Source organism: Oryza glaberrima, chromosome 12 (assembly GCF_000147395.1).
Source record: "Oryza glaberrima chromosome 12, OglaRS2, whole genome shotgun sequence".
NCBI lineage: Eukaryota > Viridiplantae > Streptophyta > Magnoliopsida > Poales > Poaceae > Oryza > Oryza glaberrima.
In genome coordinates, this window is record NC_068337.1 from 4,286,838 (window position 1) to 4,348,651 (window position 61,814).

A 61,814-nucleotide genomic window follows, 5' to 3' on the forward strand; every position below is an offset into this window, starting at 1 on the left:
TATTTAAGATGATGCATATATCATAAAATTATAGGTTTAACATGAAATTCATTCCGGACTACAGATTTAAGGTGGAGTATCATAAAACTACAGATTTAATAACAAAGTTACCAAAAAAACAACAAGTTTAGTATCAATTTAATCACAAAACTTGGATGTTTATAATTCAAACATAATATTAGTGCTAAGGATTTAAACCCAAAATCTATAGTTTTGTGATAATTAGCCTTAAACATGTAGTTTTATGATATATTACCTGAAATCTGTAGTTCTGTTAAATTTACTCTTAACAATTTAGTGACAACTTCAATACAATACTGATGGAATTAATTAATTAATTAATTAATTAAATTTTATATATAGCTAGAATCGGAAAAACGGCATCACTTTTAGTTTTACGAAAACGGTCTTGGTACGGTCAGAAATTTCCACCGCCATTTTTTTAACCCCCCTATAGGTGATAAAACAAACAACCTAGTAAACTTTTAATTCTGTTGGAATTTCTTTAAAATTTCTTCGTACCAAAAGAGCTTCGTAGTTGAACTGCATCGTGTATAGTAATAACATGGTCAGTACTAGTGGAGCAGTGTGCTTCATTCAATCACTCACCCTCTCCACATACCATCAAAAATATATAATTAATGTTCTCAACAACCAAAAGATAAGATTATACCTAGTATTACATACATCCACTTTGAGTCATTAGGAATAACCTATCTACTGGATAATACTAAACAAAGCAGCAAGAGTTGGTCACACAACAAACATTAGAGTGATTGCCACTGCCAAAACCAGCTAGCCAGCCAATCTCTCTCCCTCTAATTAATCCTCCATAATTAACAACAGTTCCCCCATGACCAACCAAATTAAAAATGCTTAATTGCAGGTTGGCTAACCACTGTTTGGTCGGCTGAACGTGTGATTAGGCTTAATTAATCCTCATTACCCCTGATGGCCACAAGGGTTTGTTAACCAAATCAGAGGATGGAGGTTGGGTTATTAGCTGGAGTATTGCATTGCATGCATGCGCGTGTCATTATTATTTTGGAATGAAACGTTTGGTACACAAAAAGCATAGGGGAGCAGCATGATTATGATGTGATGGTTAGCTAGCTACTAGTACTATATTACTACTACTAGCTGATTAATAATCATCATCATGTGTGATTAGTTTAGGTGGTAATTATTAACCAAATTTTGGTGATAATTATAGTATTAACCACGCCGGATAAGGCCACTACTCGCCGGAGTAGCGCCGGCGATCGCGGTGGCTATGTGTCACGGGGTCCTATTGACTGGAGCTTTGGATTGCATCAAGGCTTGGCACTTGTGGTATTTTAGCCCTGTTTGTTTAAGATGGATATGTTTAGTTAATCACCTAGGTTACTAGTTTTAGATGTCATGTGAGGTAACTAACTTTCACATGAAGAAATCAATTGGGCTTTATTTTACATTGAAAGCGCTAATTGAACTCTGGACACCAACATGCAGCTATAACACGTAAATATCTATCTATGCAAAAAAAAAGCCCTTAATTTCTAGCTGTTAAAGTTTATCTTAATGTTTTTTACCCTCTTATTTCTACAAACCGAGGTGTTGTATCTCAATAATCTTACATTTTTTCACCTGACATTGACAATACTACTTTCTTATTAGCGAAAGTTACTTTATTTGTTTTCTTTCATTACTAAATGTTCTCAAAGAAATTAAGGTTTTTTTATTGGATAGTTGAGTAGTAAAGACGACGGCGGCAATCTTTAACACACTATATAGTTGATCTATTTTTATATTTTAGTGGTATGGAGTTTAATTAGGATGAACTTCCGTGATACCAGCGTAAGTGCATTGACGAGGCATATGATTAGAGTGAAGGAGGTCCAATTAGCAGATGGATTAGTAGGCAAGAAAGGAAGAGCTTTTGCCGCTTAAAACGAAGGAAAAGTATGGATGGAGAGAGGAGAGGAGAGGAAATTATGCCGTTGCCCCCAAAAGCTGCAACGGCATCCTTTGCTTCCCGCTTTTCCTGTAGCTTTATTTATTAGCGTAGGGTGCCACCCAACACAAATTTGCTCTGCTCACCCCCACCATCTTCTCCACTATTGGTTAGTATTTGTGTATCATCATTATATGAGTTCTAATTTTGTTTAGAGAAGGGTTTTTTTTACCCGGCCTTTACATCCAACCGGATATATGTAGCTATTTTACATTAGGAACTTAGCCTATTAAATAGGGAACTTAGCCCTCAAATAACCAAATCTGAAATTAGATTTGAACTCAAGACCTTAGAATGCTACTCAGGTCACTACGACAACTAGGTTATTGCCATTTCACTAAAGCTAAGTTCGTTGCTTAAGGTTACCAACTTCGCGCGCACACTTTTCAAATTACTAAATATTGTTCTTTTAAAAAAATTCTATAGAAAAATTGTTTTTTAAAAAAATCATATTAATCTATTTTTTAAAAAATAACTAATACTTAATAATTCATAGGCTAACGGGTCGCTCCGTTTTGCGTGCATGAGAGATAGTTTCCAACTCCAGCAAACGAACTTAGCCTAAAATTCGTTTGAATTTCTCGTATGGTCCGCTATCCGTATCTTATCTTTGTTTCATTCATATTTTGCAGTATACTAGAAAAAAATGCACATGTGTTGAAATTGGTGAAGGCTATCTTAATGTTATTATTGTTATACAGTTTAGCTAAAGTGAAATTCATTGTAGGATTTTGCTTGGATATTGTTTTTACAAGATCATGAGCTACAAGTAGGATTAGCATGCGAGTTTTTTTTTAAGATTTCTTATACGACTCCTGTGTTTTCGAAAGCAAACGGACTTAAAAAGTCTACTCAAATACAAATCTATAATTCCAAAAGCAAATGAATGAACTTAAAAACCGACTCAAAAACGGATGACATACTAAAATACCGATAAAAATATCTTTAATTTTTATAATAGTAGAGATATAGTTGTATATCCATGTGCATGTAGACCATACAACAATCACATGCAATATGTTGCACTGTTGATCCTTGTTTAGAGAAGTTGCACTATTGATATTCTTATAGAACAAGCATTTGAGTTGGTTACATCAAAATATTGGTTTTCATAAAAGATGCTATAATAAAATGGTGGGCACATGATGCATTTATCTATGCCTCTTGGGTCATATCTAGAGTTAAAATTGATTAATGACAATACTACTACTAGTTATGTGATAGGCAATTTACAGCGGACTGTACTATATCCGGTGATATCTAGGTTGCTAATTAAGCCGGCCTTAAGAGTGACAGTATAGGCAAAAATGAAAGGGCTATGTGTGTGTGTGTATATATATCTTGAAGCATATGCCACTGAAAATGAAACTTATGCATCCAAGTTAGCTTTTTAAAAAGGGCACTTTTTAGATGAGTAATTGAGAATTTTTCATGGCAATTATCTACTAAAATAATGTCATATTTACATCATGGTATACCTCTTCTTAGAATTTACCGATGGAGAATGTACAAAACATGAGATTCAGTCAACATAGATCTTGTACTCTTAAGACTTAATTAGTATATTCACTTACTTTGATGGTAACTATGCCAATCCTTAAAAATATCACTTCATATACAACACTTGATAGTATCCATCTAACAAGGAAGACAGACATTAACAGCACATAAATTTGCCTAATTAATTTAACTAACTTACACTGTTACACATAAGAAAGTTACTTTGTTCGAGATCAACAAGTACAAACAACGCATAAATACTTGTCATTTAGAATGAGATTTGGTCAAAATTTGCAACTTTAATAATCAATAACTTATCCATTTTCATATTTTTTATATAAAAAAAGAGAGAATGGTTTGCATATATGTCTTGAAAAATATTGGGCCTGTTCACTTTGGTACCATTTTCAACCTTACCAAATTTTGGTAAAGTTACAAAAAAAAAGTGGCTATATTTAGTTTGCTGTCAAATTTTAGTAACTATATAAGAAATCCTGCCAAAATTTTGGCAAGTTACCAAAATTTTAGTATAGTTGCTAAAGTTATTGCCAAAATTTGGTAAGGTTTTTTTGGCAATAAAGTGAACCGGCCCATTGTCATACTATCACAGATTTATTAGATTTTACAAACTTATCATTACATAAAATCAATGGTCAAAGTTTGACTAAATTTTATCCTCGGCATCAAATATTTACAACCTGATGGGAAAACTGAGCTACTTTCTCTGTCCTAGAATAAGTTTATTTTTAGCCCCTCCCATTTACCCTAAAATAAATTTATTTTTAAGTAATCATTGTATCAAAGTTTTTTAAAATAGGGGATAAATGAATTGAGAGTATACAAAGAGAAGAATATTTTTTTTTGGATTTGATAAAGTGAGGGTTTTCTTGTCTTTTTATTTTCTATATTGATACGTGTAGGATAAATGAAAAATGAACTTATTTTGCGATAGATGGAGTAGCTATCCTTTTTAACACATATTTTGACACTTCACGTAGCTAAATTGCACCTACATAGGTAAAAACAAAAGAAAATGATTCCTAACTATAAACACAATTGTGAAATGGCATGTAGCCTAGTGGTTAGTAGCACCCCGAGGTTTTAACTTCAAATCTTCATAGGAATGAAATTCAGTTTGGGTTATTTGATGGCTAAGTTCTCTATTGGTAGGCTAAATTTCTAATTTAAAAAGGTTGTATATATATGGTTGGATGTAGAGGATGGGTAAAAAAATACCCTTCTCTAGGAAAAAAACCCTATAAACACAATTCAAAATCCATAACTTTGGAGTACAAAATTCGGTGTGCATTTGGCGGTGCAACATAGCAAAAAAAAAAAAATCCCCACACAAACCACCCATACAAACAACAACTACATAACACATGTTCTTCATTCCCTTCCCTCCCTCCCTTTCGCACTCTCCTCCCACACGCCAACTCGCAAATGCCGACGCCCGGCTCGTCGCCGGCGGCGACGGCGGCGGCGCACCGCCACCGCCGTAGCCGACGCCGCCACCCTCAGGGCCCCCCGCCGCGCCAGCCCTGGTGCTGCTCCTTCGCCCTCGACCCGCTCTCCGCCGTCCACCGCAGCCCCGCCGGGACGACGACGGCTGCTCCTCCTCCTCCTCATCCTCATCACCGGCGGCGAAGCAAGCACGCCGCCACCACGGCGCCGCCGCTGTCACGCCGCATGCGCTCGCCCGGCCGCGTCTCCCCCGTCGACGACGCGGCTGCCTATGGCGGCGCCGCCGCGTCGGCGTCGGCGTGTTCCTCCGCGCGTCTGTCGTCCGTCTCCGAGTGCCCGCCGCCGCCTCCGCCTCCGCCGCCGCGTCCACGACCTCCGCCTCCGGCGGTGGAGGCGCTGCGGATCAGGCTGGTGTCCAAGGGCGTGATCCTGGAGGTGGCGGAGGTGGAGAGGGTGCGGAGGGAGTGCAGGGTGGTCGGGAGGATTCTTGGCGGCGGCGGAGGAGAGGTGGCGGTGGAAGGGAAGGTGGAGGTGGAGGCGATCAGGGAGGCGGTGGAGATGATGCTGGAGGACGCCGACGAGGCCGCCGCGATGAGGCGCCTCTCCCGCGCCGGCGTCGCCCGCGCCATTGCCGTGCTCGAGGTAATTAACCTCTCTCATACTGCTCTGCTTCTCCAAATCATGAAATTGCAATTTGAGAATGAGGATGAATGGTGATTTCTTTTTTGTAGTTGATTTGTTCGCAAATTCTGCATCATTTTGTCGATTGTACATGTGTTCTGGTCAAGAATTGATCAGGAAAGATTTGCATTTATTTTACTTACTTTGGTCAATAATAGTTAACACTGTTCCTGAGGTAGACAGGTAGTTGAGGAGTTGAGGTTTGGTTGTTGGTGGTCAAATTGGGAGGATTTCCTGTTTCTTGGATGTTCATCAGAATTCCGTAGTGGTTTACTTCTGTTCCACTCAATATCTGATGCTAATTAATTTGGTTGTCGAGCTATATATGTGGTTCAGTAAATTTTACCACCCACCAAGATTTGTTTCTCAGTTTTCCTTATTGGCTTTTATTTTTCTTCTTACATAGTTCGATGAGTTTTCCAAATCTCTACTGGTTTTCTTGATTCATTTGGGTTAATTGGTTAAATATCCCAGCATCACAAGCCATGTAGCAGATGGTAACAAAAATATGAGAAAGGAACAGAACATGAAAATAAAACAGGACAAAAAATTGGTACATTGTACACTGTAAAGAATAAATCAGAAAATCGTTGGACTTCATATTTTGTTCTAGTTTTTGGAGTTGAGTAAACTTTTTTCTGTCAGCATCTTCAATTTTATATAAATTGAAGCTTTCATTTTTATGCCCTTCATTTCCTGTTCTTTTTTTTTTGCAGTTTATATCTAAATATCTTCTGCATAAATCTGTTTCCTCTGTTTCAGTTGTCTCTTCATTTTATTTCTGCTTTTGTTTGATATATTCCCTTACATGTGTTAGGTTCATATTTTTTGTTAATGAAATCCATAATACTCTTGCATGTTCGGCACTTACTGGCACACTTCTTGTTGTGTTACTTTTATAAATAATTACCAACCTTAAGATAGTACTAGTATTAATCGTTCTAATTTCTAGTTGAACATGCCTATGTTATATGAATTCATTAAAAATCACCAGATTAGGTTTTTTGCTTTTGCTGATCACAATAGGAAATACTTGACTCTTATATTAGTGTTGATCTAAATTTCTTAGACGAAATTTAGTTGCTTGCTATGCTCTAAAGAACATAGAACCAGGCAATGCAATAAGTTGCTGTTTTGCAATGATTGCAATAGCTGCACGCCAAGGCAGCCGTTTGATCATACAATCAGCTGTATATCACCTTGTCTTGAATTATTTATGAGAAATCGGCATTTATTTTATTCAATCACAGTGCAATGAGTTGGTTCACTTGTTTGGATTTGGACTCGTTATGATGAATGTAACATCTGTTACAGTATTTTGAGAATAGCCCCACTACCTTTTTAAGCTTGGTGGTTGCACGTAAAGACATGATCATAGCAAATACTGTTTTGCAATCATGGTATTATTGCTCTATTAGAAGCTACTGCTACTGTTAAAAAGTGGAAGATTCCATGCTTATGTGAAAATTAAAGGATCTTGTCTACTTCATGCTGGGGATCTACATTACGTGCGATACTTCATAGGATTGTTAATTTATTAAGAAGGCTTTTGCACTGTAAAGATTGAGCTCCTGTGCATTACAGAAATTAGAATAAAGTCTACAGTCTACACTGCAAAAATCTGCAGAGACAAGTTCATTTCATTATTTTAACTCCCTTTATATGTACTGTAATATATATCTCAAAATGTAAATTGGATTTAAGCCGGTTCTTAACATTTTTCACTTAATGCCTAATCGAATTTCTCAGGTATCCTTCTCCCTTATGTTTGACAGAGGAGTCACCAACTGTCTAAAATATCTCGAGGCTGTCCCATGGAGTGAGCCCGAGGAGGAGAGGATCAAGAGTTTGCTGTCCCAGTATCCTTGCAATAAAACGGTTTCTCAAGATTTGCTTGCAAGGTTACAGCCTCAAGAACCCAGTTCATCAGCTGAACTGGTTGTTGAACTCATGGATTCCATCACAAAGGGGACCAACAATAATGCCCGTAAAGATTTGCGGACTCTTGTCGACGGTATATTATCCAGGACCTCTATCTACATAAAGAGTGATAAAGAGCTGGACATGATGAACATTTACTCAATCTGCCATACTTGCCTGAACTGTCTGGTGGAATTATTTGGGGAAGCCTCTGACCTGGGCCCTTCTGGCCAAACAACCATTTCAGTTGGAAAAGGGCCACACGAGAGAATATGCAAGCAAGTTGAGAACCTCACCTGGTTGCTGCAGATTCTGATAGACAGGCAGATGGGTGAGGAATTTGTGGACCTATGGGCCAGCCAGAACACACTCAGTACCATGCATGAACGTTTTTCGCCTATGGTACGTTACGAGCTCAGCCGGATTTCGGCCACAATTTTCATTGCCATGGGGAGTGGGAAGCTCCACTGCACCAGCACGTCGCGGCTTGGCATCTTCGAAGCATGGTTCAGGCCATTGCTGGTGGATTTTGGGTGGCTCAGGAGGTGCCCAAAGGGCCTCAACATGGCAACCCTGGAGGATGGAATTGGGCAAGCTTTGCTGACACTCACCTTGAAGCATCAGCAGGTGCTGTTCATGGAGTGGTTTGAGACATTCAGTGGGCAAGGCAGGGAATGCCCAAATCTGATGAGGGCTTTCCAGGTCTGGTGGAGACGATCATTCGTAAGATCCCTAGGTAGCAGCAGCTGAGACTGTTCATCTTCTTGCAAATTCCTCACCTGAGTCAATTGTGTGTAAGCTTACATGTACCATGTATGTTTGATATTGTCATATATATAGCTTGTTTGTCAGATTCCCTGACGAAGCCTGTATCTGCAATTCTTTAGCACTGCTGAGATGTAACAAAAGGAAAGAACAATTCTTTAGCTGTTGTTCCATTGGCCTGAGCTGAATGCATTTGCTTTTGGTGGTTGATAAATTGATCCATGATTATGCTCCATTGAATGTGAGCTGTTAGTAGTAGTACAGGTTCATTTATAATCGGAATTCCTTTATAATCCAGTAGAGATCCAAAGCTGCGTGGTCCAGTGATGCATGGGTTGCAATTTGCAGAGGACAACTTGGAGTATTGTAGTAGTACGTATGCAGGTGAAACTGGAGCTCCCGGTGTTTGGTCTCTTGGTTATCATGGGCAAATGATTTCTGTAATGAGCTTGCTTTGTTAGCGCCAGGAAGAAATTAATTCCACTGAAATGTTGCTCTATCTCACTATCTAAATGAAAAACAAGTTTGTCAAAAAAAAAAGAGTAAAAGGTAGTTTACAAACCAAACTGGGATCAGATTGTGACATTCTGTTGGAGATATTTATTAAAAATAGGATGAATCAGGTAAATTCCACAGCCTGCCCTTTTTATGGCTTCTTTTTTTCATACATGTCATCTTCTTTACCCAATTACCCATATAAATGGAACAGGACGACAATGGACAACACACATTTCATAAACACTAAACAAAGATTTGTTTTAAGGTTAGCCTGGTACAAATGGACACAACAGCTTGTTCAGTTCCAGTAGGTGAGATTCTGTGAAGTCTGTGAGTATATGTGTCTGATAGAATGTCATAGTCCCAAGGAAAGAAACCAAGGTACTCAACCATTCCTGACTTAGGTCTCTTGGTGGCTTCCTTTGATGCCTTTGTGGTCACCAGGCCCCTTGCTTTTGGAAGCTGAGATCAGAAATCAGAATTTGCTCCGATGAAATATACTTGGAGTGGAAATTCTGATGATGGTGCTGATGGATATTCCTACCTAGGAGTATTTGTCACTGAATTATTAGCAAACTAATTAAATTTCAATCTTTTTCCGTAGCTGTGCTTGCATCATGGCAGGTGTTAAGTCTAATCATACAGCCAAATGGCCAACTGTACGTACGTCTTATAGTCACAGGCATTTATGTTCATTTCTCCTTTGTTTTTTTGTTTTTTTGAAGACTATGCCCATCTCTCCTTGAGCTTCCTCTTCTTTTTTTATTGAGCTGATTCTCAATCTGTCTTTGATCCACGCATGAGACCATATGGGATTATATGTTTATATTAATTTCGCCTAGAAAACCATGTCTGTTGTGGTGATGTACCAGTATGTGTGTGTTTTATGTAATCGAAAAAAATATTTATTATGCCTGATGACACATAGGCCATTGGTGACTAAGTATCAAGATCAACAATACCACTTTGGTGTAAGTATAACGACATGGTTGGTGCTCAATAACAAAGCTATTTGCAATACCAAGGGTGGTCCCTACAAGGAAAAAAAAGAAGCTAGGATAGTCCCTTGCATTTTCTAGCAAATAATCCTAAGCTAGCTCAAAAGGCTGTCCATGCTGATCTTAGCCAAGCTTGCTCAGGGATATCCTACCCCTGCTTGGAAGCAAAATGATGGTGATTGGCTGTTGCTTTTGTACTTATCCTAGGGTTGTGCAGTACTCCCTCCGTCCCAAAAAAAGACAAACCCTAGGGTTTCGTGTCTAATTTTGACTGTCCGTCTTATATGAACTTTTTTTATAATTCATATTTTCATTGTTGTTAGATGATAAAACATGATTAATATTTTATGCGTGACTTGTATTTTTAACTTTTTTCATAATTTTTTCAAATAAGACGGACGGTCAAACGTTGGACACGGAAATCAGGGTTTGTCTTTTTTTAAGACGGAGAGAGTAGTGTTTACAGTAATAGTACATGTTGGAATAATGTTTTATGGGACTGTCTATATATCTGTTGACAGAAAATCCCTGCTCCCATCTTTTAAATTTTGGACCATCGGATATGCTTTAAGATTCGTGCAAAGGCATCAACCCTAGCACTCCTCCTCCCATCGCGCATTCAACCACCCGATCCCCTACCGCCATCATCCCACCGCGCCACCACTCGCCTCGCCGGCTGGTCGGAGGGCGTCAACGGCACCGGCCAGCCTCCTCCCCCCTTTCTCCTCGAGTCGCCGGCGGCGAGATGCCCCCACCACCAACGCCGGCCCACTGCCCTCCTCCCGCCCCGTGGCTCCGGCGCCGCCGCCTGCCCGATCCGCCACCCATCGCTAGGCTACCGCCTCCCCTGGCCATCCCTCTAGAGCCGACGAACTTTTCCCCCTCCCTCTCCCCCTCCCACCTCCACCCCACCCCGTGACCCTAACCCGTAGGGTCCTCTGCCGGAGTCTAGGGTGTTGCCGGCACAGGAGAAGAAGAGAAGGTCACCGGAGTTGGAGGAGAAGGCCTGGAGCACGAATCTCGAAGCTCATCCGGTGGCCCAAAATCTACAAGATTTTGGAATGCAATTTATGTCGGCAGAAGGTTAGCAATTCCGATTTTTTATTTCACAAATAGAAATGTACAATGCATACATCTAATTAACCAGCCAACTTAATGGTGTCCTACTTCCCTTGAATCCAAATATAGGAGCTTTCTTTTTGATCTAGCGTAGTAATGTTTGCTAAGGACATTTACTCTGTTCTATGGATATGATGGGGTCTGATTATGCTAACCAGTTCACCTAAAATCTTAACCAAATGATGAGTAAGGTCTCCGTTCTCGTCACTTGTATCGTCTCGCACATAGTTTGGTGGTAATTACTACCTCCATATTTTAATATATGACGCCGTTAATTTTTTTATCAAACGTTTGATCATTCGTCTTATTGGAAAAAATTATGTAATTATCATTTATCTTATTGTGATTTGATTCATCATCAAATGTTCTTTAAGCATGACATAAATATTTTCATGTTTGCACAAAAAAATTAAATAAAACGAATGGTCAAACGTTGGTCGAAAAGTCAACAGCGTCAAATATTAAAATATGGGTGGAGTATTTACTAGCTAGAACATCCAATGTTGGGTCCCTGCTCAGCCGTGCGTCGTTCGAGAATGAGGGTGTTGGCCCTAATCCAGGGATAATGTAGGGTGGTGGCCTCTGGCCAAGGACAATGCAGGGTGGTTGCCTTCAGATGGGTATACTCCAGCAGAGAGGGGGTGTTGGTATTTTTGGTGATTTGGTTGGCTTAGGAGGATCAGATTCCCTTGCATTTCCTTTGTCCTCCCAAGGCAGTATAACCACAATCATCTTGGTACTAATATCACGCAGAATTAGCAACTAGATGCACCACTAGATTCACATCAACAACAAACAATGTCCTACAATCAACAATATATCACTACTGGAGAACTGATCTTTACTCGGATGGCAAAAATCACATTTATCCTGGTCCGAATAGGAACCGGGACTAAAGAATATCTTTAGCCCCGATTCAAAAGCCCAACAACACTTTATGATCTTTAGTCCCAGTTAGTAACATCAACCGAGACTAAAGATCATTTTTAGCCACGGTTCAATAGCTGTCAGGCCGTGCCAGGCCCCCAACGATCTTTAGTCCCGAATGATATTACCAACCTGGACTAAAGATGGAGGATCTTTAGTCCCAGTTGGTAACATCAACCCGGACTAAAGATGCCTTCAAGGTTAGTTTTAAAAAAAGCATATCTATCCATGGACTAAAGATGGAGGATCTTTAGTCTCAGTTGGTAACATCAACGCAGACTAAAGATGCCTTCAGGGTTAGTTTAAAAAAAAGCATATCTATCCATGTTAAATGTGTGTAGTAGGTTGGATGGCAACACGCGTGAGGGCTGAGGTGAGAGATATTGAGTTCAAATCCCACATCCCACACAATGTTTTGACTTGGTATGCATCTTTAGTCCTGGTTATTTCAACCGGGACTAAAGACGGGTATCTTTGATCTTGGATTGGGCGTCCCGGTTGCACAACTAGGACTACAAACACTACTACAGAAACTATTTTTCCATGCGGTCAGATCGATTTTTCCGTGCGAAGATTTCCCGCGTCTGGAAAAATGAATATTTTCGCGTGCAGACGACCCAACCGCACGGGATAATCATTTTTCCGTGTGGTCGGGTTAAGTGGACCGCATGGGATAATCGATTATCCCGTGCGGTCAAATAATGCCAACCGCACGGAACAAAAAAAAACAAAAATAAAAAAAACAAAAATCGCCGCCCGCCCGCATCCGGTCGTCGCCACCGCAAGCTGACAAGCCCGCCCGCCTCCCCCGAGCTCGCCGGCGACGGATCGCTTCTACCGCACCCATCGACGACGGATCCGTCTCCCCCGAGCCCGTCATCGTTGTCGCGAGCTCACCGAGGTCAGCCGTCGAGGCCATCGTCGTCGTCGTCGAGGCAGGCCTCCCGAGGCAGTGGCGAGGGCGAGCGGCCGCCGAGCCGAGCTGCCGCGGCGCCTCCTCCAGCAGCCGCCGCCGCTTCCTCGTCGCCTCACCCGGCCGTCGCCGCGCTCGGCTCACCGCCTCGCCCGCTCGCCGCCGCGCCCGGCCGTCGCCTCGCCCGGCCATCGCCTCACCCGCTCGCCGCGCCCGGCTCGCCACCGCGACCAGCCGCCGCCTCGCCCGCTCGCCGCGCCCGGCTCGCCGCCTCGCCGACCTGACAGAGGGGGAGGAGGGGAGGGGCAGGAGTGGAAGGTGTGGAGGGAGTTGACTGGGGGAAGAGATAAGGTAGAGAAAGGAAGAGATAAGGTGGAGAGAGAAGGGGTAGTTGAGAGATAATAAAAGGGAAAAAAGTAAGAGAGAGAGGATGTGAAAAATTTGAAGTGGATGGAAGAGAAATGAGGGAGGTATTTTTCTATGCGATCCACTTAAAAAGCCTGCACGGAAAAATCGATTTTTCCGTGCGGTCCACTTAAATCGACCGCACGGGATAATGATGATTATCCCGTGCGGTCGGATTAGGAGGCCCCCATGGGAAAATCGATTTTACCGTGCGGGCGATAGCCCCACGCCGGTTCGATTATTTTCCTGACCGGTTCCACTTACGAACCGCTTGGAAATATAAGGGGGTGGCGTCCAGGAAAATCTATCATGTAGTAGTGAAAGGGTTGCCAACCAGGAGTAAAGCTCCCTTCCGCAGCAGTGTATGTTACCGCAAACTCCCTAGCAGCCATAGCATACCATGGAGCAACATATGGGACAACCTGATCAGAATGGCCCAACGCGGATGTTGCATGCTTCTAATGGTGTGAAGCTTGAACCACAACAATTACAATCTTTAAGTAGCTTGGGTGCAGTAAAGATGGAACACCAAAGGTCAGACCCATCCATGTTCTTGTAGCAGCAACAACAACATTTGCTGCAGCTGGCAAAGCAGAATCCTCAGACACCATCATCTGCACAGTTGAGCCTCTTGCAGCAGCAGTGTTCTTGCTGCATCAGCAATAGCAACAGCATCAACAGATTCTTGAGAACTCGCCTTTGCAGAGAAACCAATTCTAGCAGCAGCAATAGCATCACCAACAGTAGCAACAATAACAGTTATTGATGCACCAACAAAGTTTAAATATGAGAACTCCTGGTAAACCGAGTCCTTACCAACTAGGAACCTGTGCAAAGAGATTGACTCATTACATGTATCACCAACAAAACAGACCACATGTAACTGTTTAATATTTGTTGCGAAGGGCGAATGTTATGCTTTAACCTAGGTGTATATACTTACTATTCATCATTTTGTCTAGGACAATGACATTGAATACTGGAGGAACTTTCTCAATGAATACTTTGCTCCTAGTGTAAAGATGTAGTATGATTCTCTCTATGGAAGTGGTCACTAAACTATTGGAGTTTTCCCTCAGGTTCTAGTTCTACAACCGTTCTAGTTCGATCATTCATTTTTCATGTTGTAAAATGCTTGCTATTATTGGTATTGTAAGCATATGGCCTTTTAACTGCTGATGTTCTAGAACAAAATGTTTTGATCTTTTATATCCACATTGTAAGCTATTTGGTGTGAATTTTCATTATAGGATGTTTGGTATTACGAGATATGCAATCGAAAGACAGGACGAGGCTTTGGTAGGTGTAACTTTGGTTTAAATATGTCGTCTTAACATTTGGGATGAATCGAACACAGTTGAGCCACTAGCAGCATCAACAACATGACATAGGAAACCAAATATTGGGGAAGGGTTTGTTGGATTAGACTAGGGAAAGATCAGTGTCTCTCCCATCCTTCTTATTTTCTCCCTTCTATTTTGATCCCTGTTCTAAACTTTAGTGTACCATTGCCTCCAGAAGTAGCAAAGTTGTATACTTATTTTCCTTCCTTTCTTCCACAGTCGAGGATTCCATTGTAGCAGTAGCTTTTATTTTTGTAAAATCTAAACTGAGAGCGCTCTCGGTTAGTACTAAACAGCGACGGTCCAGTTACAGTGTGAGAGAAATCTAAGTCAGAGTTTAAAGCTAGGTTGGCATGGATTTGTACCAACCTATTATGTCAACGTGCATGCCTTTTATAGTACTAAGTAGGGAAAATATTCTTATCATCTATGCTTCAAATAAAATTTTCTCTTAAATTACTCGTCCGATTTACAATCCGTTGCACCGTTGTGTTCATAACAATTAAATCTTTATAGCAAGATCTCACACGATTATATTTTGATGAAAAATCATGAATTACTTTTAGATTTCACTAAGTTACTTCTTATAAACATATAAAAGTAAATTCAGTAAATCTAAAAGTAATTTACATATATTATAGAAGTAACTTAGAACAAAACGAAGGTAACTTTGGCATGTCATTTGAAGTAAGTCCGTTGTAGAGATAAAAATATGACTATCTACAAATTAAATTAATCAACACAAATTATGGAATTAACTAAAAACAATAATAAAAGTAATCACCTCAGAGCATTATGAATGTATAGGAAGTATTTTAACAAATCTAAAAGTAAATTCGTATAAAAAGACATTAATTTATTCAATATATATATATATATATATATTTTGAATAAATTATCATATATATATATATATGATAATTTATTCAATGAAAAAAGACATTAATTAAAGTTACCTTCGTTTTCTTCGTTTTGTTCTAAGTTACTTCTATAATATGTGTAAATTACTTTTAGGCTTTATTAAATTTACTTTTATAAGTCTAAAAAGTAACTTAGTGAAATCTAAAAGTAATTTAGATATATTATAAAAGTAATTTGTGATTTTTCATCAAAATATAATCATGTGAGATCTTGTTGTAAAGATTTAATTGCTACTAACACAACGGTGTAATCGGATCGTAGATCGGATGAGTAGTTTAAAAGAAAATTGTATTTAAAGTATAGGTGGATAGTGTCTCTTATAGATAGAGTGGTAGCTGGTTTAGACAAATCAGCTACCACCACTACCTGTATAGTCGCATCCTTTTATTTTACTTTTTACTCTGTATAAACTACCATCTACTGCTCCCTTTGTCCCAAAATATACTATGAAATATCCCATCCACCCAAAAATTACTATATTTTGAGATGAAGGGAGTAAGAATCTAGTACTAGATTAGGGGCCTGTTCACTTTGATACCATTTTCAACCTTACCAAATTTTAGTAAAGTTGCAAAAAAAGTTGCTACATTTAGTTTGCTGTCAAATTTTGATAACTATATAAAAAATCCTGTCAAAATTTTGGCAAGTTTTGAAAACTTGCCAAAATTTGTTAAGGTTTTTTTTGGCATCAAAGTGAACAGCCTTAGAACACATCCTAATACTATCAATCTAAACTAGAATATGTCACATCTAATACTATGTTACTATATATATTATGGAACAGAGGTTAGTGGAAAACAACATGAACATTCCCATATGATGCATGCGTGTGATCCTGCAATCTCTGCAATCTCCATGAGCAGTGCATGGAATTCTGCTTGTGGATTGTCGTTATACTACCTCCTATTTCTTTTTTTATTCAGTTTTGCAATATATTTAGCGAAATTTGACATATACAAATATAGTGTAATCGTAATGTAATTACATTATAATTGTAATTACAGTACAACTTGAATGTAACTTTCTAAAATATTACGATCACATGCTATTTTCGCAAAGCGGAGGACACGGGACCAAATCCCTCACTTAGATAGGTGCGTTGTGACTTTTTCTTCTCCCTCTTACACGAATCTTAAAGTAAATCTAACGATTTTAAAATTATATGAAAATTACGTACCAATTAATATTAGATTGTAATTATATGTAAGTTATAATTACTATTATTGTATTATATTTACATCTGACAAATAAAAAAATTATTGAAAAATGTATAGATATTCCTTTTTATTTGATGTTTGAGACATATTATCTTTACAAAAATAAAGGAATATGCGAAATGACTATTATGCCCTTCATTTCTTCCCGATCTGTCCCGTCCCGAACCTGCGGGCCGCCGCGAGAGCGCTCCACGCCGCGCGCCGTCGCTGCTGCCTGCACAGACGTCCCTAGATGCCAGCGGGACGGCCCGCCGGAAGTGGAGCAAGGCGGCGCAAGCGGCCATGGCGGCGGCCACGCATGCTCGTCGGCCCCGCCGTCCCCTCCACTACCTCACATAATTTCCGTCCACACCTTTGGAGGCTGTGCATTGGGTCGGCGACAGTAGCGAGCAGGCGGTCATGGATGAGATGAGATGAGAGTGGGACGAGCAGCCGTGGCCGCGGCTGCGAGTCGCTTTTGGAGGCTGCGTCGGCGAGCCGTGCTCTCGACTCTGTCAAGGACCCGCATCTCCCCGAGGTTCATCTTCTCCACACTCCTAGCACTAGTACTTCCGTCAGAACTCGGAATTACAAAATTCAGACTTCAATTCTATCCTTCCTCACTTGAGAATGAGAAGAAGTACTCCTAGCACTAGTTATGTAGTAGGAATTCAGAAATCTTGGAGTAACTTGATCTTGGAATACCCCTAGCACTAGTTCATTCAGAATTTAGAAATCCTAGCACTACCTACTACTACTTCAGCCCGGATTCAGAATTCAGATTGTGTTGTACTCCAAGGATTTAGAGTGAATTAACATGTAATTGCTTTAGGCGGTATGATGCGGTAGATGGTAAGGCAGAGAGTTGATTAGGCTACATTGTTACCAATTTGAATTCTTTTTTTAATGGTTATTCAGGAAAACATGTCGTAAGCATTCCATTTAAAACATGTTCATACTCCTGAATTTCAGAGTATGATTGTAGCATGAAACAAGTTCAGAGTATTCTTGTTACTTCTGAATTTCTTTTAGAGAACAATGCAGGAGTAGGAGTTCTTTTGTTATTCTTGTTAGAGAACAATGCAATACATTGGTTTTCGGGCCCGGTTTCCCTTATTAACTGGGCCAATTCTCTTCTTCTATAAATTCCGGCAGGAGATTCTCCTGCCATCGGTTCCTCGAAAAAAAAAACAATGCAATACAATTTGGGCATTTGGTTTGGTCCAGTTGGTGTGTTATTCTGAAATGGCCATTAGGTTCAGAGTACTTGGGTTTTGTCTGTTATTCTGAACTTGCTGAAGAACTAATCCTAGAGATCGTGGTCTGTGTGAATTTTCTGAGAAATCGGAGTAAGATGTTTTGTCGAGTAGATATCAGTAGAATGTGATTTACAGCATGCATAGATATCAGCATGGTTGCAAGATGTTTTTGAAATTTAGATTGCCATACTCCCAAATTGTACGTGTAAAATGTGTTTGAAAATACACACTAATAAAATGTCTGCTTGGATTAGTTCTCACGTTTCTTTCACAGAAAACAAGAGTATCAACGGCTTGAGTTTCTGATATCTGAATATTTACTGTAACTGTCTATTGTCAGGTGAATATATCTTCTGCAGAGTTCCTAGCTAAGAACAATCTTTATCTTTAATTTGATCAAGTTCATCTCATTCCTAGTTCTTGCTTGGAATGTGCTATTCTTGGCTCAATTGCATTCAGTCACATTAAGTTGAGCACAAGCACATGCCATGGAAAAAAAGGAATCTTGAATGGCTCAAGTTGTCACAGAATGGAACTCCAGTAAGTACTCCAAGATAGAATTTCAGGAGTATCAATGTATCATCCTCATGTGGTTTTCAACCCAAGCATAAATTGAAAGAACATTGGAACCTTAAGATATGATCACTGAATTATTGTCAAATTAGACAAAGAGTACACTATTTTGAAGGTGCTAACTTCAGATGGAGTACATTGGTTTGAATTACTGTCAAATTGCACAAAGAGTACACACTATTTTGTCAAACAAGCTTTTGTTCTTGGCACAAGCACAAGCTTCTAGTGCTGTTGAATTGAAGTGACTCGAGCATCAATCGGGCTTCTACTATGGTCGAGTTCCTAAGCTGCTTCAAAACTCATCTTAAAAACTTGTATGGAATTCACTTCTGCCTAGGCACCTGAACTGCCGCTTGATTCAATGGGTAGCTGTTACTGTTAGACAACACTTGCATCTAACATTTGTATCTGACATTTGCATTGGTAGTACACACACACACACTCTCTCTCTCTCTCTTTACGTTGGTATCTGACATTTGCATTTTCTGTCATATTTTCAGCTGTTCTAAAGAATACAAGTCTGAAGAGCTACTTTCAGGTCAGTGAAACCACACTGACAACCACTTTAAAAACATAGTTGAATTGCCCTGGTTGCCGCTTGATGCCTTGAAGCATATACAGTCAAACAGATGTGGCCATGATATGTATATATAGCACAGTTTGATTCCTCTTTGCTAGTCAAAAGATGGTATTATCAATCAATAATAATAGTTACAGTATTGATTCCATGGAGTAGTAGGATTACAACAATTAAGGACGATGAAGAGAAAGGGATGGCCGGCGCATGCATATGCCGATACACATAGAGAGGCAAAGCAGGGGGTAGCTTAGTTACAACTTACAAACGAAGCTCTGATCGATCAAGTCTGATTTGATTGATGCAGCTGAAGAAGAAGAGGAAGAAGACGACGGCGACGATGATGCAATCAGCTGCTGACGTACTTGTCGATGATGGTGGCGAGGGTGGTCTTGGGGACGGCGCCGATGACGCTCTCCTTCTTCTCGCCGTTCTTGAACATGAGGACGGTGGGGATGCTCCGGATGCCGTAGTTGGTGGCGATGTTTGGTGAGTCGTCCGTGTTCACCTTGCAGCACTTGATCTTGCCGACGTACTCCTTGGCCAGCTCGTCGATCACCGGCGCGATCATCCTGCACGGCCCGCACCACGGCGCCCAGAACTCCACAAGCACAGGCGCCTCGCTCCCCAGCACCATGCTGTCCCAGTTCTTCTCGTCCGCCACCACCACTGCCACGACCCCCCACACACACGATGGTTTTCGTTTTGTTTTGCACCAGGATATGACGAATGGTCAAACATGTGTTTTACCTTCGTCGACGGCGTTGCTGCACTGGCAGGCGAAGCGGGAGGCAGGCCGGAGCTGTGACGGCGAGGCGACGGACAACCTTGGCTTGGACTGGCTGCTGCCGGCGCCGGAGAGGAGGAGCCTGTCCCTGCTGCCGCCGGAGGACGGTGGCTGTGGGGCGTGCAGAGTCGCCCAGGCTCTGAAGCACGTCTCCAACGCCATTATTTTCTCACTCTAAGCTACGCTCCTCACACGCAGTGACACAGAGAGAAGAGAAAGAGGAGGAGAAAATTTTTTGTGTAGAAGAGAAAGAGGATAGGGTTTGTTCGCCCTGTGGCATTGGATAATCGGGAGCTTTGGCGTTGGTGTGGCATCGTGAGGTGCTCAGGGGTTGTGCTTCCTGCTTGTGGATGAGGTGGTTTTGCCCCCCTAAACTTTTGGCCCGGTGTCGCCTGATCTTTTCGTTGCCTCCTTCGTGTGCCTGACTCGAGGATATACGCGCCTATAAAAATGAATATCTTGGATTCTTCAAGTTCTCTGCAAGATTACAACACATAAATTTCTAGAATACTAGGAAAATTGGGCAACTTTATGTGAAAACACTATAATATTTGTTGTACATTAAAAATATGTAAGATGTGTTTTCTAGAGGAAATCCGGTTTGTTTATTTCTTTATTATTAAACAATTGGTATTTCTTTATTTTTTTTCAGTTCTCTGCAAGTTTTTCAGTCCACTTTTTCTTCCAAGATGATACGAAAATCGAACCATTTTATGTAAAAATATATTTTTCCTAAAAAAATTGGAAGTCCTGCATAATTCATGCATTCCAAAGCCTAAGACGTGCTCTAGAGGAAAAGTCGGTTCATTCCTTCGTTTGTTTAACAATGCATATATGATAGTTTATTAGTGTATTCAGTAATATAATTGCATATATGATACTAGTTTATTAGTGTATTCAGTAATATAATTTTGCATTTGTTTTCAAATAATTAAACATGATGTTTGGAGTACTCAAATTTGGGGAAATCAGTGAAATAAATGTGTGGCCCATCTCCAAATACGTCCACCTCAACTACACCGCAACCGAATTCAATAACCACAAACTTTTTATTCTCATTTGGACATTCGAATTGTGTCGATAAAATTATTTGGTCTACTTATACCTCTCTCTATATATAGCCATACATGAAAAATTCGCCAACTATTCCATCATAATTGTTGACCATAAAAACCACTTTACTTTGTCCTAAGACTGGAACACTTGCACTCCATAACGCTAATTTTGAAATATATTTTGTCAAGATGATATTCCAATACAAGTGTGCCTGTAGTAGAGTATCTTGCCATTTATAAGGGAAAGTCCATTTTATACCCTCGAACTCTTATGTTTGTCCAAAATACACCCCCGAACTATAAAATCGGGTATAATACACCCTCAAACTCTTATGCTTGTCCAAAATACACCCCTGAACTACAACCGGGTATAATACACCCTCGAACTTTCAATACCAGACACTTAACCCCCGCCCTATTTTACCGTGGTTTTTGACACGTCGGATCCATGTCAGCCCACAAAATAATGAGCCAAGCCCATATTCTCTCTCTCTCTCTCTCTCTCCCCTTGCCCTGTTGTGCTTCTCTCCCTCGTGACCGTCGGCGGAGTGGAGCTGCGAGGGCAGCGGCTGCTGTGGCCGCGTGGCGCGGCTGCGAGGGTTGCGGCTGCGGCGGCGGCGTGGAGCTGCTGCGAGGGCGGCTGCACTGCTAGGGTTGCGGAGGCGGTCGTCGGCGGAAGCCTTTGCGCGCAGTCGCCGACGAGGAGAGCAGCAACGGCGGTGGAGCTTGCTACCCCGCGCGGAAGAGGCGGACCTCGCCGGAGCCACACGCTTCCCCAATCACTGTCGCCTCCACCGAACTCTACATCCCCAAGCAGCTCTAGCTCCACCGGCGAGCTCGATCGATTTCATGGAGAAGATAGAGCTCCTGGAGGCGGCAGGAGAGGCAGACCTTGAGCTCGGGCTCGCCAGCGGTCTGCGTGGAAGGGAAGGCTGGGGATGTGCTTGAGCTTCGTCGCCGCAACGAGTCCCCTGCTCCACCGCCACCGATCTCTTGCTCTACGAGCTCAAGAATGCCACCGCCGCTTCTCTCCTGCTTTGAGAGGAAGAAGGATAGAGAGAGAGAGTGAAGAGGAGATGAGGGAAGAAGAAGAGGTGGCTCCGTGGTTATGGACTGACATATGGTCCTAATTTTTATTTTTATTTGCTGACTGGACTTCCACATCAATGCCACGTAGACAAAAACCAGCTGAAAAACCACTCGAGGGTGTAAAGTGAACGGTATTGAAAGTTGGAGGGTGTGAAATATCCTGTTTTAGAGTTTTTGGTGTATTTTATACAAAATAAAAAGTTAGAGGGTGTAAAATGGACTTATCCCTATTTGTAACTTGGGACAGCATACATAAGAGTGCAGGAGGAGGAAGCTAAGAGTGTTACCCAAGTTAATCAGTATCGAGATACTACGAGGATCTTCTGTTTTGCAGTATGATAGGATCGGGATACTACTATATTTTAGAAAGTACATATTTTTATATAAAATATAATATGTTGTATAAATTAAAGCATATAAATTGGTTTTGATAAATTTAATTGGTTTTAATGTAAACTTAAACATATTTATTCATATTATTTTCAATCCACCTTATTTTAAATAATATTTTGTAAAATCTTAGAATCGAAATCCTATCTAAGATAGGATCGTATGTAAATGAATAGTAAGATTGGGATGCTACGTGGGATTAGTATCGCGGCTTGGTAGGATTGTAGTATTGTAAGATACTAGAATACAAATCGGGATATGAGTGTTACCACCTTCGACAAACAATAACAAGTAGTGTGGCCTATCAATGACACGTCGCCAAACCACCTTTAAAATTGGTTAGGGGTGATATTGAGTATCTAGAAAATCAGGTTAACTCAAGTGTTTCGGTGAATACTTTACGGCGTAGGGTGGACATTTTCTTCACACTCTGTTTATATAGATGTGTTATATTTTAAATATCATTAGCATATATAGTTTGCCTTGCAAGTGACTGCACAACTAGGATAGAAAGTATTCAACAAGGTTTATATAAAATCATGTATTATTAAAGACTTAAGCGGCCAATATTTGCGAGTAAACGAGATTTGAACGATACTCAATCTGTTAAAAAAAAAATGTAACACCCTAGCATCCAAATTTGTATTAGTCTGCTCTACGCGTTGAGTGGGCCTATAATTATGTAACACCTCACTTATACTTTATTTTTGCTTCGTGTAAAATGGTTAATCTTTTATTTTTGCTTCGTGTAAAAGAGTTAATCCAGAGAAAATATGTTTGGAGGGAACTAGGTATATATATACTAGGTGATACCCGCGTGTTGCTGTGGAAGTGTGGATATAGTTGAGAAATTTTAAGCAGGCAACAGTACCATAGGCATTTGAGCAGAAAGGATAAGATTGATTTCTAGTTAAAAAGAGCACATTCCAATTTGCATAGCTGACCAAGAATGTGCATGCAGTGCCATTCAGCTAACCTTTTCTTTTGTTTTTGTTTGCTTGAGGGTCATTCAGCTAGCCTTTTCTTTTTCTTTTTTTGTTTGAGGGTCATTCAGCTAACCTTTGCTCAAGGAAGATGGAACAACCTGACTGCTCGTATAGTGGTGTTGGAGGGGGTTCCACATGGTATGACGCGTGTTAATTAGGGGATTGCTAGTGGAGAAGGTCGAAGGGCACCGCTTCCTGGCTTTCATGCGATGAGGAGATTTTTAACGGGCCAAGTCAATTAAAAGGGCCAGAGCAAGCAGTTGTAAGTGTGAGGACAGATACCGTTGATCTAGAGACATGCTCAAGAATCCAACGGCTGACAATAATCGATGACGTGGTGCAATGTGGTGCAAACTTTATAGCAATAATTATTGCAGTGGGTACGATAAGCTGACCCAATTCTATCTATACTCTGTTTAACGGGCCTAAACTGAATTCAAGTGCTGGAACTAAGGCGGAATAAGTCCACCTTGACTCCCTTAAAAGTGATCCGAATTTAATTCATGACCCTAAACCGTAAAACCAGATATCTCGACCCCCGAACTATTGAAACCGGTGTAATTTGACTCCCTTGATGGTTTTGGAGGGCGGTTTCGCTGACGTGGCGCTGACGTGGCATGGTTGACCTAGTGTTGACAGAAAACATGAGGCCTGGGAGATATGCTTAACTCCAGTGCAGGTCCAAAACTTGCCTTCGGGTATGCTAGCGTGCCAGTTGATTTGATCCTGCAATCAACAAGAAATAGCGACAAAGAAACCGCGGTTAAACCTATAAATGATAGCCGATCGGCTAAGTGCCGATGACATATCATTTATCCTTGAGCCGATGTCATATATGTATCGATCGGCGGTCATAAATAAATAAGAAGGAACTAGATCTACTCGATCGGCTGTAGATATTAACAATATATATTCCTTATATCGATATATACTTAAATCAAGCGATTGGGATAGATCGGTCGCCATGCCGAGACAATATAAATCACTTAGATCGAAATATAAATTAATGATAGAATTATATATGTTCATAGCATAGCCAATCAAATGGATCTAGCATGTACCGGCTAATACTCCGACATCACTCTATACTAAGATATTAAAACAAGTAGAATATATTAGACAAAAATGTCTGATATACTTAAATGCGGCAAGATCTTAACATAAATGGCAGATTTAACATATCCATGAAGCATATAGAGCAAATGTAGTTAAATCAGATAAGATCGGCTGAAACCCCGATACTACCCTAATCGGCAACCAGAAGGCAGGCTAGAGATTGATATTCTAAGCACGACTTAATAGATCAAACTCAATTGATGCAGCATTAAGTATGAAAAGAAGAACAATATCTAGACAATCAAGCCGCTGGAAGTTTCATAGAGTGGTGAATATCTTATATAATCTAAGACAACATCGATATTTAACCTAATCGGCTGCTTTCTCCTGACAGATGTTAGCCGATAACAGGTTAAATAGCGATATTGCCAGAGATTATGTAAGGTATATGATAACTCAATGAATTACATAAACAAGATTAGAGTATCATAAAGATGGAAGCACTAATCCCGAGAACGCAAGCCATTATAACAAGTTTTACCTCTTGTTGAAGATCGAAACCGATACAGCTCAACCCAAAAGTAAGAACTCGTTGAAATAAAACTAAAGCAAAAGGGTGGCGATGCACCGAAATTGTATTGAACGTGTGTGTTAATTGATTACATGGGGTTCGGGGTCTATTTATACCCGAAAATTACAAACCATGTCCATATCGGACACGACTCTTATCTCTAACAAACTCTAAGATACCATAAGTCTTTACGGCAGACTTTTGCCCAAACATATCTCTAAGGAAATTACATAAAATATCCTAACTAATAGATATAATGCCTTCCCAGGACTCTATTCATGCGTAGCAATCATCTTGAAACATATCAACTCAACCCGATATCGTACACCAAGTTGTCTTGTCGGAATCGACTGTACCACCCAACCAAGTCTAACTCGAATTCAGCCGATCCAATCGTAGCCGATCCGGACTCCAGCCGATTCTTACTCTGTTCTCGCGATAATTCTTATCTCCGATTCCGCTTCGATCTAATCCTCCTTTCCGATGTTGATGTTACCAAAATTGGTTGTTAACACCTAGTCTATGGGGTTGACGTGGTGTTTAGGTGGCATTTGAATTAAAAAGTATATGTGGGACCCGCTTGTCATTCACACACAAAAAATTGTGCGGCCCACTGACATGTGGGCCCCACCTGTCATCCTCTCTCTCTTCTTTCTTCCTTCCCTCTTCCTTCCTTCTCTCCCCTTCTCTACCCTTCGGCCTTGCGCTGCCACACGGGCTGGAGCGGCAGCGAGCGGCGGCCAACAGGAGCTGAAGCGGCGGCGGGAGCTGAGATCAGCGGCGGAAACGATGGCGATGGTTGGCGTTGCCGGCGCCGGGAGAGGAGGCAGGATGGAATGATCCCGGCATAAAATGCTTCTCCGGTCACCATCCACTACCACTGTCACCGCCACCTCACCACCCGCCCGGCCACCATCCTCTCCGACGAGCTCGATTAGGACCGCCGCCGCGACGCCCGACGCTACCGCCCCTTCCTGCCGGAGAGGTCGCCGCCGCAGTTCATCCTCGGTCTCCACCGCTTGGGCTTCGCTTGCATCCCCAGAAGCGGCGCCCACCTCACCGGGCCCCGCCCTCGCACCCCAACCCCCACCGTCCCTAGCTTCGTGGCCCACCAACCGCCGCGCTGGGAGGCGCCCCAGCCCTAGGTAGCCAATTCCGTTGTCGTCGAGAGAGTAAGTCCCCGTGGCCAAACACATCCACGACCACCACATCCGAGTCACAAGTGTTCGCCGGCGACCACAACACGCAGAGCTCCAACCACATCGCCGCTAATCTCCAGCTCTCGCCGCCGCCACCGCTTCAGCTCCTGTTGCCCGCCGCCGCTCCAGCCCATGCGGCGGCGGCCGACCGAAGGGGAGAGAGAGAAGGGAGGAAGAGGGGAGGAAAAAGAAGAGAGAGATGATGACAGGTGGGGCCCATATGTCAGTGGACCCCACAATTTTTTATTTGTGTGAATGACAAACGGGTCCCACATATACTTTTTAATTCAAATGCCAGCTAAGCACTACGTCAACCCTACAGACTAGGTCAACCATGCCACATCAGCGCCATGTTAGTGAAACTGCCCTCCAAAACCACTAAGGGAGTCAAATTGTACCGGTTTCAATATTTCGGGGGTCGAGATATCCGGTTTTGCGGTTTAGGTTCATGAATTAGATTTGGGTCACTTTTAAGGAAGTCGAAGTGGACTTATTCCAACTAAGGCTGATTCAGCAGGCCATACAGATGCTTGGGCTGGCCCACCATGTAAATGGCCTAGCGGCCTGCAGCCTTCTGCATCTGTCTCCCCCCCTCCGCATTTCCTTTCCCGTATCCCGCAGAGCAGAAGCACACACACGCTCGTCGCTTCCCCTCCGCCGGCGACCAACCCCGCCGCCTCCCACCGCCACGCCCCCGTTCTCTGCTGCTACATCTCGTCGCCTCGCCGGCGCCATCCGCTATCTCCCCCGGCGGCGGCAGAGGCTTCCTCTTCTCTGCTACTCGTCGGCGGCAGCGGCCGCCGTCTCGAGTGCGACCCACGGCGGGTGGCCGCGGCCGTCGTCTCGACGACGAACGGCGAGTTCGTCGCCGCCGTCGGGCAGTGCTCGGGCCTCGTCGCGTGCCGGGCCCGCTTCGGGAAGGAGCACGATGGGCCCGTGCCAGCCCGGCCCGACCCGGCCCAAGTCCAGCCTCTACTCCCCTTAACATGGTCTATTTACATAAAAGCCCCCTTCATCACCGCGGTAATACAAATATTTCTCCTAGTACAACGCTTTCACGAAGTTGGGTGAGGCCTCCACAAATCCGAGGTCTTCCCTGCATAATCCTCCCTCCTCCGCGGCAAAGCCCTAGAAGCGCCGCCGACGCCCACATGGCGGCGCCCTCCGGCTCCGGCGAAGCCGCCCCCGCCTCCTCCACGTACTACGACGTCTACGGACCCGACGTATGTTCTCTCTCCCAATCTTTCTGTTCTTCTTTTAATCGTTTCCCCTTTTGATTTCGGGATTTCGGGGTCTAAGAGTGATAAAAGCAGGGGGAGGAATTGGCAATCGATTATTTGTTGGTAAATGTTGCGGTTTTATTATTTTCGGGTGGTTTTTGCTGGTGGGAACATATCGCATTTTGTGATTTCCGTGGCGTCGGAAGTGGGAAGCAACTGTGCTCTGCTATGTTGTTAACGCGTTATTATGATTAGATTTTTTTTCTTGTAAAGCTAAATTCTTGCTAGGATTAAAACGGAGGGCATCCCTGTTTGTGTAATGATGGTCTCTGCGATTCTTATTGTTAATGGCAAAATCTGAGTGTTACTACTGATAGCGCTGCGCTTTTGCTGGATACTTTGTTCAGAGGGGTGAAGCGCGGATATACTACTGTAACATACAAAGATCCTAGTTTTGAAGAACACACTCTCATGGAATCATACATGCAGTTCGTTCCTTGATTCATTTTATTTTAACAGAGGAAGCATTTGCTACTAAACAAGTGACCCGTCCTGATTTTTGCATTCCAAATTCCTAATGTGAATATCCCTGCTAAAGATAAGACAGACCAGATCAATAGAATAATATACTGCTGCTGTCCTTGTTCATATCATCATTTGTGCAAAATCAAAATACTCCCAAAGTATCGGTGGACTATTAAGTGAAGCAGCAACCAATTTATCTAGATAGATAGTTGGCTATTTGTTCTGCTGAATTTACTGATCTATATTTCCTCATTGGCTCTAATGAACCAAAATTCTCATACCACTGATTCTTTCATCATGTCCAGGCTAAACCTGATGTTGTTTTTAAGGAGGCCACTTCAAATTCTACGTTAAATTTGCAGGTTCTTTTCATCACTGAGCTTATGAAATTGAGGTCTGAGAACTTCCCTTGTAATGTTACATTTTGTTTGTTCTTTTTAGTGCAGGATGTTCAGGGGCTAGTAACTTGGGTCATTGGTGATGGCATGCTGCCTTCTTGGGTGTTTGTTAAAGTACATATTCTCTTCCCTATTTCCTCCTAAGTTTCAATGTTTAGCACGTGGTTTACTTTTCCTTATCTTTGTCCTTCTCAATGAAAATTGTCAGTCTTTTTTGGGGTCCATATCTTACTGCATACTTCCTCTGATTCTAAATATAAGTCATTTTAGACTTGTGAACAACAATTAAGAAAATAGTTTAAATAACTTTTTTTGCCCTTTATTTATTCATATTGGAAATATGATTCATTCATTTGTGTGAGAATTTAGTTGCCAAGGATAAAAAGAAAGAAAATATGAAAAAGTGCCCAGAAATTCCAATATGATTTATATGTAGGAAAGAGTTAAAAGGCTAGAGTATTGCCAAATATGTTGTTCTTAACCACTCAGTTTGATGTTAGAACATGCATAGTATACCTGACAGCAAGTGCTTTTTCCTGCAACTGAAAGAAAGGTCTGTACTTTGTTGTTAATTTTATGGGGTGTGGCAATTAACTCTGTCTGCTCTACAACCTGGACTACCCACCATGAATTTTAAAACTTGTAAAATACTTTATGTATTTCATATCTAGAGAGATGTTGATTCACAGTGAGCACTGATTTTTGTTTGACGCATGTTTGTCTTATGTTCCAATTTTAGATTATTTAATTAATGCTTCAAGAAAGATCCCCTTATCACTAAATTTGTTATTCTTTTCTGCGCAGAACAAGCCTCTTATACCAAAAGTCGTCCTTCTATATGTTCCTGGCCTTGATGCAGCTTTATATATGTCACAATCCCGTCACCTTTCTTCTTTGAAAGAATTTTGTGGCAATCCAAAACCTGTTCTAGCTTCAAGGTTGGTGCAGTAAACTGGGGAGATGGATGTTTTTGCCCAGAACCTTGTGGATTATTTTGTGTGGGCAATTTAATGCCTCCTTCGTATAAATACACTGTACCATGTATTGCTAATGATAGCTTTTCTTGCAGCTGTATACCAGATGAAAGGCATACCATCGACGCACTCCTAACATGCAGAGTAAAGCGAAAGCGTGCGTTGAAAACAACGGACCAATCTCATGAATCTGATGGCCAAGGTACAAGATTGCTTAGGATTATGTTTCTTTTATTTTTAAGAAAAAATGTTGAATTATTCTTCTTATTTGAGTTCTTGCTATGAAGTTGTTTATATTATGATGATAGAATCACTGAAAGGACATATGATTACCATTTCTACTTTTGGGAGATCATGTTAATTATCACCATTCTGCCTTGTGCCATTTATTTGCAAAGAGATTTTTATTCTTGAATTTACAGCAGACATTATTTTTCATTCTTATCATTTTTTTCCTTGTACCTACTACCTAGTTGTTCTTTCTCAGCCTTATTTCTGTACAAATTAACTGTTACATAGCATCTGCATTGAGATGTAATGTTCATAACAGAAGCACCAGCTCACTGTATTGCCATACAGCTTTTATGCTGGCCTATAAGTGCACCTACAGTCTCTAGATTTACTTAATCAATCTTTTCCATGAGAAAATGGTACTTATGTTTTTATACCTAAGATATTGTATTATGTGCATTTTTTAACTGTTTTACATATTCCAGAAAAGTTATCAAGTTTGGACGACCTAAAGGATATACCGTTTCCTATTAAATATTACACGCTTTCTGAAAAAGACTTGGAGGACAATGGATACAACTTCAGTTTAGAAGGTTATCCTTTTGTTCTTCTCCTCTCCCGGTTGCCCTTTCATGCTCTCAGCTGAACTCATATATTATTGCCACATAGGTTTTGTCCCTACTGTTTCAGCTCCTCCAGGCTCTTCGCCATATGCAATTCTTGCACTTGACTGTGAGATGGTAATGTGATGTTCTGTACAATATGAGGCCCCCTTTTGTGTTTTCTGAAAATACCAAGTACACTGACTTTCAACTACTATATGTTACCAACAGTTTTGCACTGTGACACCACTTGTACATTATTTGTGTCTGAGTTTCCTTAAGATCTATGTTTTGAAAGTTTGCGACCTTTTCAGTGTGTTACTGCAGCTGGATTTGAACTTACAAGAGTAACATTAGTTGATATTAAAGGAGAGGTACCTACTTTGCGCTCAATCCTTTATTGTCTCACTATGCTCCCTGCTGAGTATTGATTTTGTTATAATCTATTTCAGGTGGTGCTAGATAAACTAGTTAAGCCTGCCAATCCAATCACTGATTACAATACAAGGTACATGCCATGATGCCTCTAATCTCCTTTGATGTAGGGCTGTTACACATCTATGCTAATTCTTTCCTTTACATAGATAATAGGGTTTGGTGCCTTTCTTTCAATCATATGTTTGATATTCCTTTAGGAAGATAAATTGGATTTGATACCTATCTTTGAATCATGTGTATTGTATTATGGATATGAATGAAGTGCTCACGCATCATATGAATTTCATTGTCCTAATTTGGCCCTTTATGTTCTTCCCTTGTGATATTCTAAATGATATCTCCAGTGGGCTCTAACCTCTAAATGATTAATCGGAATATCCAACAGAAGATGTAATTATTCTTGAATCGTGCAGGTTCAGTGGAATCACTGCTGAAATGTTAGCTGATGTTACCACAACCCTCCAGGAGATTCAGGTAATTGTTGTGTTTTTGTGGCCTTGAATCTTAATTGGTCTTGATACTGTGCCAACTCTTTATACCATTGTATATTTGTTTTCAGGAGGAGTTTGTTGGTCTTGTACACAAAGAAACTGTTCTTGTTGGACATTCTTTGGAAAATGATCTTATGGCATTGCGGATATCCCACGATTTGATCATTGATACTGCAGTTTTGTACAAACATAATCGTGGCCATCGCTTTAAGATCGCTTTACGTGTCCTGGCAAAAAAGTTTCTTAACCGGGAGATCCAGAACACTGGGTCTGGGCATGACAGTGTGGAGGATGCTAAAGCTGCTCTAGAACTCGCTTTATTGAAAATCAAATATGGTAAATATGCACTTTTTAATGACTTCAACTGTCATCTCAGTAATATCTTTTAGTTATTTTTCTGTTAAAATGTAAATTTGGATAACTGATTCACCAGGTCCTGATTTTGGCTCCCCACCATCAACTTCACGACGAAAGTTGGCTTCCATACTGCATGAAAGTGGTAAAAAATGCTCCCTCATTGATGACGCCTCCGTTCTTGAGCGGTATTCAGATGCTTCTTGTAATTCAATAGCAGTTTTCTCAGATGATGATGCACTATCTAGATCAATGAAAGAGGTTAGTACTACACATTTTAAGTGGCCCTTGTCTCTTCCCTGAGAGCTTGAAGACTTTCATTAGTATGCTTCTTGAAATCTTACTGCAGGTAAAAAATGACAAAGTTAGTTTTGTCTGGACTCAATTCTCGAAATTGATCTCGTATCTTCGTACAAGGGCCCAAGATCCCGATAAGGTGAAATCGTGTGTTGCAGAGGCTATTGCATTGCAGACCTGCGACAGAAAAACTGCTCAGAAAAGAAAAAAGCATCAAACTTGTCCTGAACTAAAGGAAATTCTGATTGGGTTGGACAAGAAAATTAGAAAATTATACAGCGTCTTACCTGATAATGCAATGCTTATTATATGTAGTGGTCATGGTGATACACCTTTGGTGCAAAGGTAAAGTTACCTGGAGCCATACCATTATATTCCTCCTCCTAGTTTGTCCATACAGTTCACGTTCTAAAATCGTTGTGCCAACTTTTCCTAACTGTACTTCATGCAGATTACGGAAAATGCTTAAGCAAGAAGAAGAAACAGTAGAAAGCCGCGAAAGCATTGTTAAAGCATTGGAAGATATACAAGCCCAGGCAGAAGTTGCTCTATGCTTCTGTTGTGTCAAACATTAGCTGTAAGAAGCCTTCTTACCAATCTCTTTTCCCTCATGCTTTGCAGGCTGAATAATTAAGGCTGAATTTCTTTGTTGGCAGGCATTATTCAGACGATATACTTGCGGACTCTGTTTATTGTAGGAAGGATGGAGCCCCATGCATCCCAACTAACATTAGAACTTCTGGCTAACATGAACTTCTGGATTCAATTTTGAAAGCTGACTTGCCAGTTTTAGGAGGCTTCACATATGCTCATGCTGCTCTTTTGCTAGGCTATGATGGGTGGCATGTTTCTATCATATCAGTGCATCATTTGTAACAAGATGTATCAGTAGCAAAGCTACCAGGGATATAGTAGCAGATGAAAAAAGAGATTCTTTTTCTCTCAAATGTATGGTGATGAAAACAGCTTTGGTAACAAAAGAAGCTCCTAGAATTGTTCTGAAAAGACAGATTTGACTCATTGCTGATTCTTGGATGTTTGGATGATCATTTTAACATTGGTGCATCTGGGAAAACGTCTAGCGACATCATTTACACTATTTTGAGTTTCGTGTGCAAACGATTCCACCCGAAGGTTTGTGCTGACAACGAAAGGATGACAATATATATACCTAAACGTGTATGGTTCCGTCATTTTGAGCCATACATATATTGGTTAGATTGTCGAAATGGTTTGTACGTAACTTTTCATAGATGCCAGACAGTCGAGCAGATAACGCTGACGCTAAAAGATGGTTGCATTTGGTTTTCTACTTCGTCAATGATGTCATCACGAACTGATAAATATGAAATTCTTTCTATTTTTCAGAGGAAAAAAACAAGGTTTTGCTTGTTCCGTACTTCTACTGTATATTCCGACAATAGTTAAACACTTCCCGGGCTGTAAACAGTGTGTGTTTTATATAAGTTCTCTATCTAAGTTTTCTATATAGTTTCTACTCCCTTCGTCCCTAAATATAAGGGATTTTAGTTAAATGTGGTGTATTCTAATACAACGAATCTGGATACGAAGCCTGCATATATATTAGTTTCTTCAAATAAATAAATAAATGAATTAATTTTCAAGTTATAGACTGATAAGCTCGCACGAAGAGCAGAGCTGATTCGAACTCAGCTTAAGCATTTGCAAAAGTGAAGCTAATATCAATTCTGTATCTTAAAAATGCAGATGGATGTGCACTTAGCAGGGTGGTAGGGGACAAGGGTCAAATGACCAATGGTAAACAAGAACTAAAAGACGAATTATAAGAGCTGCCTATCAAACGATTTTGAGCCAAACTTGCAATGACAAGCTAGTTTATGGTCCAGACATATCTGAAAGCAATTGAAATATACCGTGCAATTTAATAAGCACATGCGCTCTACCAACAGACAACCACCGGTTGGCAGAACAAATCCATCAGTCCTTTACCTATAATGATTACTGACTCATTAAGGACATTTCCACGTTAATTGAAATAAATAATAAATAAATAAATCTAGCCAAGTGACTGAATTATAGCAATTCCAAATAAAACTGCTTTCCATATATATCAGATCCAGTTTGTTAATTATATCAAATTTCACAGTTATAATAATAAGGGTTAAAAAAAACTAAATGGAGACTCTAAGACGAAGTACAACTTTCTACTTATTAATAATGAATTATGAAAAAGCTGTATCTAAGACTCTAATAAGCTTTTGTACTTACTACTAGTAGCTATAATTTTAGAATCAATTAATTGCTGAAAAACTAAAAAAGACTCCATAATAAAGTACACAATTGTATATTTACTAATATTTAAATTCGAGATTATGAAATGAAGTAAAACATATAGTACTAGAAAAAATGTATTTTGTTGGATTTTAGACGTTCATACTAATTGTGAAAGGGATTGCTAGAATTATGGAGTTGCATTTTTCGCTTAATTTCAGTTACTTCTTTTTATGTGCTTGTTCTCTCTTCTATATGTAATTATGATTTTATCTCTCCAATCTTCTCATTTAAGTAGATAATAAATTACTTTTCTTAATTCTCTTATACGTTTGTATTAAACAAAATACAATGTAAATATTGAAACTTACAGAGTTAGTTTTAAAAGTTACATATTTACGGTGTAAAAATGATTTGATAACTTTTTGTTGAAAAATATGGCACCATAAATATATGTACTCCCAATTTTGAATGTAGAAGCTATTATTAAAATTGAATTTTGTTTTGCACTACTTGAAAAGAAGCTAGATTTGTTTTAAAAAAAGGGTTAGGTTACATAAATCAGGATCCTCCACATTATTGAAGAAGAAAATGCAGAGGAGCTATTATGCTGTTCCTAGCGACAGTAGTACTGCATGTCTGCATCATTGTGGCACTAGACACAAACGTTTGTTTGCACAGTGACCCTCTGCATTAAAATGGATGATCTATAACTTCTAATAAAGTTTAGGTATAGAGCATATATAATACAATAGTTCGTACGAATATATTTAAGTACATAACGATCAACTGGGCTTTGTCTAATCCAAATCATTCGTTACTCTGTAATTATCGCATCATCTGTTTCTTTTCTCATAGGAGTTGTACTTTAATTCTCTATATTCAATAAAATGGACACATCCTTATGCGAATTCATTTAAAAAAAGAAATTCACTAAAATTGGCAGCAAATGAGATTTTGCCCAAATGACAAATTGTACTATGCACCATGGCTTGGCCTAGGTAGGTGGCAGAAGCAGTACTAACTTATTATGCCTAAACCAAAATGCATGGCTCTTTTGTTGCTTTCATCCAATCTAAAGTTGGTTTCTTGTCCAATATGTAGCAAAGTTCTCTGGTTATATATGTCTGTGGATATACACATATGGTTGTGTTGCACGAGCGATTAATTAAGTGTTCTCTGGCTTTGTTATTTAATAATTAGTTGAGGATGGTTGTATCTCCTTTATTTGGCTAGCTTTGTTTCAAGGAAGTATCATTTTCTTTTAGATGGAAAGATTAATTAGTTGAGGCCGGATGGTTGTACTCTAAAACGTACTACTTAATTTAGCTAGCTTTGTTTCAAATGAGGTATCATTTTTTTAGATGGAAGGAAATACAAATTGTTATCTATATTCTAATTCAGATGCAAAGTCAGAAATATCTATATTTTGAGATATAGATAGTAATGAGGAAGTAATGATTCTTAGTGAAAACACATCCACACATCTACTCTAGGTTGTACTAATAAATAATAATAAACATCATAATTCCATAAACATTTTGTTTTGTAATGAGGTCACACAGCCCTTACACTAGGGACTGCCAATTAATAACATATCCACAAGGGCAACCAAACATGAGGAGGCAACCCTTGATTATAATAGTGACATGTACATTTGTTATTGGGTTATCTTGTTAGATAGATTTTGCAATTGCACGTATATTAACCTCCTGTGTGTGAGAAAATTGTATATCTACCATAGCATAATATTGGATTTGCTGGAATACCACCCTCAATTAGGCTTCTTCGTCAAAATGCCATCCTGGATGAAAATGCCCCTAGCTCTTCTTCTTCCTCCCTCCAATGCCTAAAGGGCTTGCCAACGGCCAACCCCGCGCCACCGGTGCTGCCTCGCCAGCGACTAGGGATGAAAACGGTACGGAAACCATCTTTATCATTTTCGTTTTCATTTCTTTTCAGAATCGGAAACCCCGGATACAAAACCGGAATCAAATATTATTGAAACCGAAAACGGAGTGAAAACGAACCGGCACGAATACGGTAACGAAAATTTATCGGAATACAAAACCCCTCAAACTGATAAATCCAATTCTCAAGTCTCAATGGTCAACAATTCATCATAAAACATAATCATATAAGTCTAATTTTTAAGTCTCAATAGTACATCACAAAACACAATCTATGAAATAAATTATCTACGTTTAAGAGAGTAATGCTGTTGATAAATCCTAATGCTGAAAAAAAATATTCTTATGTAACTTCAAATTTACATAACAAATATTTTTTTAAAAAAAATAAAAGCCAAACACCACGGTATTCACTATTCAGTACTTAAAAAAAGAATCCAGGGTATTTCAGTCAAAAAATTTCCGTAAATTCCGAGAAAATTTCCAGAAAAGTTTTCGACCGATTCCAAGTTCCGATGGAAACTGCCCTTATCATTTTCGATTCCGTTTCCGAGAAAATATTTCCAAATTCATTTCCGTTTCCGAAAAATTCCGAAAAAATTCCGATTGACAGATTCTGTTTTCAAAAATAGGTCCTTAATCTGAAAAGTTTCCGTACCGTTTTCACCCCTACTAGCGACTATGGGGGTGCTGCCCTTACTATCGTCCGTGCCTCCCATCCTGCCCACTCTACAAGGCATTCGGCCTCTATGACACCACCGTTCCTATTGACGTTGACGCCTTGATGCGCCACCCCCATCGCTGGTGAGTTCATTCCTGTCGACACACTCCATGGCTCATTCGTCGTCAATGTCGGCCAGTTGTATACCAACCACTATTCTCGCGGAAATTTGTCACCAAATACACAAACGACGCGCGACCTCCTTCAAAACATGGAATGGCGGTGGTGACAGGGCACGGCACTAGCGGGCATGACGAGGAGCCAGCACTGACATCCTTCTCCATCTCCTGCACCACCGATCTCCTTCAACTTCCGCAACGCCGCAGCCTCCTCAAGTCCCAGCATGACAGGCGGAATGGGAAGCCAGAGTAGTAAGGAGGGTATCATCCCCATTGTGGCTAGTGTGGTGGCATCGGTGATGCGGCGGTGGAGCTAACGGTTGGTGCCGGTGAGCTCTTCAGGCATTGGAGAAAGGAACAAGAAGAGTTAGGGGTATTTCCGTTTAGGATGGTATTTTGGCGAAGACGTCCTGGAGAGTGGTATCCTAGCGAATCCCATTTAAGCGATGGTACTCCAGTGAATCCAGTCTTATATGATAGCAGATATGCAATTTTCTCCTTGTGTTCTGTTGTCGACTGAAGCATTCAAAAGCAGAAGCATGATTCTTAGTTGAGCTAGCTTGCTTATATAAAAACATGCATTTATTTTTGCTAGGTATTATGTCTAGTCATGAGTTCCCTGACTACAAGTAACACCACATTTTTGTGTAAAGCTCCACAAATCAAACTGCTGAGCTTGCTTAAGACATAAAGCCTTTGCATGATTCGGTTAACTAGTCGACTATATTGATTATGAATTTCATCCAATTAACCTAGTTCCCAGTACGAAGGGCTAGCGAAAGCTATCTTTTCATGTTGATGATGTGGAATTATAACACATCAAGATATGGATCAAACCACCACATATATAAGTTGTTGATCATTCAGTTGTTTATACAATAGATTGTTAAGATTGAATAAGTAATCATATATATGGTTGTCGTTGTCCATTTGCATTTTGGTTAACCAACAAATTTAACATGTACTCTAATTTCTTTATTGTTTGGCCATTTGTTGCATGCGTCTAGCTATCTGCTATCAATTCACCCATTTCCTTTAATTTAAATGGACCCTTATCGTCTTGACCATTTTTCATACATCATCCTACCCATTATTGTCAATTGACTGTTAGCTTGGCCATTTACATGTACAGTTTGTAACAATTAATCAATGAAAAAAATTACAAGCCAAAAAATTAACCATAGTACCTTACATCATTTTAGCTCGGAAGCTATCATGCATTCTGCGGTAGAATCTAGCATCAATTGCAAGCAAATAAACATGACGTAACAGAGTATATTCTCTCTGCATATATAGCTCCGATGCAAGGTGACCCACCTAAAGTGTTATCAATCAACATTGTCTGTATATGTCTTTGTCCAGTTGTATTATGGTTAACCAACAAATTTAACCTTTCCTGCTATTTACTTCTCGTATCAATTTACCACTGCCTTTGAATTGGATCAAGACCCTTTTTTCTTTTGACATTTTTCATATACATCATCCTCTGTACAGGTTCTTTATTCTTCTATTTAATTAAGTCAACTTACCACTTACAATTTTGTAACAATTAGTCAATGAAAAAATGTACCAATCTGAAGTAGGAGTATCTAGCAACAATGTCTATATTGGATTCAAGTTATTGTATCACTCTAAAGAGATAAGACACTTAATTTGTTGCTATCTCTCAAAATATTTGCTTAGGAGGTCTCTCTCTCATCCACCAATTTTAGGATAGGATCGAGTACACATGTGTACACCGATGTTCAGTGCGCTTATGAGTTCTAACATTGTTTCAAGTGTGTAGTCATCGGCTTATCGAAAAAAGACGTGTGTGGATATGGTGGTGGGAGTGTGGTGTGTATGAGTTGTATATGTTTTGATTATTCTATTAAGGAAGGTTGCTAGGTTCATACGATAGAGTTATCCTAGTTACATTTGGTGTGTTAACTTAGATAAACAAATTTTAATGGTTGAAAATGCTAGCGTCTTGCCCTTTACTGATTTGCCAACCTCTTTTCATTTGTCCTTTCACTGATTCAACAAGAATATTATGCTTGTGAAGTACTTCATTGATTTAGCCCTCTGATATTAATTGTTCTATTTCGTAAAGCCATTAGTTCTTAATCATTTTTTCAAAGTCTCATCACAGTTTCAACTTTCATGGGCACAAGCTAAAGCGGCATTCAGAGATCCCCAAGGTGTGGAATAGTTTTTAGAATATGATTACAATTTGAGTTATGATTATGTAAGAAGAAATGGCTTAATTTTATAATTGTTGTGGTTGAAACTGGTTTTTTCATGTCTCAATGATTGCCAACTTGTCATCAACTTGCATGGGTAAGGAGAAAATGACCTGTTTCTCTAGAAAAAAAAAATTTTAGTCTTTGAACAATGCAAAATCTATTTGTTCATTTGTCTTTAGATGAAGGTTAAAATCCATGGAATTGGTGACCGATCTGTTCATTGCTGTTAAGTTTAGTCAAAACATGCAGTGCTGTGATGTGATGTTTGGTTAGTTACATAGAGTACTTGTCTAGTGCTTCTTTTTTCTTTTCTTTTCTTTTTGTTTTCTGTTGACATATATATGTTACTTTTGTTGATGCCAAAAAGTTTATCCTCTTGATTTGCACTAGTCCTTATAATCGGAAGGCGTTGCTCAAGCGAAGTTTTAGCGTCGACATTTCACCACTTTTGTTTTACTAGCTACAGTAATCAAATATCAAGGAGAAAACTATTACTAGTGGTTGAAACATAAGGAGAAATGGTTGTGTGCATATGTTTGGATGTAGAGGCCTGTTTAATTTATTATTAAAAAAGTGTATTTAGATGACACAAGATTCGAATAGCTAAGTTATATGAAGAAAAACTACTAAATCAGCCCAATTCTTTTTTTAACCCACGCCTTACATTTTGCAGAACAAAAAAAGTTGAATCCATTACCATCCCTAATCGCGCCACGACCTGTCACATGTAAGCTGTCATCGATCCGTAAACATAGGTAATTTTTGTCCTATAGCTAAATGGAGTTGGTCTTCAGACGACTTAAACCAAGAAGAAATTAATGAAACCAAGAAGTCGTCTGAGTCCTGTCAAACTAACCATGCATTGTTTATTTCCTTCATTAGAAAGATAATTAATTGGTGTTGTCATTGTCAGATAGATGAACACGTTAATTAATTTGAGAGGAGGCGATCGATCAACACACTCAAAGTCATCACATGCGTTGCACCTCGATCGATCGATCGAGATCTTACCCCGCGTTATCACTTATCATCATCTTCTTAATTACGTTCTTCTTCGCGAGAAGAAGCGGTGTCGGAAGGTGGCCGCGCCGCCGTACGACCGGCCGTCGTGGCGTGCAAAAAGACCAGCGACAACGACGACGACGACGACGACGGCGACGGCGACGATACCACGGTGACTAGCTAATTCAGTGGAAGGAGATGCGTTTACGCACGTATACCATATGATCGAATAATGCCGTCGTCAATTTGTCGTCGTCAGTGAAATAATCCAAACGAATTAATTGTACGCGAGAATTCGAGATGCCACTTGTGTTAATTTAGAGCAATTAAGAGAGGCAACCACTACATAAAATTCAAGACAAAAGGAGAGAGGGGAAGAGTAGATTAGGCAAACAAACATTAGGGCTAGTGTATTAGAATCAGTATAGATGTGATATATTGTACATGTTACCTCTATATTTATTAGTTGATGATGTGGTTAAGATTAGATGTAACATCCACTTCTTTTATAAAACTTGCCCTTAGTCCTGAACATCTCGACATGTGTCCAACGTTGTAAACGTGTCTGTGATTGGCTGGGCGTGCAGATCGATAACCATTTTAATTAGTAATAATGAAGAGACAATCTAGAAGCACATTGTTGGCAAGGTCATTTCTGCCCTCGTTTTAGGTGCAATATTAGATTTTTGATACATAACCACAATCGATCACATAATTTTGGAGGAGTGCGAGGGTAGAGTCGTATATGTATAACTCTATATATGGGTGTTTAAATCTTGGTCCCGATAAATATGACTCTGTGAATCCACCAGGTGCAGAGGCTGTGTGCAGTTAGTGAAAATCTTACTTGAAATCTTAAGCCACAAAGCTCTATCGTTTACTCTTTAACTTATCAAATTTATACTTTAAAACTTAATTTTAGAGTTTTTTCTTTAATTTTTTTATCATAGTTTATTTTTATATTGAGGCGCTAAGAAATAAGAACATATATATAAGTAGTTTAATGTATAATTCCTTTTTATTAATGTGTTACGTACGGCTTATATTCAGTTGTATGAGAAATAATTTGACTGAATGAGATTGTACAATAGAATCTTAGTTTTTTTAGGAAAACATGTTTAATTATGTACACAAGAAATTAGAAACAAATAATCAGATTGATGAGCTTGAGAAAAAGTATAGCAGCAAAGGATAACAGAGGGAAGTAAATTTAATCTTGTGTTGTTTGCTCATAATTTACTTTAAGTTGGTGTACTTAATTACTTTGTTTCTAATTCTCAATCTAACTAACTGTGGGAGGGAAGTTGGGCACGTGCTCCGATGGTATGCCAATGAAATTAATGCTGGGAAAAACGTTGCGCTCATCCTGGTAGAAGCAAATTAACCAAGCTGTTGCGACCACAAGTAGATCCTCTAATCTACTTGGCCATGACCAGTGCCACAATTTCTGTATCAGAGAGTTCTAGCTAATTTGCCTTGTCCAGTAATCAAAAGAGGCTGATTTGCCTTGTCCAGTAATCAAAAGAGGGGGAAGAATGTATAGTATAATTCTTTTGAGGGGAAAGAATGTGTAGTAATTAATCAAGTTCTTAATTTGCCTTTTAGTGTACACTTATTTTTTAGTTTTATTTTGAATTTTTGAATTTTAATTTTATTTCAATGTACACATTATGCTACTATCAATCTACCACCATCACCTAAGTACATTGCTATCATATGTATCATATTTTTTTCATCAATCCAGCGCCAGGTTACAAGTTTCTGAGAGATCCTTATCTTTTTTTGAAAAATTACTCTATCTAATTGAACCAAAAATAATAAAATAATAGCTACGATGTTATCTTAGAAATTACCAGTTTTGGTAGATATCTACCGCCATGGAACGCTTTTGCATTGCCCACTAGTATTTTACAAAACTAATATTCTGTCTTTGTACTAAAGTCTGAGGGTATTTCCTTTCCCTTTCAATAGCTACTGTAACCGCGAGAGCTTGTGCATACGCCCCCACTTTGTTTCTCCAAGTCCCTCTCGTCTAAAAGCTAAAAATTTTGGAAATTTCAAAAAGAAATTGTTCACCGCCCAAGTATAATACATAAACAAAAAAATTCAAATACTTACTAAAGAATTAATGATAGTTAAGAGAATACTGCAGAGCATAAATGCAATAGATATTAATTGTGTCTCCAAAATCTAGCTTAGGGCAAGTTTAATAGTATAGCCACTGGTAGCTCCAAATCATCTATAGCCAATGTAATAGCCAATTTATACAATAGTTGCTTACTGTACTATTAATATCTGGCCCCACCTGTCATACACACGTTACGTCTTAGAGTCCGTGCTGCAGCTGGCTACCGATATATAGCCCGCTGCTCTTCTCTCTCTTCCTTTATCTCTTTAAAATATGTTTATAGCTGGCTTATAGCCTGCTATTGTACCTGCTCTTAGTCTAATATTCAGATCGAGGTGCAGGTAGTACCCCACTTAAATTTTTATTCCCGCTGAAGTTAAACTATATGATTGCAGTGCCAACACTTAAGCTGACATCACTTACCCATCTACTCTCTCTATCCAGAAAAAAAAACTAACCCGGGTATGAACTCTATGATTAGATTTTTTTTTAAGGAAGAGAGTACAATTTATAGTGGCACTAAACCATCCATTATAAGCAGACTGAGTTCAGGCTACATGGAAAACAATATTACCCATTAACATGTGATTAATTAAGTATTAGTCTAAAACCCTTGAAAAATACATTAATATATTTTTTAAAAGTCATTTTTCATAAAGATAACTTTTAAAAAGCACACTGTTTAATAGTTTGAAAAGTGCGCGGGTGGAAAAAGAGGGAGGTGAGTTGAGAAAGAAGGGGAAAGAACACAACCTTAGTGTCTCAACTCTACAATTAGTAGCTAAGGCCAAATGGGCAACATACTAGTACTACTAAACAAAATGATTGGGGAGAGAGTGCAGAGGAAGCCAATGCATGGGGAGATGGTCCGTGTAAGTTTAGCAAAATACTATATATACTAGTAGTAGTAGTAAACAAAATGATTAGTGGCTGGCCCAATGCTCCCACTTGCAAGCTGGAGCTCTCAACACTCTTGTCCTAATGAGCTTATCATCGTCAATGAGACAAAAAACCATTCAGGTCGCTCTTATCAAAGAATAATTATTTGATCTTATCGTTAGAATCATGCTCATTTGGAGAGGAATTCCATGATAGGTCTTCCTTCCTTTCTTTGTTCTTGGGAAACATACTCAAAACCATTATCATGTTCACTTTTTTTCTAAAGAAAATCATTTTTTGACGCAAAGGTAGAGAGACTCTACCTTAATTAGTTAATGGCAAGATTGAGAAGGCAGAGAGAGACAGGAAAAAGGTAAACTGAAAGGGATGAGAAGCTAGCAAAAAATAGAGAGAAAACAAAGAAGAAATCAGGGTAAAATTCCCTGAGCCTAGTCTATTTTCGCCCCCAAGAGGCGAATGTGTTTCAAGTTGGCTGGGCTTGACGCGAAATTCAAATTCCCATATGCCAAGACATTCTTTGATCTGGTGGATGTGCTTTTCAAAGTTGAGGTTTGTTTGGTGAAAAACTCTGGCATTACGCTTTTCATAAGTTGCGAGAATCATTGTTATGTTCATCGTCACTAGATTCACTTTGACTGTCCATTTCTTACTCAATCTACTTCAATGTTAAGGTTGAACCACCATGGAATGAAAAAAGAAGTTCAAAAATCTACAGTACCCCACAAGTTCTCTGAATGTGATTACTAACAAAAACACTTAAATTTTTAAAACTGAAAGGACCTTAATGCATCTTCTAGGAGATTAAAATAATAGAATGAACCTGGACAGTTTCATGAGGTTTGATCAGTCTATTCTGAAGACGGAAAATGAGGCCGTACCGCTAGCTACCCCCAAGTTTGAGGAACTGAATTTGGCACTCCCTCCATATCAAAATATTTTCTACATTCCTCCTCATCTCAACCAATCATAATCTTTCCCTCATTTAATTTTTTATCTACTTTCTAATCTTAATAAATCACAACTATTTCTCACCTCAACCTTTATCTCTTTAAAAAAAATGCATAAATAGTTATATTTTGAGACCAACGGGGTAGCTGATTACTTGTAATTTGTTTTTAGCTATGTTAGACTAGAAGGAGATTTTTATTTCCTTGTGTAATAAATTCTATGCAACCGCATATATATTTACCATATTACCATGTCACGCGAAATCCTCCGGAATCCTTCTGTCACACATGCATGGATGGAACTTCAAATTGATCATTCCAAGCTCACCTTAGCATAAGAAATCGCAATGCTAAGTAATACGGAGTTCATATTTTCTTTGTCGCCATTGACTCTTACATATATGTTTACCCTCTCCGGTTCCATAATTCTTTACGTTTTGAACAATGACACAGTCTCCAAATATATTTTTGACTTTATTTTTTGTTATAATATATATGATAAATAAATGCATGTTTATTTTTATTATAGTACTTTGAAAGACAAATATACATATATGTTGTTATTATTCTTTTAAGTTTAAATATTTTTAAAGTTATTGATGTTACATTGATCTCTGGCCACCGAGTCAGACGATTGCGCACATAGGCTTGGCCTATCCCACGCCCACGCGCGGATAACGTTAAGGGCCGATTCCCTCGGTCTCGAGCACACGTTGCTCTCTCTCGTACAATGATCGGACGCACTATCTACGTAATGGGCTCGCCCCCGATCCCTTCAATGCTCACATATATATAAAGGGAATGCTACCCGTTCGTTGGTGACGATCGATTTACGGGCTTAGCCAAACCCAAACTCTCAAACTATCGATCTTAAGGCGTGTTGAAGGGGAACAAAGGGCGAAATCCATTGCCACTGCTGCACGGTGATCACATCACCGGTGGCCTACTACTGCAACACCGACGCCGACAAAGGATTAAGTGTGGTGCTAATGGCTTCTCCAAACACCGGTTAGTACATCACCAAATTTCACATAAGCTTAATGGGGTGATTATGCATAGCCTGAGTTCATGATTTTAAGAATTAATTCCAATAATTGATAACCTTGCCTCAAATATCAAGAATTACGAAACCGGAGTGAGGATTAAGTGTGGTGCTAATGGCTTCTCCAAACACCGGTTAGTACATCACCAAATTTCACATAAGCTTAATGGGGTGATTATGCATAGCCTGAGTTCATGATTTTAAGAATTAATTCCAATAATTGATAACCTTGCCTCAAATATCAAGAATTACGAAACCGGAGTGAGTACGTTTGATCGTTTATCTTATTAAACTTTTTTTCTATAAATATGAAAAAAAATATAAATTATGCTTAAATTAAAGACATTCAATCAATGATAAAATAAATCAAAAAAAACAAATGATAATTACATAGTGTTTTTAATAGGACACATGGTTAAATGCATGCTTAAAAAATCGATGGCATTGTACGTTAAAAATCGAAGTGTAACATATTGCGAGTGATAGATGAAGTTCTGGTTGGATCAATTATGGCATTCATCTCCTTCCATTAAATTCTTCGTTTCCCCAAGTCGTTCGGATTCACACGCATGATATAAGATGGGAAAAGCTTATTCCCCGATCAATGCATGTCTTCTTTTACTTGACACGTCAGCTTGCTGTAAGAAAACAGTAACAGGTCACCATTATCATGCATGGCAATTATTATGCTGGAAAAGAGTTAGACCTTCAATAATTAGCACAATGGTTGTACTCCTAGATGAGATGTCACCAAAGGATTATCCATATGGTCTAGTACTATGGCCCAACCATAGTTGTCAATTTGATTAGCTACACATAGAAGAAAACAAGGTTTGGCTAATCCAACCTAATTGTAACTAGTGGATAAGAAAGCCTGACTATAGCTGAACACAGAAGAGAAGAAGGTTGGCTAATCCAACCTAATTGTGACTGGCGGATAAGAAGGCCTGACTATCTTATCTGTGAATTTGTTGTTCATATATGTTTGCTGTTTGTACTTTTCAACTTTTTTGACATTTCTTTCTGTTACTTTGTTCAAGAACATATATAAGTATATAACGTCGTTTAGAAATGTGGTTCCGGAATTTACATATAGCTCTACATCATCTGCAACTTTCTATTATCAATTCTCAAAAAAAGGAAAATAATATCAAAACATCACATACAAGCAGGCTTTTGAATTGAAATGGATTTCAAAATTGGATTTCATTTGTGAGCAAGTAATGTTAATTAGTTGAACCATCAATTCCTTGTATGCATCCAATTCATATGCAAGGAACCAAACAGAACTCTTGGTGTCCTGTACCATTTGCCAGCTACCTACATTACTCAAAGCCTTTTAAGATTCATTGTTAACTTCCAAAAAGAACATGACATAATGCAGTTAGGACAAGACCACCACTTGATTAGTGAAGGATTAAGGAAGAGGATGATAGATACACTGTGTTGACGCACCTGAAACAGAGATTGCCATAGCTTTGCTTTTAGCAGAATCAGGTACCCTGACCCTGCTCTGCTTTCTAGCAGCTAATCTCCTTCTTTTCACACTTTTTAAAAAGTTACATGACCACAGGGGAATAGTAAAAAGCGACTACAGGTCAACTATAAATGTCCTACCTGTCTCAACTTTAGAACTCTCAACTTCGGTCTCTCGGTGTGAGACATAGGATGTGTTTAGTTCGTATGCCAAAAATCTTTTTATTATACGGACACACATTTAAAATATTAAACGTAGACTAATAACAAAACAAATTACAGAATCCGCCTGTAAACTACGAGACGAATTTATGAAGCCTAATTAATTCGTCATTAGCAAATATTTACTGTAGCATCACATTATCAAATCATGGTGTAATTAGGCTCAAAAGATTCGTCTAGCAATTTACAGTCGGACTGTGTAATTGGTTTTTTTCGTCCACATTTGATGCTCCATACATGTGTCCAAACATTTGATGTGATGGAAAAGTTGAAAGTTTAAAGAAAAAAGTTAGAATCTAAACATGGCCATAGTCTTTAATAAGATGATAAATGTGCTGCACCGTTTGGTAGCTTATATTATCAAACAATAATTTGATCTTATCATTAGGACTATGTTTTTTTTTTTGCGAGGATCATTAGGACAATGTTGAAAACGCTACTAGTCGTCCGGGCTTCACGGTGATACTGGTTTCACCGCTGGGCTAGTACTAACCAGACATTTTTACTCGAGTTAGTTATAAATGCTTTGCAACTGTGTGTAACCACTTATCACATCTGGCAAATTAAATCCCTTCAATTCTCCAGCCACGCGTGCATATGGATATAGATGGAACTGCAAGATTGTCTCCATTGGAGCATTCCAAGAAGCTCATCTGCCACCTAAACCAAACTGATCGATTACTAACATCAGCTCGTGAAACATGCATCACGTTGTGTCGGTGCCAGATCGATTAGTTTCTCTGCTTCGATTCTGTCGGCCATCTCCTGCAAATTTAGGCCATGTCACATTGAACGTTTAACACTTGTATGAAGAATTAAATATAGGTTAAAAAATAACTAATTACACAGATTACGACTAATTTACGAAACAAATTTTTTAAGTCTAATTGCTCCATGATTTGATGATGTGGTGCTACAATAAATATTTGCTAATGATGGATTAATTAGGTTTAATAAATTTGTCTCGTTGTTTACTGACGGATTCTGTAATTAGTTTTTTTTATTAATGTCCAAACACCCTATACAACACCTCATATAATATCTGATGTGACACGCCAAAACTTTACCACTGTGGATCTAAACAACCCCGTTAACTCTGACTCATCGTGTGCTCATATCAACCGATCTGTGGCTCCTGCTGCCCTATTTGCATCTGATCTGACATGCACTATATATCGATCACACACAAAATGACACAAACACAGACACATGGGAGAGCTTCAGGCCCTGTCTCCTCTCTGCTTATCTACAATTTTATTCTACTACACATCCTACGCCGTGACACATCAGCTGCTCCTACTGATCAGCTAGAATCAATGTACGTACCCAGAATACAGCGACGCCTAACCTTCTCCATTGCAGAGCAACAACGACATCCAACTGTACACGATAAATGCTCATCAGAGTAAGAGAAAATTAGTGTCTTTAGCTATTATCAATGTATCATTATCAATCGATAGGAGCTGGGATTTATCATCGATAGCTAGCTGGATTAGTCACTGAAAAGATTCCTTCGTGTGGTCCTAGTTAATCTTGGGCCCCAAACGTGGCTGTCAATTACTCAAGCCACTGGATTCGTGTAAGAAAAAAATGCATCAAATTAAATCGAAGAAAAGGAGGGAGCTAGATGCTGTAGCTAATCCTCCAAACCTACTGAATCTGAGTGGCCAGGTATAAACATGAATAATAATCCGAGTAGCGTATAAGAGGGCCCGGCTATCTTATCATCATATGTGTGGAGACCATATATATGCACTGATCGATCGAATTTTGTCTGAATAACATCACAAATTTCGCTGTCGGAAAACCTGTAGGGGATCATCATGTCGTTCGCCTATAATTTGATCTGCAGTGTTCAGTAGTCGTCTCTGCGTATATATAATATGATCTCACTGGTTGGATGCAATTATCAGTAGCAAATTGCATGCATGTACTGATCACACATCGACAACTTGAGTGCACTGATCGTATATACTCCCTATGTTTATAAATATTTGATGTCGTTAACTTTTTTAAATATGTTTGATCATGTCTTATTTAAAAAAAATAAGTAATTATTAATTCTTTTTCTATCATTTGATTCATTGTTAAATATACTTATATGTATACATATAGTTTTACATATTTCACAAAAGTTTTTAAATAAGACGAACGGTCAAACATGTGATAAAAAGTCAACGGTGTCAAATATTTAGAAACGGAGGGAGTATAATTTAGATAATAGAATAGACTGATCGTGTTACTCGTGGGAGCCATTTGAATTTTGTTATTGGGATGGTATTGTACATGATGAGTAGATCGGCAAGAAACAAATTAAAGAAAAACATCGTACGACCTACTGTACGTACCATTGGCATGGGCAGATGAGATCAATGAAGGAACAGATCAGATCGGTCTAAGCTAATAATTGTGCTCCTTGGCTAGGTTTTCAATATATTCAGATCTCTTGTAAATTTTTTTATACATCGATCTGCATCTGCCAATTGCGTTCGATTGAGCAAGATTGCTTATCTACCACTACTACTGCAAATATAGTATATAATGCAATTATTGTCAGTGAGAGTTGGATATATATTGCCACTCATGATGAGGTTGACACAAACTCTGCATGCATATCTGATAAAGCGAAATAGTACTCCCTCTGTTTTCGGATAACTGATATTAATTGTTGATTACATACGTCTCACTTTAACCACAAATTACTTTTAAATGATTGTGTCATATGATGAATGCAAGCTTTATGTGTATCGATAACATAACATATTTTCAAGTATTTATTTTTTAAAAAAAACAAAGCTAGAGGTCAAATTAACTTGAATAGTTAATTTCATCGTCCATTATTTGAGATCGCGGGGGAGTAACAATTTACACACACTAGAGTAGGATATATATGTGTGCTTCTAGGTCCTTTTTGCTTGCTGTTTGGAGAGAACTAATTTGAAATGTCACAATTGTGACCTTTCAAGGCTTATTCCAATGTTTCTTGAAGTGTCGCAGGATGAAGAAAGTTGACTTGATCTTTCGGAAAGTATCAGAACATGGAGTGCCTTCACATATTTTACTGGCACGTAAATTAAAATTCTTGGTGAAACTTAGTGCGTGTGTCAAAAAAAAAAACTGTCGTTAATTAAACACCATTATTCTTGTAAATTAATTTATTGTGCCAAATAATGTCAATATATACATAGTGGTCTATACCCTTGTCATATCCAGCCGTATGGAAACAAATTAATACATAGGATGATTGGAAATTAATATGGGATATCAAATATATATTTGCCCTAATCCCTTGTAGTCAGAGCGGGAGCAAAGTTGTAGTTTAAGTTTTGAGTTGGAGCAGAGTACGTAGAATCTAAACTCCCCAGTAAGAGCGTGGGTCCCTTGTTAAAGATGCCAATATAGACTATGATAACATAAGAATATGGAAAAAAGTTCAAATACCCCTCTAAACTTTAGATGAAAGTCTGTCTAACAGTCTAAGCTTTAAAACCGGACATCCATCCCACTGAACTTTGCTATACCATCCATATTATCTCCTAATGTGGTTTTAAATGGTGGTTTTGCATATTTTGGAAACTTAAACGAATAATTTTGAATAACTAATATAACATATTTGTGTATGATCAGTTATAAATCATCAATTTATTCTTGATATCATGCTATTATTATGTTAGTACTTGTTTGTAAGTGAGAGCTAATAAGGAGCACAAATGAATATTCAGGTCAAAAATTTAATATATATGTCCAAAGTGTATGACATATGATCAAACTCATCCAACTTATATATAAATTAGATAAAATCCACTATGCAAAACCATCTTATGGGGTTATATAAACGGTATTGTAAAATTTAGGGGACTGAATGTCCGGTTTCAAAGTTTAGGGTATGCTAGACAGATTTCCATCCAAAGTTTAGGGGTTATTGGACCTTTTCCTAAGAATATTAAGAACACAAATTAGTCCATAAATAATTCACTAGTAGATAAAGTGCAAATCATTTTTTATGTGCTTCATGCTAATGCTGCATGGGATTCCTCGAGAGATATAAACAACACCTACATTATCATAGTATATTACGATAGCATGCTGTACGTACTAAGAGTTGTAACCCCAAACTATCCTCCATGGCCACAATTAAGCTTCTATGATAATCTTCGTCGTCTAGCCTTGAATATGAACTTTTGTATTTTTTTCACCGAAGAATATTTTCGTTGGTGGTCATCTTAAGAATGCGCTTGTGAAAAATTAATTTTCGCTGACGACCCTTTTAAAGAATGCGCATGTGAAAATATAGAATGTTCACTTGCCATTACTTGCTGGTGGGGAACTCGGCCGCCTGCGCAAAACGTTTTTAGGCCGCCAGTGCAAACGCTTTTTCAAGTAGTGCCTATTGTCTCTTCTGGTTCTTCACCATCGATCGCTACTAGTAGTGTTGGTCACAATCACATATGCCTCTCCAATCCTTGCACTAATTGACTGTGCTTGCCCCATTGCTAGTGCTCACCTTAATGTTCACGCTGGCCTAGTGCATTTGCCGTTTATGCTGTACTGGCCCAAGTGCCCGTACCCATGCTCACCTACACTACCTAGAAAAATCGTTTTTTTTTTTCAGATGGCCAAAAATCGTTTTTCCGGATGGATGGAAGGCCCGCCTAGACGCATAAGCCTAAAAAATAGATCATTTTCGTAGGCGACATCACCATCTTTGCAGGCGTCATAGCCACACGTCTACGAAAATAGTTTACGTGAAAAAAAAAATGCCGCCGCCGCAGCCCCTCCCTCCCTCCGGCCAGATCTAGGAGGGAGGAAGGCCATCGCCAGGAGCTGGCGCCACCTGGAGCCGCGCCGCCACCGCCGCCGCCGAGAGGAAGGGAGGGGAGGGAAGCCGCCACCGCTTGGACCTGCCACTGCGGTCCTTCGCCGCCGCCACCACCGCCGGTAGCCACAGTTGCCCTCCCCCCTTCCCCCTTCGGTCAAATCTGGGAGGGAGGGGAGCCGCTGCCGCCACCGCCCCCCTACCAGCGGAGCCGCCGCCGCCGCTGCCCTCCACCACCGCCTCCACCAGATCTAGGAGGAGAGAGGGGAGCCGATGCCTCTCCACCCTCCGTGCCGCCACCACCTGGAGCCGCCGCAATCACCATCTTCCAGCAGGTGAGGAGGGGAGGGAGAGATGAGGGAGAGGAGGGAGTGGAGAGGAGAGGGGAGGGAGAGATGAGGGTTGAGAGCCTGATAGGTGTGATGATTTAGCGATTTTGGTGGGTAGGTGTCGCTTTTAATATATTTAACCTTTTTTGCAGGCGGACAACGATCTTGTCCCACGGTTGTCATTTTCGCAGGCGGCCATCTAGCTTTGTAAGGCCCACCTACCTGAAAAAAATACCATCGTCTGGAAAAATGGTTTTTCTAGTAGTGCTAATGCCTACATTGGTGTACTGCATGTGTCATCCCCAATTACAATGCATGTTGTATATGTCCTTGTGAAGTTTTGCACACGTGCCCTTGCTGGTCACGTTGGTGGTTCCTCTGGCCCTGTTGTCTACGTTAGCGAACCACACCTATGGTCTTATATATCCTAAGGGGTAAAAATGGCTTGAAAATAGATGGAAACCAGCGCTATCATTTCTGTTTCACTTTTTTTTTCAGAATCAGAAACCCTCGATATGAAAACGGAATCGAACATTATAGAATACGGATACAAAGTGAATATGAATCAGGGCGAATACTAATATGAATATTTATCGGAATATGAAAACAACTGTAGCTAAGTTTCTCAAATCAACTGAGAGATGTAGCTCATTATATTTTTGTAAAACAATATAATAACATTTTAAATTTTTATCAATTAATAATAATACAACTAGTTGTATACTCCACTTTCTAGGAGAATTAAAATAAGCAAGAACTACATAAAATAGTATGACATAGCCTAATGAAATAAGAAATAGTCATTAAACAAAAGAAAAACAAGTCAAAAGCACCGGACTAGAAAAAAATATCTCCATTCAACAATTACATCAATAATACTCAGTACAAATCTAAACATCTTGAGTAGAGAAGGATGAAGGTAATCAGCTGTACATGAAAAGTAATTCGTTTCCGATTAAAAAAATCTGAATTTGTTTCCAAATTTATTTCCAAAAAAAATCTAACTGATTCCGGTTTTCTGACAGATGGTAGCCTTACCGTATTCAGTTCCGTTTCCGAGAAAGTAATTCCAAATTTGTTTTTGTTTCTGACATTTTTTGAAAGAAAATCCAACCAACACTTTCAGTTCCAGAAACACATCCAGAAATCAGAAACTTTCCAAACCATTTTTGTTCCTACTTATCCTCCTGACACCACCAGTACGGTGATAGCCTAGTGGATCTTTTCTAACAAGTTTCATGCTGATTGCTTGTTGCAGTATAAGGCTTTATAATTGACTTTAATAATATTTTCAGTTCAGTGGTCAAGCATGCCACTTTTCGCACAATACTTACCATGATGTGAAAAACATGTTCCTTCATGACACTCTAACAATGACATATTATACTTTTTTCATCCTTTTGGGTTTGTTGATTCATCTCAACTTGATCTTGTATGTCACCTCAATGAGTCGTTGTATGGGTTGGAGCTCGCCCCTCGCTCTTGGTATAGTCATTTTCCGCTTTGCTCACTCTGATACCATGAAAGTGGAATACCTCATGTAGTAGATTGGTTGCATACTATAACATGAATATGTATATAAACCCAGTCTTGCCATATCCAATTGTACTATGACTTATGAAAACAAATACCAAGGATTATAAAGGCATGCACGGATATATTATGCTAAACATATGGGGCTAATAGCCACATAATCCAATAATGGGAGTTAGGTATTCAATTCATGGTACTATCAATTGTGATAAGGGAGGCCGATACATCACATGCAAATGTGGCGTCCATGTCATCAGAAGAGTATAGAGACAAATCAAGTGGGACCAGCTCGATCACTTGCTAGTGAAAGGGGGAGGGGACGCGTTGGAAACGTGAGGATACAGCTCACCATGTAATGTAAGCCACATTTTATTCTTACTTAATTTCATTGAAATTTATAGAGATAGGCGCTGGATATAAATACTTTGGATGTGGATACAAATCCAACTTATTTAGGCAACAGATTCGCTCTGAAAAGACAAAGAAACTAGAGGGCCAAATGTTTCCAACTCCTCCAAAAATTTGTGAGATCTTGGTGCTTGGTGGGAATTTTTGAGATGTGCAATATGCTGGACCAAATGGACAGGGAACAAATGGCGATAACCAACCCTATCTATATATATCATTCTAAAGATATGGAGCCACACAATAAGTTCCTATTGATTCTGTTGGCAGGAGAGAACGAACGGCCCAAATATGGCGCAAGCACAGACCATTAATCTTCTTCCCTTCAATTTGCATACCAAAAAATTAGTTACCACAATTTGTGGATCTCCTACAATTGCAACCATGCATTTGATGCATATGCATGCACCCAGGAGCTCCACACGACACTCCATTTTTGACGACCTTACATTGGGGAGCCAGCCAGTTTGTCAAACCATTGGGAACTGCATGCTTTGGAAATTGGATAGGCCAACTTTTATACACAAGAGAAGTTCCGGACAAATTAAACAACTAATTAGGACACATGATCAATGTCTAGTCAGTGATCCAAAATAAGCTCACCTACCATTCTCAATTTCTAATTCCACAGTCCATGCATGCTTAATTTGCATACCAGCTAACTCTCATGCCATGCCAATCAACCAGGCTTTTGACAGCTGATCACTGTCCTTAATTCGTTATATACTTGGAGAGGCACATCACACTATCACAGTACAAGTTATGTACCATACAGTACTTGTACCCCAACCAACCAAAAGAGACAGCTTTACACGCTGCACCTACTACATTACCAACAGTGAACAAATGCATGGCTGTCCATGACTTGTAGTACATGGGCTAAAATTTCTGGCTCAAATGCAACCTATGGGGCGCATTGTGTATGCACAATAATAAGTTTGTGATGGTAACGGAGAATTGCCGTGGTCCCAATCTGAAATTAACTTGATAGAGCTAGCTAGCAACAATGATTGGAATCCCCATGAAACCTCGCCTTTCGATCGCTATATGATCCATCATCATCGCAAAATAGGGATTACTACTATATAAAATGAGTGAGATGTGAGAAATTACCATAACAATAATTCAGTGTCGCTTATAATCCTCGTGTCTATATTAATTAAGTTAAGGAAGAAGAAACCCATACTTGGTGTTTGGTAGGAAGAAATTGTACTTTCCATCAGTTGTTGAACTATTTTCCCCTACTCTATCAATATATATTTATGGAAGAGAAGAGGATTTTATATTAAGCCCTGTAATATATATGTGCCCTTGTTTCTCATGTGCAATTAAATAGTGTTTTTTTCTAAAAAATCAATATAGATTACTGTATCACCAATTATTCAACAAACTTTTGCATGGTCAAAATTAATGTACAAATGAAGAAACAAAAATAACAAATTCCATTGCAAAATAATTTGATTTGATTTGTTTTCCCCTATGGAAACCAAATTTAACCTTGCATTTTGCATAATAACAGATGACATCCTAATCTACCTTGTTCCATTTTCCAATTATTATTTCAGCAACTATTTAAATCACATGAAGAAAACGTCCATGTACGATCTTGAGGAATTTAATTTATAATGCCTGCTCTCTACATAGGAGCAAGAATATTTTTCTCTGGTTGCAGTATAGGGATCGGATCGAGCAGGTCAATTTATTATATATATAATTTTTTTATAGACACTGGGAGCTGTTTAATTTATTTTATACATGTAGTAGTAGTGCCTAAAAAATGGTCGCAAATCTGGATGAGATTCTTCCTCAGTGATCATCCCCTCTTTGCTTAGGCATTACTAGTACTCCACCTATCCATTTCAAGTACAGTTGTGGGTCTCTATGTTTAATAGGACGTCCGTTTTGTTTGAAAAAATATGAAAAAATAAAAAAATTAACGCATTAAATACTATTCATATTTTAATTATCATTTAATAACAATAAAAATACTAATCATAAAAAAAATACGAGAAACAGTTAAACATTGGACACAGTAATTGAAATGGTAGGATGGAGGGGAGTATATATAGGAGTACTGTATCAAAACACCAATAAACTAGTAATGATTGCGATCCCGAAGAAGCATCTTCCCAAGTCATCCTCGTTGCATGGGGATTAACATAGAAAATCTGAATTTTCCAAAACAGTTCGGCCACACACCTACGGACAGTCCTAACCCATAACACTAGACATAGTTTCCATAAGCTCCACATCATCAAGAAACTAGTACTAGACACTACTCTTCCAATGCAAACACCACTATTCCATATTTCAATTTAATGCTACTTATCTCACATGATGTCTTGGATGTTGTGTAGAAACTATGTCTCATGCAAGACATGGTTTTCTTCTCTTTTCTCATTTATTCACTTGCCGCATTATTTTTTTATTCTAGATGGCAACTTATTTAATGCTATGGACACCATCCTAGTCATTGGGTTGGGAATGCCCTAAACCAAACAAGAAGGTCAGATCGTGCTAGCTAGCTAGATCCTGCTAGAGTAGTAGTGCTATACTTCGATCCTTTTAAGTTAGGGGATCGTTTTTCGGCACACAAGGGCGGAGCTACATATGCAAGGGAGGGTGTCTTAGGAATTTGGTTTTAAAAATTTAGCAATAGTTTATCTTTTTTTATTATATGTGTATTCCTCTCACTATGAGTTTATATATTCACATTTGCCTAAACTCAATCAAAGATGAGTAAAGTAAATGAGTGGTCCTCTAGCTACTCATGAAGCTAAGTACTACTCCCTCCATTTCTAAATATTTAACACTGTTGACTTTTTAGCACATCTTTTACCATTCGTCTTATTTAAAAATTTTTGTGAAATATGTAAAACTATATGTATACATAAAAGTATATTTAACAATGAATCAAATGATAGGAAAAGAATTAATAATTACTTAACTTTTTTAAATAAGACGAACGGTTAAACATGTTGTAGCGTCAAATATTTAGAAACGGAGGGAGTATTCAGGAAACATGTACTGAACATGCCTACTCTCATGAATCGTAATATAAGTACATTAGCTTATAATTTCGGTGAGGGTGATCTATCGATCGATCCCCGATCGGATCGGCCTGCAGGTTAACTATAACCACTTTCACATTCTCTCTCATCCTCTCTCGTTTTGACCGCGATGTATATTACTGTTTATTAGTTAATTACTAACAGTAATAAATAATTAATTAATCAATCAATTAATCAATTATTATCCGTGAAACACGCTTGCATGCATGTGCGCTGGCCACACTCAGCTGCTACCTTGGCGAGAGACGCACGGAGCCACACGTGAGACCACCCCCCACCCCACCAGCGTGGCGTGGGCCCCACTCCCGGCCCACCAGGCCCAGCCCGCGCGCGCGGCTCTATATAAATCCTCCTCCCCTCCTCCTCACCATCACCACCACCCACAACCTCAGCTCAGCTAGCAAAAGTACAATATCCCTTGTACGGACGCCTAGCTAAGCTAAGCTAATTAATCTCTAATTTCTCTTTTCTTTTTTCTTCGATCTCCAGCGAAAAAGTAAGTACAATGGCCGAGGTGAACGGAGCCAATAACGGCAACGGCCACCACGGCCACGGCAACGGCAACGGCGCGGCGGCGGCGGGGCGGTCGACGAGTGTGTCGAGGAAGATCGAGTCGGAGGGGGCGGTGCTGATGCCCGGGGTGTACGACGCGCTGTCGGCGGCGATCGTCCAGAAGACCGGGTTCTACGCCGGCTTCATCTCCGGCTACGCCGTCTCCGGCTCCTTCCTCGGCACCCCCGACGTCGGCCTCCTCACGTAATTTAATTAACACAAAATTAATTAATCATATATACTCTGTTTAATTCTATCTGTATATATTAGCGTGTGTGAATTATTTGCTGACACTAGCCGTACGTTTCTCCGGCGAGGTTTCATGCAGGCCGCCGGAGATGGCAGAGGTGGCGAGGCGGATCTGCGCGTCGGCGCCCAACACCCTCTTCATCGCCGACGCCGGTCATCTCTCTTTCTCTATAAAAATGGCACTTTAATATAAGACCAAGAAAGAAAAGCAAATTAACAAAGAAAGCATCGTATAATATATACAGTAAAGTTGACAGTGCATGCTAGATTTGGAATGCTAATGATTCTGGGACATGTTTGTATAGTAATATATTTAAGTACAAACTTCTGTGTATATGTATGTATGCATGCATGCATGCATGCATGCATGGTACCATCGAGATATAATTATATGTTGCACATGAACATTTTGGAAAGCACAATTATGTATTAGCTGAAAGGGGGAAATTAAAAAATAACAGTGTCCTATAACGCTGTTCTGGGGTCCATCACCCCAGAAGCTTGGACCAGGGATCTGCAAGTGAAAACAGTGGGTGTTAAAATATATTTCTTGTTCTAAAAAATATATATATGTTGGTGCATGAAACTGTTTAAGAAGAGTACAGTATATAAGGACAAAATTATATTATTGTTCTCCAGGAGACATTTGCTAGGTGATCTGTTTCCTTCAGTGCTAAAAGAATGTTGACACAAGTGTACTGCTACAGCTTTTTTAATTATGCATGCCATGACGATGGTTACTGTTGAGATGACGTACTTTAGCCCTTTTTATCTTTAAATAAATTGTACTTTAATTAATTAGCATAACTTACTGTACATGATTAATATGATTTTCTGTTGTCTGATGCAAAATGTGTTCTTTTTTTTTCCTCCAGACACTGGTGGCGGCAATGCTCTGAATGTGAAGCGTACTGTTCAGGACCTGATGGCAGCAGGTGCTGCAGGCTGCTTCCTCGAGGTGATGGATTCTTCTTCACCTTGTCTTGCTCGCACTGTGCACCACATGTTCTTTTTTGCAACTATTAATCAATAGTAGTGGTTTTGATTTTGACACCAAAAATATATATATCATATATATTATCACTAGAATCAGTAATATTGATTCTGTCTTCTCTTTTGCAAATTCCAGGACCAGGCATGGCCAAAGAAGTGTGGTAAGGAACTATTCATCTGTCACATCAGGAAAATTGTTTTTTCTTTCTCAGGATTTTCTTCTCTTTTTTTTCGATTGCTAATTTACTTTTGTGTCTGTTTGTTCATCGATCGTCAAGGACACATGCATGGCAAGCAGGTAAATACTGACAAGACACTGTTTTTGTCCCTTCATGTTCTAGACAAACATGTACTACTACTGTATAGTGATACTAATTCTGTTTAGCACTCTGTTCACCATTGCAAATCCATGCCAATTTATAGCTTAAGTACGTACACTTAATGCACACCTGCCAAAATCTAATGAGGAAATAAATTGGTAACCGATCCTGTCGTTCCCTGACATCGAAATAATAACAGGACTAATGTGATGAATCACAACTTAATTATCACAAGTTATAATGCAAAAATAGCTAGCTAGGATGGTTCAAAATGACCAGAAAATTCGCCCTAGCTATATATATTTACCCTCTATTATTTCACACAGCGGAGATTTGATATATATTTATATCTACTTTGAATATATGGTCTCACTTTCACTAAACATATTGATATTGGAAATGAAGATTCTGCTGAATTAATTCAGTGACACGTAGGCCCCAACATTTTATACCATGCATGCACTGTTAAATATGGAGGACCCATTACAACTTTGCTTTTGTATGTATAAATATGTCTCTGATGTATTAAATGGCAAGTTCTAGCTAGATCCGATCGATCCAACATTTTCTGCATTAAACAAAAACAAACTACCAACAACTATCAATTAATGATATTATCACAGCCATTATATGTTCTCTCTAGCTTAGCTAGAGTGGTAATAAGATCGAGTGCACCATGTTCTGCATCTTGTCACCATCATCAAAGGATTACAAAATTGTGGCCGGCATTAATTGCCTTGATCTCTCTCTCTCCTTGTGTTGGTTAAAATTAAATTAGGTGATACCAGCAGAGGAGCACGCTGTGAAGATAGCTGCAGCGAGAGAGGTCGTTGGTGATCGGGACTTCTTTATCGTGGCCCGGACTGACGCTCGATCTGTCACTGGTCTTGATGATGCCATTAGGCGTGCCAATCTCTACATAGATGTAAGCTGATCGACCACTTCTTTTTTCTAGAGAGAGATAAATCATGTTCTAGAGAATCTCTTCAGAGTCAAACTCTCGTTTAAATTTGATCGATCGATCTTTACCACCAAACTATAAATCTTAAACAAGTTCATCAAGTCTGTCAAGAATCAATGTTTTGAAATTAATTAGTTTTTTCATTAGATATTTGTCAAAGCTGCATTTTGAAAACTGATATATTTAAGGCGAAAACACTTTCTTTACATAATGAAATGAAAATGGTTTGCATCTTTGTTTGTCTTCTATTACTAGGCCCACAAACAATATCCGTATAGTATATTTTTTTCTCCTTTATAATGGAATTTAACCCATTGGTGTTTTTACATTGGTCTTTACCGGTTGTAGAATTCAATCTAATAAACCGTTCATTTTCTTCTAATCAAATAAATCATATCTATTATATTACTACCTCAACTAAGGATAATAGAATAATTTCTTTTCCTACTTATTACTAGTAGGATATATTCATACCAGTAGAGATCACCATAAATATAATTAAGTTATTATGCAACATCATATCATATCTAATATGAATATATGTAAAAAAAACAAAAAAAAATTGTAGGCGGGAGCAGACGCGTGCTTCGTGGAGGCGCCGCGGAGCGACGAGGAGCTGATGGAGATCTGCAGGAGGACCAAGGGTTATCGCGTGTGCAACATGCTGGAGGGCGGGAAGACGCCGCTGCACACGAGGCAGGAGCTCATGGAGATGGGGTTCCACCTCATCAAGTCCCCCCTCACCACCGTCTACGCCGCCGCCCGCGCCCTCGTCGACGTCCTCGCCGCCCTCAAGCGCGCCGAGACCACCCGCGACGAGCTCCACCGCCTCACCACCTTCGCCGAGTTCAACAACCTCGTCGGCCTCGACTCCTGGCTCGACATCGAGGCCCGCTTCTCCGTCAACTCCTCCGTTCCCAAGCCACTGCCGGCGCCGGAGACGACGACCACGACGGAGATGGAGAAGGCTAAGGCCAAGGCGGCCGCCGTCGTTGCCGGAAACGGAGCTACCAATGGCGCTACCAATGGGGTACACTAAGATCGATCAAGATCAAGCTACCAATGGAATAAATTATCAATCGAAATGTGGCTGGCCATCAGGGAGCCATGAAATATGGTGGATTACATTGATTAATTCTCCTGCATTATTGGTGAATTTTGTGAGGTATGTGTTATTATTGCATGGTACGTAGCTATATATTGCTGTGTGAGTGATTATGTTGGGATTGGGTGCGTGATTCCGCACATAAACTGTAAGGTAAATATGTGTTGAGTATTCTTCGTTTTCCAATTTTTTTTCGATTCAGTACAGTATATGCAGCTATGCATCTGTCTGAATTTTGGGTCAGTATGCTCGTGTGGACGGTCCAGATTGATCGTCGATCCATGAAGCATCTGTCTGTCAGTCAGTGTCATGTTCAGTGTACCTTCAAATTTATTTGGAATAAAATCGGCCCATGGACCGTCTACCATTGGGCTGTTCGACATCTTCTTGTGGACTGAATTATTCTGTTGTACTATTCAGTTATTTGGAAACAAAGAAACTTGTGAAATTTTGGCCAAGTTTGATGGCCACTACTCTGTTTGTGGACCAGAATTGCCTATTAATTTTCTGCTGCTATATATGAGCGCTTCTGAAGATGGAATTAATGATTTCTATAGATTCTGTGGTTTATCAACAAGCACTGCAGCTAGCAACCTGAGCAAGGTACTTAAAAATTAAATTAATGGTGTTGGTTCCCTCCATTAGTCTAGCAATGAATCTGTGAAAGGGCATGTAGCCTAGTGGTTGCAGTGACCTGAGTAGCACCCTAAGGTCCTGAGTTCAAATCTCCATAGGAGCGAATTTCAGATTAGGTTATTTGAGGGCTAGTTCCCTATTCGATAGGCTAAGTTCCTATTAAAAAGCAGGCTGCATATATCCG

General features: G+C 39.5%; 4 protein-coding genes and 1 long non-coding RNA gene across 7 annotated transcripts; 4 read left to right on the forward strand and 1 right to left on the reverse strand.

Moving 5' to 3' along the window:
- The first annotated feature begins 4,914 nt into the window (after positions 1 to 4,914).
- On the forward strand, positions 4,915 to 8,489 carry LOC127756675 (BTB/POZ domain-containing protein At2g13690-like). Its single transcript, XM_052282038.1, has 2 exons — positions 4,915 to 5,599; positions 7,388 to 8,489. Exons 1-2 carry the CDS (start codon positions 4,937 to 4,939, stop codon positions 8,306 to 8,308), a joined length of 1,584 nt encoding a protein of 527 aa, XP_052137998.1. The 5' UTR covers positions 4,915 to 4,936; the 3' UTR covers positions 8,309 to 8,489.
- Positions 8,490 to 16,815: 8,326 nt separating this feature from the next.
- On the forward strand, positions 16,816 to 19,229 carry LOC127757886 (uncharacterized). Its single transcript, XR_008013546.1, has 2 exons — positions 16,816 to 18,442; positions 18,976 to 19,229. It is a non-coding gene; the product is annotated as an uncharacterized LOC127757886 (long non-coding RNA).
- Positions 19,135 to 20,137, reverse strand: LOC127757885 (thioredoxin M5, chloroplastic). Its single transcript, XM_052283477.1, has 2 exons — positions 19,803 to 20,137; positions 19,135 to 19,721 (listed from the first exon to the last, which is right to left on the reverse strand). Exons 1-2 carry the CDS (start codon positions 19,999 to 20,001, stop codon positions 19,402 to 19,404), a joined length of 519 nt encoding a protein of 172 aa, XP_052139437.1. The 5' UTR covers positions 20,002 to 20,137; the 3' UTR covers positions 19,135 to 19,401.
- Positions 20,138 to 26,775: 6,638 nt separating this feature from the next.
- LOC127758094 (small RNA degrading nuclease 5) lies at positions 26,776 to 33,048 on the forward strand. Of its 2 annotated transcripts, none has more exons than XM_052283722.1 (15): positions 26,776 to 27,408; positions 28,236 to 28,292; positions 28,377 to 28,442; positions 29,133 to 29,266; positions 29,398 to 29,504; positions 30,019 to 30,126; positions 30,203 to 30,273; positions 30,450 to 30,509; positions 30,588 to 30,643; positions 30,987 to 31,047; positions 31,133 to 31,400; positions 31,498 to 31,679; positions 31,768 to 32,060; positions 32,167 to 32,292; positions 32,372 to 33,048. In XM_052283722.1, the coding sequence occupies exons 1-14, from the start codon at positions 27,172 to 27,174 to the stop codon at positions 32,288 to 32,290; spliced, it is 1,824 nt and encodes a 607-aa protein (XP_052139682.1). In that variant the 5' UTR covers positions 26,776 to 27,171; the 3' UTR covers positions 32,291 to 32,292; positions 32,372 to 33,048. The 2 variants fall into 2 exon arrangements, with proteins under 2 accessions (XP_052139682.1, XP_052139683.1); XM_052283723.1 differs by having other exon boundaries at positions 27,327 to 27,408; positions 28,372 to 28,442; positions 32,372 to 33,039.
- A 24,136-nt stretch (positions 33,049 to 57,184) lies between these two features.
- Positions 57,185 to 61,376, forward strand: LOC127757549 (carboxyvinyl-carboxyphosphonate phosphorylmutase, chloroplastic). Of its 2 annotated transcripts, XM_052283087.1 has the most exons (8): positions 57,188 to 57,220; positions 57,304 to 57,570; positions 57,695 to 57,768; positions 58,491 to 58,573; positions 58,745 to 58,769; positions 58,887 to 58,906; positions 59,707 to 59,853; positions 60,458 to 61,376. In XM_052283087.1, exons 2-8 carry the CDS (start codon positions 57,320 to 57,322, stop codon positions 60,926 to 60,928), a joined length of 1,071 nt encoding a protein of 356 aa, XP_052139047.1. In that variant the 5' UTR covers positions 57,188 to 57,220; positions 57,304 to 57,319; the 3' UTR covers positions 60,929 to 61,376. The 2 variants fall into 2 exon arrangements, with proteins under 2 accessions (XP_052139046.1, XP_052139047.1); XM_052283086.1 differs by having other exon boundaries at positions 57,185 to 57,570.
- Positions 61,377 to 61,814: the final 438 nt, after the last annotated feature.

Coding starts and splice junctions, on each gene's coding strand:
- LOC127756675 (XM_052282038.1), top strand. CDS start 4,937: ATGCCGACGCCCGGCTCGTCGCCGGCGGCGACGGCGGCGGCGCACCGC. Junction 5,600..7,387: donor GCGCCATTGCCGTGCTCGAG/GTAATTAACCTC, acceptor CGAATTTCTCAG/GTATCCTTCTCCCTTATGTT.
- LOC127757885 (XM_052283477.1), bottom strand. CDS start 20,001: ATGGCGTTGGAGACGTGCTTCAGAGCCTGGGCGACTCTGCACGCCCCA. Junction 19,722..19,802: donor CAGCAACGCCGTCGACGAAG/GTAAAACACATG, acceptor GGGTCGTGGCAG/TGGTGGTGGCGGACGAGAAG.
- LOC127758094 (XM_052283722.1), top strand. CDS start 27,172: ATGGTCTATTTACATAAAAGCCCCCTTCATCACCGCGGTAATACAAAT. Junction 27,409..28,235: donor ACGACGTCTACGGACCCGAC/GTATGTTCTCTC, acceptor CATCATGTCCAG/GCTAAACCTGATGTTGTTTT. Junction 31,401..31,497: donor TTTATTGAAAATCAAATATG/GTAAATATGCAC, acceptor CTGATTCACCAG/GTCCTGATTTTGGCTCCCCA.
- LOC127757549 (XM_052283086.1), top strand. CDS start 57,320: ATGGCCGAGGTGAACGGAGCCAATAACGGCAACGGCCACCACGGCCAC. Junction 58,574..58,744: donor CTGCAGGCTGCTTCCTCGAG/GTGATGGATTCT, acceptor TGCAAATTCCAG/GACCAGGCATGGCCAAAGAA. Junction 58,907..59,706: donor GACACATGCATGGCAAGCAG/GTAAATACTGAC, acceptor AAATTAAATTAG/GTGATACCAGCAGAGGAGCA.